Below are 72,089 nucleotides of genomic sequence, written 5' to 3' on the forward strand. Positions count from 1 at the left end.
ATTAAACACATGTTTTATTGTTGTAGTAGAGACAAAAAGCGTTATAATGATATACATCAATTTATATAGTAAAAGACGTGCTTCACTTTTTATGGTTCATCCATTGCTTGACATACTTTTGATAGTGCAATCAAATTTTGGAAACACAACTTACAATGCATCTATTGATATCTTAATGAAATCTTTAGGGTAAAACTTATTGTATACATCATCTTCATTAAACTTCTTGTATCCATCTCTAGAGCCAAATGTCAAGTTGAAGGATGAGAATATTCCCTGAAAAATGCTTCTAATTAACTAGAAATGTAGGTCAGCTTGTTTCTCTAAATTGTTGTAGCAAATTTTTTATAGTGCAAACTAGTCATTGCTTTTAAAATGTCATGTCTATGCATTTTCAGTTTAAAGAATGTAGTATATCCCAAAAATTCTTTTGCCAAGCACAAAATAAACATATATGGAAATGACATGATCATTTTATTTCCTTGCCATGTGTTTGATATCTCAATCTACATTCTCGCAAGTTATCCAAAATTACACAAGTTACATTGAATATTTTTATCAAATTGTATAAGAAAAAAGGCTCTAGGTTGTTGTAGCATTCTAATATGTTTCAAGTTCATCGGCAATAATTCTAGATCAATTTTCCTTGCTTGGGCTTTAATTCATTGTTATGTTTACTACTTGGACCGACAATATTAATTACATATGCGTTAATTGATGAAAAAAGATATGGACATTGGCAACTTTCCTTAAATTTGCAACAAGTGCAAGTATAATCAATAAGCAAAATAATGAACATAACATGTTGGAGGGAATTTATCCTAAAAATAAAGATTGTAACCTATTACATTCAACTCACATACTGCTTGCACCATTGCATCCTTGACCCCACATATCTTGAATGATAAGGTTATATTAGGAAAAGTAGGAATCTCATTCATTAACATACACACCATCTAAAAATTGCCCTTGAGTATGACTTTTAATGTTAAAAAATCTAAGAACAGCTGCTTGAATTCGCTTCATGCTTCATCAACAAAATACAATATTTAACATCATTGATTTCTTGTCTAATTTGTTGCTTTCATGGTACTTGTAAAAATAGATAAAAATTTCTTTTTGAACTATTGAAGGTGTGCATTGAACATTTTTAGGGTATTATTTGAAATTATTTTTACAATTTTATCATTATACTCACTAAAGTCTTAACAAACCATGAAATTATCCTGATTTAATAAACTTGAACTTTCACATGACCTTTAGAAACATAAGTTTGAAATGCTAATTAGTGAAATGTGCCAACAGATATCTTCAATTTCAAGCAATTGCTTTGACCTTATTTAAAGTAAATTTTCAATTATTTTTTCGAAGTGCTTATCTTGAAAATTTAAGTGATTAAATACTTGCACATATGCATTATGAGATGGATATTGACTTGTTCTCTCATAACATTGAAATGCATATGTTTTTCATTTTCATCCACCTTCTTCTAGTCCGTAAATCTTTCAATAACAAATGGATTGCTACTTCAAGTAGGAATAGTACTAAAAAGATAATATGCACTATCTACTTTAAAACCAAAAACCTATAAAAGTGCTACACAGAGATCAAAGTTGCTATTGAAAAAAGGTGAAAACAAAGAGAAAGAGAGTATGAATGGGCAAAATTACACAACTACACAATGACAATGTAGGCTATTGCATTGATGAGCTCTCATGAGTGTCAAGAATACATTTAGGGGACCAACTAACATATAATCAACCCAAACAAATAAATGATCAGGATTTAATCTTTCTAAGTATTCTACAAAAAAATATGTAGAAAATTTTACATGACCTCTGCTACATAACTGCTAATACAAAAAAATACAAGGAACTACTTATAAATTACATACACATACTTAATACTCTTCAATGCACCTCATTCAAATTGGTTCATGCATATCACGAATGCCTAGTTTTGGACTTGCAAAACTTAGATTGCTCTTTCCCTTTATTGTAAATGAATAATGAGTAATCAGTTTTTTTATTATTGAATACAAAAAAAAAAAAAAGAACACCGCTGAGGAACACTTTGTAAATTGCATGGAACTGGTTTGAGATAACTAAATGACTTAATGTAGTTTGTAAACTCGAGTTTCACCTTTTTCTCCATAACCAGGTGTCAAGTCTATATAAATATCTTCTTCCAAATTTCCATTCAAGAAGGCATTGTATATATCTATTTGAAAAAGTAGCCAATTTAGTTTTGCTGCCACAACTAAAAGACATATCATTAACTAGCTTAGCAATTGGTGCATACATATCACGAAAGTTAAATCCTTTGAATTGGGCATAACCTTTAGCCACTAATCCCACTTTGTAGTGCTCTATCTCAACATTTGCATTGCCTTTAATTGGTGGACTTGACAACACCCAATGGGGGTCACACTTGCTGGAGGAGTAATGAATGACCAAGTCTCATTCGCCTCTAGAGCTGTGAACTCAGCTTGCATAGTTTTAACCAAATTTGGATCCTATGACACTTGTTCAAAAGTGGAAGGTTCCTTTTGTTGTGATATGGAAAAGAGATAAGCTTCAAGTGAAAGAGAAAAATTATGAAATGTTAGATATTTATTTACCAATAGGGTACTTGGTTGTAAATTTTACTCCAAACGAGGATGAGGCAGGTGGCTCATGCTTGGCAGCTCCACAATAAGAATCGCTCAAGAGAACTGAGGGTTTTGCCTTTCTCAATGATATTCTAATCTGAGGTAATGATGCAATTGAGAAGTATTTGGCATTGAAGTGTCAATAGATCCATGGGGTTGGTGGGAGGTGGTTGTCTTGGGTGAAAATGTGTATAATGTAAGTCTTCTTGTGGTGATGAACTCAGTTCTAATTCAACTGGTTTAATTTCTTAGTTAGGTAACACTTGCGCCTCCACGCTCTTAACCCAATTTTAAGCTTGTTCACCAAGATAGTCCTTGATAGGAAGATGAATGATTGATGAGGATTCCAAAGTATTAATTTGTTTGAAAGGAAAGACATGTTCATTGAAAATAACATCTCAGTTGGAGAAAAATCTATTGTTCTCCAAATAAAAAACTTTATAGGTTTTCACCAAGAAGAATAACCCACAAATACGCATTTGAATTCTCTAGGTCAAATTTGGAGTTGGGATTTAAGTTTTTAGCAAAACACAAGCACCCAAATGTCTTTAAATGGGAAAAAGTGGGTTTCTTTTTTGAAAAAGTTTTTCATAAGGCATGAGCCTTTGTAAGCACTTAGTTGGAGTTCGATTTATATGATGCATGGCTGTTAAATATGGCTATTGGAACTTAAGAGCTCTAGCCATATTTAAAATGTGTTGATGCTTCTATTCCACCACACCACTTTGTTGTGGCTTAACAGCTTCGGTCGTGCACAATCCCTTTTCGTTGAAGAAAAATTTTATAAGCTTTTGAGAGAAATTCAGCAACATTGTCTGTTCTTATTTTCTTGACATGACCATGATATTGTTTTTTTTACAAAAGCAACAAATTTTGTATAACTGGAGCTATTTCACTTTTACATTTCATCAATTATGTCCAAACAGTCCAAGTAAAATCATCCACAATAGTGAGGAAATAGTTTACTCCAGAATTCGATGTCTGACTATAAGGACCCCATACATCCATTGTAAAAGTTCAAAAAATGAGTCAGTCTTAGTATTACTCAAAGGACACAATAGTCAGGCTTTGTTTAGCCATCTGACAAACATCACAAAAATGATTAGTCATTCTAAACTTTGAGTCACACTTGGCAAACAATTTGTCAGCCGCAATTGAAGGATGGCCGACACAAGTGCCAAATATCAGGTTCTTTTACATGTGAGAAAAACGAGTTGGAAGTAAGACAAAAAAAACTAGCAATGCTTGAGATGTCTAAGTCGAAAATGTAGAGGCCACCTCGTTCAACTCCTGCTACAATCTTCATCAATAAACAACCAGCAATACAAAAGAAGATATAACATTGATTTTTTTTAATCAGTTGACTAACTAAGATAAAATTGAATGAAAATTCGGGCACATAATAGACATTGTCAATGATCAAAGTAGAGGATGTACAAGACAATAGGACCAACATGTGATGCTTGAAGACATTGAAAATGGGCTCTAATGAAGAACATCGATGGTGGCTTGCACCACTATCAATTATCCGAAGATTTGGTTCAAGAGTTGACGAATTAGAAAAGTGTACTTGAGGGACTGAAGATGAAAAACTTGCTCCTTTTTCCTTGAGAATGAGTTTCAACTGAGCAAATTCTTTAAGGGTGAAAGATATGGTAGGTTCACTATTGGGTTCTTTAGAATGCATACCAGCTGCAACGGAGACATTTGAAAATCCAAGACACTCACCACCCCTTTCCACAGATGGACTCTTAACAATAGCTCTATCACCTTTTGGTTTACCATTGAGATGGTCAGACAAAAACTGAACCGCAGACTGATTTCATTGAAGAGATTTGGACACTGAAAGCTGCCAAAAAGGATCAGTGACATGTCGAAGATGTGCCACCACGTAGAAATGCCTGATATCTTGCTCTTAGAGAAGGAGCGAGACAGCTACTGAAAGAAGATGCAGCACAAGCAGGAGAGAAAGAGGGAGAGAGAGAGAGGGAGAGAGAAAGTTTTGCTTCAAAGAGATGGAGAGAGAGAGAGTAAGAGAGACCATTTTCTAGACTAGATGGCTTAGGGTGTAGAGTAACTCAATCTTGACAACTCATTACTTAGGTCAACCTAGAAAATTATCTTTTTTATTTCGCATTGTTGAACATTTAATGAAGAGAAAACTAAGGGCAATTGTCTTTGGGTAGCTTGATCATGTTGAGCTTTCAATAAAGAGAGAAACTAATTTAATTGTCTGCATTAACTCACTTCTGACAACCCATTATTAAAAAGCTAAGGTTTATCGACTTTCTAGGTGCTAACCCTTGAAAGAATTGAAGAATAAACTCAATTGCTGTATATGTTAACATAACAACAGTTTATCTGGATCATATTTCCAGACACAAATATTTTCATCTACCATAGTTTTGCCTCTGATGAAGACGCCTTGAAAACCATAAACCTTTCAGCAAAGCACGAGACCACAATGAGATTCAAATCCACCAGCCTCCTACTGGTCAAAGCCTGGTCAAGTTGTCAAACCACTTGGTTTCTATCAGCTTGAATACTTGTGCCAATGTTTCTATTGTTGTTTCATATTTGGTCCGAATTTGAACTTAATCAAATTCAAAAATAAAATGGACCTATGATTAAAGAGCCAAACCTAAACGTGGCAAAATCTTTGTTTGTTGAAGTCGATAGCTACCCAATTCTGATGAACATCTGAATCCGATTACACGAGAACAGTTATATGCTTTTGTATTTTACATTGTTGAGCTTGATCCAACTCCAAATCATAAAATAATGATTACTGATTCATATCCAACTTGTTTCCACACATATCGGGTTTCAAGTTATTAGCCCGAATCTGACTCAACCTATGGGAGGGTAGCCCAAGCATGGGTCAAAGACCTATCCTCAGCTGTAAATTCAAAATTAAGTTTCAGAACGGTTTTTTTTTTATATTCTCTTTGTTCTTAAAATTTTTAAAAGATTGGCCAATAGAAAGAGGAAAGAAAAAGAAATTTTTAGGTCAACATATTTAATAGCCGTTGGATATGGACATGAAAATGTCAATACCTAATTAGGCAATCTTCTTAGTTGCTCAGACCAAATTAGGCAATAAATAGTAGTTAGAATTGCTAGCTGATACAAATTAATCTTTCTAAGTACCTTTCGGGGTGGTGTATGTTGTTATACCACGCCTCTTCATCACAAGCAATAAGAAAGTAGGCCCACTTTTGTATCAGATCATAATCAAACATTACGCAGTCAAACTGTCACTATATACTGCTAGTACAAGTTTTCTAAGAGGAACCTAGGCGAGAAAATAGCAAACCTAGTATGCGCTTCAATGTAAAACAGCCTGAAAAGGGAAAGCCTACCTAGTCTACTTCCATGTCTGCAGCCAGGATAGCAGCCTCCAAGAAAGTTGTGCTTCAAAAGATGTGTTAGTGATTACTATTCATAAAGTTGTTTACCTTTTCTCCACTATTAAGAAGTGATCACCTCACAAAGCTTTACTATAGTCAGACACTAGATCTCTTAAATGGAACTGAGAAAAGTGTTTCCCTCCCTGACTTTGGTTGCACACAAATCATTTCTGGCATGTTAAATTTTTATTGAGTCAAAATGTCTTTTTACTAAAGGTCATTTATTTACAAGTTTTTAAGGATGAAGATAAAGTTAAGACATACTGTTGACTTTATATGCCATCATATATCACATTGGTGTGCCAGCAAGTGCTGTAGTGTCTCTCCCATATAATGCAATATTGTAGCAGAAGAAATGTAGTGCAAGAATGATATGGTTGACACACTTGTTCAGCTTTGGACCATCTCCTTTTCCTTTTGTTTTCCAATGTTCAAACTTGAAAAAATCGCTCATTTACAAAATCAAATTTATTCTTATATACTAGACAGTTGAAACATCTGGACTAGTTATCTACCTTTCCATTGTTTGTGCCTCCAAGCCTAACAGTACATTAGAAGAGCAGCTATATAAAATAACCTGTGAGTTTCAAAGATAATAGTCGGTTGGGATTTCATAGTCATGCTCAGCACTCCAAGCATCCTCCATTCATCCACTGTTCATCAAAATCATCATGTGAATTCCCATGTTGAAAAATCACCTAGCTAGATCAAGAGCTTGACTTCAGTTTTCCTTATTTATCATCCAATAATCGCCAAAATTAGAGCTTATTTTCCCTATCCTCAGCCTTATATCTTCTCAAAAGCTTCAATTTGTTCAAGTGCAATAACATGCAGTAAGGTTGGTTCAGACTGTTCATACGAGAGTATGGACAGAGGAAGCCCAATAAGTAGAAATAGATTAAAGCATGTTAAAACATAGTCATTAAAACTTAAAAACATAGGACTGTCATAACTTTATTAGAGAGTTTTGTTATTGCCTACTTGTTGCGACTGTGTCAAGCTGAATGTAGGATTAGACATTGTGCAGGATTAACAGCTAGGTGCACTATACCATGCCAAAAATGGAAAAACTGTTTCAATAGTTTGTTCTCCAACCGTCAACATATTATCCTGAATGATTGCCCTGCTTATTAGTAACTGACTTTTATTTGATGGGAGACATGCCAACCTTTGGCATCCAGTAAGGTTATCTAAATTTTAATCCAGGTGTCAATAATCTAGAATATAAAAACTAAAAAGGTAATTGTCTCTAGAACCACAAACATATGGACTAGTTAAGATAAATAAGCTTAGGAGGAGAGTAGCTCTCCACTGTACAGCCAGTTTCTAATTTCATATCAACTAAATAGTTAGAGAAAAATTCTGCTATCACCTCATCCTTACTGCCAGATACAATTGATTCATGTACTACGTGATACACATGACCGTTAGTAAGTAAAGTATCATTACAAAGTAAAAGACCATTCAACAAAAATGAGACTCCTAGCGATCATATGAACGCTCCAAAAAGGTACCACAACAATGGGCAGTGAACCCTATTGCCCATGAGACTCCTAACAGAAGCATTTGTGAAAAGTTGATCAAGTACACTTGAACATTCATGGAATACCAAACCATCTGAAATGTGATGAAATAAAGTATTCCCTAGAAAATATGAGCCCTTGATTATATGCAGATCTCATAGCATCAAACTAAAAGTGGAGCTCAATATAACTTGTATGTGTATTCTTGAACGTAAAAAAGGTGAATCTGGCAATAACATGAAATAATACCAACATAGAAGCATTTAATCAAGAACTATATTACCTTTAATGTTGAGTTCATTGAGTACGAAGTGGCAAAACATTGATTGGTTTGCTTCAAATATCTCACAACAGTAACTGCTAATGCACGTATCAGAGCTTCAATGAGCTTTTCATTTGTGAAACACACTTGTACTCCCCCATTGACAGTGTCCAATAGAAGTTCTGAAACACATTGAGCGGCACGTAAGGCATCCTTTGTAGACTTTTATGGGAAACAAAGGAAAACCAAATCAACCAGCTAAACAATTTAAAAACTTGAAGCATCTATATTAGTTGTCACAATAAAACTGCAGCATATGTTGAGTGCAAAAGTTACACAAGTGGCACATGGCGTGTATCAAGGACCCAAGTTAACTACACGTTACAATTAAGCGCATGGTAATGAAGTTCAACTTTGCATAATCATTGACACTTCACCAGCATGGACACTCAAGTCATAAATATAGCAACCTCATTTACTTCTTTGTTCAGCACAGTCATGAGTCGTATAATATAAAATATAAACTCCATGTATGTCGACAAATGATTTAAGTTCCTAACTTTTAAGGGTTCAATATGATTAGAAAAGACACAAGTACCATCCTCACGGACTACAGGTCTCTCTTTCCTCATCATAATACCTGTTACTTAAGGCAACCGTCGTTCAACATTCCCAAACTCAACCCAATCTTTGTATCAATCATTTCTCCAAACCTAAGATGTGGAGATCAAGATTCTTCATGAAATCAAAGAAAATTATTTGCCTACCCAGAAAACCAACAAGTTCTAAAGGTCTTGCTAAGTCTAAGGGTTGGTCTACAGCTAGTACCCTAAGACCAACTGGTCTGGGAGATACCGATCCAAAACTCGTTACAAGCGTTTAGTAGAAAGCCCGATAGACATTAAACCAAGAATTTTCTGGTGATAAAAACATAAGCGTCTTGTGATTACAAAGGGAGTTTAGATTGGAAGAATCCAGCACAAGAAACCGTATGAAATAGATAGCAATTGTTCTTTGCTTATCATTTTGAAATGAAATAACAACTAGTTTTGATGAATTTCATAACATTGGATAAGTTCACAGGTATTTCACAAGCACTCATGTTTATATGAAATTTTTGCAATTTGGCACAAAACGTTTAAACAAGCACATGCTTTGCATGAATTTTGTTAGCATTTTCACATGTAGTCACATTTTATGTCAGATTTCCAAGCATTTTTGTAAGTACTTCTAGCCTTTTCACAAGCATAACAATAGTATTCACACTCGGGCATTTCTTTTACATATATTTCAAAATGAATTTTCTTTTACTGACTTAAAAAGTTTCAGCATTTTAAGGATGGGTGTTCGGTCTTTGCCACTAAGTATGCATCTTGGCTCAGTAGCGAAGAGGAGCATCTATGAACACCCCAAATTTTTACAAGGTCAAATGATAATTTTGCCCTTCACCATGAATAATTTCAAATAGATTTACAATGATTAATTTTAAAAACAAGAGGCCATTTTGAGCCAAACAAACACTTTACACCAGCATTAAACACACATACCCAGATCACCTAGGTCGTCCAAGTCAAAAATTGCCATTTTGCCCCAATATCTAGGCATGGTACCTAAAAAGATGGTATTTTTCATTTAATTCTGAGAATTGCCTAACATTTAAACAATTAGGCCATTTCTCCATTTTGCATGACCCCAAGAGTTGCTAACATCAGCCCACCACAGTTACCCCAGTATGAAGCCAGCTCTCTTTTAACTTAAATCAACTCCTGGAACATAAAATTGTGATCTTTAACTCAATCATGTCAAAACAAGTTTACCTTAAATGGAAAGAAATATTTATTTCATTGATTTTGAGTCACTCAGCATAAGTTTCAATCATATACTAACTTGCATATTTCTACTGGGTCTTTCTCTCTCTTGTTTTCAGGAGTTTGAATTGAATTTGAGCTCAAACTAGAAGATTGAGCTAAAATAGAGGTAGGAGAATGTTTATCACGTATAAATCAAACTTTCCTTTCTTCAATTTGAGTTTATTCGTTCCAGTTTGAGCTCAATTCAGTTTCAAGTATTTTCTTTCTCTTATTTTCAAAGTTTTGAGCTAAATTTGAGCTCAACCAGATAGAGTGAGGTGAAACCAAGTTGGGATTAGATTTATCATGAGAAATCAATACTCACTTAATTTGGTTTGAGTTCATTCCTTCTAGTTTGACTTCAATTCAGTACTTGGTACACCTTGTAAACTACTATTGAGCTCAAATCTACAAACTTAAAAAGAATTTTTCCAATCTTTCAGCATGACTCTATAGGTAAGTGGTTTTCCAAATACCTTGATCTCTACCTATGAAAAAAAAAAAGATTTTTATGGCTTTCCTTGATTTTCCTTTATAAATGTGGCACATAAGGCTTGGTAAAATTTGTTTTTTGATTTTCAAAAACATCCAAGATAAATTTTTCAACAGATTTAACCAGGGCTTATTTAGGAACCTGGCTATAGTTGGTTTAGTCAAATCAAGAAAATTCATTCGAAACTACAAAAATACACAGACAAAATGATTATTTCATTTTTGAGACACATTTTTTTGCATAAACATACCGTATGTGTTACATATACCTTGATTTATTATTTTCTTTGATTCCAAAACCTTAGTTTTAGCCCATCCCTTTATTTGAACCGATTTCAGCTCAAAATCACACACAAGGGTATTTTGATCATTTGTCTTCATGCACATATTTTTCTTAAAACCTAACTTAGAAGCAACATGAACCTAAGTGTTTTACATAAATTTCATGGATATATTAGGGTTATGCTCGAGCACAACCTATGCCAATTTCTCCTTAAAAATAAATTTTGCAAAGATGGCACCTAAGTTGAGTTGAGCCTATGCAACATCTAGTATTGAACCTGGCACAGGATCACTTCATGTCATAGAACTTGAATGCAACTAGCCAACTTGAGGCCGGTTCAAGTACGTGCCATTTTCAGATCTCCATTTCATATTTCTAATCCAAATCATATATCTAAGTCTTATTTGCATGTTTGGATCTTATATCCAAGTCATACATTTGAACTACCTTTGTAGATCTAGATCCATTATTTCCATTTCAGAACTTGGATGTTGAATCATAATCCAAATTTCAATACCATATTTAGATCCAACTTCTACAATTTTTCTTTGATCTAGACCTAGATTTGGGTCTCAGAATCAAACCTAGATCCAAGAACCACATGTGAGCTTAATGCACATTATATCTCAAAAATGTACCGAGATTTTCTCACTTGACACTGAATGTCAATTTATACGTAAGCACTTGAAATGTGCACAATTCTTTGTTGAGCACTCCAGCACATATAGAATCGAAATCGGTATCTGCATGTGGCTGGAACAAAGTTTTAGATTAAGGTTTAAAAGTGTGTTTTTATCTTTTCATATTCTCACGTCGTTTGTCGTCCGTGCATATCGACTTCATAAGGTCTGACTAAGACCAAACACACTTGCCATTGAATATCCCAAGTACATTCAAACCCAATCTATGCAAAACTAAACCTAGTCGCTTTGACCAACTTACCCCTAGCTTATTTGGATCTTGGAGCGCAATTCAAAGTATTGAATTTAAATAATAAATCTTATGTTGGTCTAAACCTGTAAACCATGACATTAATTCAATCCTACTTGGATTTGGATCTCAAGTATTGGATTTCAGATCCCAAGTATCAATTTTTGGATCTCAAGTCTTAAAATTTGGATCTTGGATTTTAGACTTTGGATTTTGAATTAGATTTCACATACAAGTCTCGAATCATAAATATTGGATTATGGATTAAGGATTTCAGATGTCAAACCCTAGACCTTGGATATTGAATTTCAGATCATAGACCTTGGATTTCAAATGTTGGATCTTAGATTTCAGATCTTGGATCTTGCATTGAATTTCAAAACAAATGAGTATTTGATCATAAGGATAGGATCAATCCACACTCAATCAGACCCAAATGCAAGATTTTAAACCTTGTAATCATCAAATTTAGATCTATCCATTTATAATTTGGTTCTTAAAATATCTAATAATGAATACAAGACCAATTTTACTAGATGTTTGACCTTGGATTTTGGATTCAGATCCAATTTTCTTGCAATAGATCCATGCACTGCATCCTAGTCTTAGTAGAAACCGGACTGTAGTCCACAACACTTAGTTTTTACATGCACCATTTTGGCCTGAGGACATCAATTTGCATTCATTTATGATGATTCAGACATGAACATACTTTAGATTAATTTCTTCTTATTCATAAGCCCATTTCTAAAATCTACTTAAATTTTAAAGCATATATAATTCCAAAATTAGGGTATGTTTGCCTTATTAGGCATAAGGAATGTCAAGTAATGGACATGTGTACAAGTAACAACTATCATTTATATGGTCTACGTGTAAGATTTGAGAAAAATTAAGATGTAAACATCTGTGATATACATAAGTAAATTATTTTTGTATCATCTTGGATGGTGTGATCATGCCAGCACGCACTAATGCACCAGACTCCATCTGAACTCTGTAGTTAAGCATGCTTGGGGGAGAGTAGTCCTAGGATGAGGATGAGTCCCCCCTTGGGAAGTCATCATGTTGCATCCCTCTTTGCTCGGCTCCTCTTTTCCCTTTCCCTCAACCAGACCCTCTTTTGTGCCATCCATGAACGAATCAACAATCATCCAGTAGTGTCCTCATCATGCTGCTCAGCTCGGCACCCATGTTTACACCACTGACACCCGTGACTGAGGAGTACGACAGAGAGATAGAGGCAAGAAAGCCAGGAGGGGCAAGCTCTTGTCAAGGGCAAATCATTAAACAGAAGATAGTTTTCTTCCATTTGTCATATTCTAAGTCGCTGAATGGGAGGGCTCTATGCTTATTTTGACAAGTCATGATGGACTTAATTTATTTTCACATAGCCTTGATCATAGTAGCACTAATGTACTGGATCTTAACAAAATTCTAACACGTGCCTGGGCGAGAGTAGTACTTGGATGGGTGACCTCCTAGGAAGTCCTCATGTTGCTTTCCCCTTTTTGCTAGACTCCGCTTGTCCATTTTTCATCAAACTACCCCTCTTTTGACACTTCCATGCATGAATCAGCAATCGTCTGATGGTGTCCTCATTGTGCTCCTCGGCTTTGTGACCATGTTAACACCACCCACACCCATGATTGAGGAATACACAAGAGAGAGAGAGAGAAAGAGAGGGAGAGGGGGAGAGCAGCATAGCACGTGCTCTTGTCTCACTCTTCTGTTGCGGCACATCGGTAACCAGAAGATAATTTCCCTTCATTTTTTATATTCTATAGTGACAAGTGGGATGACTTTTCTCTAATTTAGACAAGTGGGAGGGCTTTGTTCTGCATAGGTAAATTATTTTTGCATCACCTCAACAAATTTGAACATACAAGCACTAACGCACCATCCCATCAAAACTCTGAAGTTGATCATGCTTGGGTGAAAGTAGTGATGGGATGGGTGACCTCTTGAAAAGTCCTTGTGTTGCATCCCCACTTTTACCCTTTTTGCACATGAATTAGCCACCGCCAGGCTGCGTCCTCAAATTGCTACTCTCCTCAGCAACCATGTCAACACCACCTGCACCAGTGACTCAAGAATACGTGAGGGATAGGGGGAGAGCTGCACAACACATTTTTTTGTTGCCCACATTTGTTAGTGGAAAATCAGTAATCTATTATTTTTCAATTTTGTAGGGTGGAAAATGGGATGGCTTTGTTGTTTATTTCAACAAGCTGATTTGTGTATAAGTAAATTATTTTCGCATTAGCGCCTGTAATTATACCAGCACTAATGCACTAGAACCCATCAAAACAACAAAGTTAAGCATGCTTGGGTGATAGTAGTACTAGGATGGGTGACACTTGGGAAGTCCTCTTGTTGCATCCTGCTTTTGTCTAGTTCCATCTTTGCTTTTCCCTCAACCTACCCCTCTTTTGCCCTTTCTACACATGCATCAGCAAACATCCATTGGCTTCCTCATTGTGCTCCTTAGCTCAGCAATCCGTGTAGTACTCGGATAGGTGACCGTGTGGGAAGTCCTCATATTGCATCCCCTTCTTGCCTGGCTCTGCTTTTTCCTTTTTGTCAACCTGCCCCTTTTTTTGCCCCTTCTGTGCATGAATCAACACCCATTCAGTAGCATCCTCATCACACTCTTTAGCTATGCAACCATGTTAACAACACCCACAACCATGATAGAGGAATACATGAGAGAGAAAGGGGGAGAGCCCATGGCTAATGCTCTTCTTGCCTACATTTGTCTAATCCTTTTTCATGTTCTACACCATTAAATAGGAGGCCTTTGGTGCTTATTTCAACAAGCCGTAAATTATCTTTGCATCTACTACGTGCGATCATACCACCACTAACACATTGGATGCCATCAATGTAATGCTCGTTCTTTTATTTCAGGTTTGGATTGGAGCTAGTCCGGACCCGGACCCGAAGTCCAGGCGTGAAGGGGAGCCCGACGCTGGCTCTCTCTTCCTCTCCGTCTCTTCTCCCTTACCGCAGAACCTCCCTCTTCTTCGTTCTCTCATCTCTCACCGTTCTTGCGACTGAGAAGCAGGCAGCGACGACAGAGGTGGAGGGCGACGCTCGGGTAAGCCCTCTTGAATCCTCTTTGTTTTCATCTTTCTTCTTTCCTCTTCTTTCTCCTTCTCCCTCCTTCGCTGCATTCTCGACCCTCTGCCCACACCCTTTTCCCTCTCGCACGGCCTCCCCCTTTCCCAGCCTTCACTCTCTCGTGCTATCTCCCTCTTCCGCCTCTCTAACGCCTTTTCAACCTCCCTATCTGTCTCTCCTCTCTATTTGAACCCTCTCTGCCCACATCTCTCTCTCTCTTGCCATGCTTCCCCTCTCCTGCTCATGCGGTCTCTCTCTCCCTCACCCGAACATTGGGTTTCTCTTCTCTCACGGTCTCCCTCACGTGTGCAGCCTCACTCCCATCCTCTCGTGCCCTCTTTCTCCCATTTGACTTTAGCCTCCTGCCTCGCAGCTACGGGAGGTCCTGCTCAAACGGCAGATCCTTCTTTTTCACTAAATCTCACCCTATTTACGATTATGTGATCGGATTTCAGCTTGGGGGACTGGTCTTCCCTCTCATAACAGCGACTTTTAGGCCTTGGTGGTGGCGGCATTGAAGGATTTTAGCCGCTTGGAGACCACTTGGACTCGTGAGGTGGCTGCCGGAAGCATCGTAGCAGTTTGAGCTCTTGTATTGGGGTGAGCAAGACCTAATCGAGCTTAGATTGTTGAGTAATATTTATTAGAGCATGTATAATTATTGTTTAAGCATGCTAGACTCATGATTTGATGTTTTGGATAGCTTTTTAGCAATGTTGTTATTTAGGGGGAAGTTTATGACTATTAGTGAGAAGAACAAGAATCCATGCGTATATCTCTCTCTTTAGCATGATTTGTTGATTTTTGAAGCTTTAGGAAAACATTGTAGAGTTAGTGATGTTGTGGAGAAGCGTAGGACCATCTTTGGGAACGCTTGGGGCACCTTGGTCGACGTGGGTGGTATTTGTTGGTAGGAAGGGGGTGTGCATATTGGGAAGACGCCTCAACTAAAGAAAAGTTAATGAGAAATGTGTTAAGGATGGATTGATCGAAGCATTGGGTTTTGACATTGGTGGCAACGGTAAGTAGTTGCGAAGTGGCCTATTGGAGGGCTTGTAGGTCGACACTACCCGTCAACACCTTCTTGAGGCAATGACATGCGCCTCAATGATGTTGTTTTATGTTTGTTTGGATCGTAAGGTATCTGGTAGAAATCTTACTTTGTGGTTATGTCTGCAGGTACACCGGGCACGTCCAGTCGACCTTGAGCGACCAGATTCAAAGCTTGAGGCATTTTGAAGAGTTTTGAGGGCGCGCGACAGGTATGGCGACGTTCCAGGCAAATCCTTGCCTGGGCAAATGTGTGAATGTGTGTTCCTAGGGTCATGGGATTCTAGGATTTGTGATGTGAATTGATTGATTGTTTTGAGATTGAATGTGTGTATGCATGTACATGAATTGATATATGATATGAAGGGTTTTGAAAGGCTATTAGTGATTGTTTTGAAAATGTTACGCCTTTGCATGTGCATGCTAGAATTGGTAACTGTTTAGGACAGATGAGGTGGGGTATCGAGTCGAGTGTCTCCTCGACCCCAATTGTGCATTAAAAAGCATCCTAGAATGATAACTGCATAGGACAGCTACGAGCCAATCACAGATCGAGACTACTCTCTGTGGTTTGGCTAAGTTTTTGAAAATATGATTGATATGATGAATGATGTGAATGTTTTGTTCTGTTGCATACACATTGCTGTGGACAATGATGCAAATGATTGAATTGGAGGGTAGTTGTACCCATATTATATGACGGCTAGCTATGACTGTTAATGTTATGCACAGACCTCGTGTGGAGGCAGTTGGAGGTGTGGGTGCACTTGTGAAGTGTACCAACCTCATGAGCTAGCCAGTCAGTTTGTAAATATATTAATCTAATGATAATAATGAATGATTAAGAGATGAGAGGCCAGTGGGATGTGGCTATGTGTTGGGAGACGTCCTGCTTTTGCCACTGGTCTCGCCTGTTCGGAGCGCAGGCGGTGCAAGGCCCCAGGGTACTGTTGTGTGTTGTGCTTGGAGCGTTGGGCTCCCGCCTTCCCAACCTGGGTGTCCTAGGGAAGGCTGAGTATCTCTCCTTGGAAGCCATGTGGAAGAATCAGAGTGGCACTTTATTTTTGGCCAGTAAGTACACAGTACAAACCAAAGTCAAATAGTATTCACAAGCAAAAGCACAAATAAAAAAGGTACAAGAACAAGATACTAAAAAGTACAAGTGAGAAAGAACAAGAAATAGTGAATAAGCTTCATGGAAAAGTAAAGGAAGAGACCAACAACTACAAGACAAACAAACCATCACAGTGTTTGTATGGCGACGAGAGAGAGAAAGAGTACTGTAATGAAGCCACTCAAGCCGTACTGCATAGTCACTGACACCCAGCTCCAAATCATTGACATAAGGCCCACTAATGTCCATAATGGTGTTGAGATCAGGAAATCCAGAAAATGTCCATGAATGGTTTAGGCAGATGCTATAAGCCTATAATCAAATATTTGTGGTCCACCTTCATGAAAGGTGACTGCTCCTTTGATTTTTGGCTTTGAAAATTTCCTTGAGATGAGAAAAGAAGAAGTTAGAACTTCCAAATCAAGCCATTCTCCATTAAATTCTTCCCTATAGAAATAAATTGTTACTTAGATGATTTGGTCCCCTTCACCATAGTGGTTTGAACGTATGCAGGATTCTATCTCAAGTTCATCCTTGTAAACTTGCCCAACACGCTAAGTAAATGAAGGTCAGATTATACTGACCTAACAACCCATCATCAGCATTTTGACCATTTTAGGACAAGGGAAAGTAGAATCTTTCAATTATTCATGGTGGAAATATGTCTAGTTAGTAGACTACAGTGGCAATAGCGTTCAATGTTAAGGCTCCACAACATTAGCAACTAAGCTCGATTTCCCCCAAAGGTAATTAAATATCTCTATTTTCAATCGATGATAGATGAATAGAAGTACCTTACAGCATGGTTTTCAATGTCTGCGACATACAACAAATTTCTCTTTGGGTTACAAGCTAGCCCCTGCAAATAGAGCAACACTTAAGAGACAAATGAATAGGCAAAAGAATATACATGCAAAACTCGAAGTAAAAAACCACTGACACGAAATATAGACACATAAAAATAAGAAACCAGGCTTTCCAAATATCATGTCCAAAATTGGTATTGTTGAAATATGACATACAAGTAAATGAATTTTCATGTACTAATCATCAATTACTTGAGGGTGATAGGAGGTGGCACTAACAAACGTCCCATCACTCAGGCCTTCAACTCCTATCCCAACTTGAAGAACAAAAATCTGGTGTTTACTAACTAAACACCAGATTAATGCATGTGACTGGAAAAGGCAATATATGCACGTCACTGTTGAAATAGATATCATTAAATCAAGCATCGAAAAGAAGAACTACATACCACACGATTATGGTTACTGTCTAAAATGAAAAGTCTATTATTCAGGATATACACTGCCAATTTTCTAGGAAATTTCAGAGGTGATAAAAGAAATTGTGGACTACGCTCCCTTTCTAATGCCAATGGAATTGGGCGTTCATCTAATGCCTTCTTTTCACCATAAAATAGAAGGGCTGCCTCCAACAAACTATAGCCCTCCACCAAACTATCAAGATCCTGAAAAGCAACCAATTAAATGTTTAAAGTAGTATCTTGATGCACATTAGAAGCATTAGCATGAAAACATTTAGTGAAAAAAGATTCAGAGACTAGTCATGCGTGGAGATGATATAGCTAGGAAAACCACATCATTGACTGTAAAGATATTTTCAACATGAAGTTCATAAACCATCTCACAAGGATACTCAATTTTGCTTCCTGTTATGCATTCCTTTTTAAAATTTAATTGGAAACATAATCAAAATCGTTTAATCTCCACATTATCAACATGTATAATAGTGAGGCAGTTTCTAAAACACAACAAATTCTTCCAATTGGATAAAGATAGAAAATTGTTCGCTTTAGGACAAACCTTTGTTGTTTGGTAACTAAGCTTTTTGCATTAAGTTATTGACAAGAAAACTATTCATTTCCAATTTCAGAATAGAAGAAAATCCAGATTCAATTGCAACCAACCACAAAAAATGTGCATCTTGTTATATGTAAGTACACATACATCTTTCAGGTTTATGTACATACCTATATTTAATATGATAATTCTGTACATAGGACTTTAATATAGGACTTTTTGTAGTTTTGCTTTTGTATTTCTTTTATTTCTCTATTCCTTTGTAAAAGTTGTTGGAGTACCCAACAGCTACAATTCTAGCCGTTGAGTCCTCCAACAGCTCCTCACTGTATTATTTAAACCCCTTGTAACATATTCTTAAAGGAGGCTGTTTTACAGCCCTTGTTCTTTATTTAATAAAGTTTCTCTTCAGCCATATGATTCCTTGTTGGGTTTTGATGCCCATTTGAGCTGATTTTTGTCTGGTACAGTGCTGTGATGCACTATGTGGGCCTTAGTGCCATTATTACGAATTGGTTGCTGCTATTTTGACTTGTTCTTTGTGTTTCAGAGCACTGATATCTATGAAGATCTTCCTGAGAAGTCTAGATTTGTATTTATACTTCAAGATTAGATATGGTCCTTGAACGATTCTTCAACATCTTGATAGTTCCAACACATCTATGTGACAACATCTCCTTAAAGTAGCCTCAAGTTGGATAAGGTTTAGTTTGGATGAGCTTTTTTCAAGTGAATAGCAAAATTTTGAAATTCTTAGAACATGACAATCATATCACTATCTGCACAAGTACAAATAAATCTGTTAACTTACGTTGCAATATTTTAGAAATTATGAATGCACGTACAATATGCTTTCACAAGATATCATGCCATTTATTTGGAAATTGGAATTCATGAACCATGACATTTTGATTCTGTTAGAATACCTTGTAATAGGGAACCGGGTTCGGATATGGACCCGGTACCCATGGGCACGGGAATCGAGGATGGGCTTAGTTCCCTAGGCGGGTCTCTCTTCCTCCCTCTTTTATTCTAATCACTTATTGTAATTGTTGATTAAGTGAATTAAGTTTCTCTCTCCTAGGGTTACGGTTTTGCCCCTAGGTTAGAGCTTCCCCGTGGTTTTTCACCTTGTTCCGAGGTTTTCCACGTAAATCCTGTGTTTGTTTTTCTTCTCTTCTTCCGCTGCGTGTTTCTACATGGTATCAGAGCCAGGTTTGTGCTGTTTGGCCTCTTCGTTCGTGTGTGATTTAGGGTTTTTTTTTGAACCCTTAGTCTGACCTTGCTGAAATTCTATCCCCGACGTCGCCCTTAGTCCCGCCACTGTCGCAGCACGCCGTCCCACCGCCGCCCGCCGTTGCCTGGAGTGCGCCGCCCGATGCCACTCGATGCCGTCCGACGCCGCCCAACGCTCGCTGCCCGTCCTCCATTTTAGGCAAAGTACAGCACCCGGGTCCTCCTCCTTGTTTCTTCTGGTATTCTCTGACTGTTGGATTTTTTGTGGTCGTTATGGCTGAAGAGATGACCTCCAAGGAGCGAAAATTTGCCTGTTCAAGTCACCTCTATTCGGCTGAACAAAGACACTTATCTCTCTTGGTCTGCTGCGCTTGAAATTGGGATCACTAGTCGTGGTCGTCTGCCCTATATCACTGGGGAGAAACCTGCGCCTAGTAAAACTGATCCTGGATGGGCGACTTGGGCGTTGGAAGATAGTCAAGTTAAGGTTTGGATTATTAGTTCCTTTTCTGCTGATATTCAGCCCCTTATTTTGCAAAAGTCGACCTCATATGACATGTGGACTGTGCTTACGAGGATGTATGGCCGTAAAAAGAGAATCCTGCGTACATACTAGATTAAACGCAGCATTTATTCTCTTAAACAGAGTGACTTGTCTGTGGCATCCTTCTATGCAGCCCTGAAGACTAAATGGGAGGAACTGAAATCATGTGAATGATGACTGGAATTGTGGTTCTGATCATGAACTGTACTGGCAGAAAGAATGGATGGACCGCACTTTTATTTTTCTGAGAGGTCTGCGTGATGAGTTTGAATCCATTAGGAGTCAAATTCTCAACTGTGACGAGACCCCTGGAATTGAGGAGGTGTATGCCCGGGTGGAATCTGAGGAACAACGCCGTCAAGTGATGGATATTGACTCTAGTCATGGTAGTTCACCCTCTGCTTTTGTTAGTCGTGCTCCAGGGACTGGGCAGCGTCCTATTGAACGTTGCAGTCACTGTAACAAGTTGGGACACTCAGTTGATTTTTGTTGGGATCTTCATCCTAAGAAGAGGCTTACCCATGGTCGTCCTCCCTCTGGTAGGTGGGGTCCTCCTGTGCCTGATACGAATTACAAGCTTATATCGAAGCTTTTCTCTGACCAAATCAAGGAATTACAAGCTTATATCAGCCGGTTATCTACTACTAAGGAGGAAGCCTCCACGTCTGACGGAGCTCAGTTAGCCCAAGCTCTTATTGCCACAAGTGATCAAGGTAATCCCTTACTTGGTGATTGGGTAGTTGACAGTGGAGCTACTCATGATATGACAGGAAACCCTAAGATGTTTCAAGAGTACAAATTGTCTTCATGGCAGCAACACGTATCTATGGCTGATGGGTCCTCGATCTCTGTGGCTGGAAAAGGGAGTTTGTCCTTATTAAATAAATATCTTCTGCATAATGCTCTTTATGTTCCCAATATTCCTGTGAATTTGTTATTTGTCAGTAGTATCACCAAAGAACTCAATTGTAATCTAATTTTCTCTGTTGATCGTTGTACCCTACAGGACTTGGTGACGGGGAAGAAGATTGGGATTCGTTCGGTTATTGATGGCCTCTACAGACTGCCCGTACAGGTTGCCTCTGCTCTCATCTCAGCCACTAGCAGACAGTTGACAGGCGTGGAGGACAGGTCTAGCATTACCACATGGCACGAGTGCCTTGGACAACTCCCATTCCAGTTGATTAAGAAATTGTTTCCTAGGTTGTTTACTTCTGTTTCCATGGACTCCTTCACATGTGAAGTGTGTCAGTTTGCTAAGCATGTTAGGGTTTCGTACCCTGTGTTCAATAAAACCAATCGTCCTTTTGCTTTGGTTCACTCTGATGTTTGGGGTCCTTCGGGAGTACCCACTTGTCGTGGTTTCCATTACTTTATGACTCTGATTGATGACTACTCCCGTTGTACGTTCGTGTACTTGTTGAAAGAACGCAGTGAGGTTCCTGTCGTTGTCAAAAATTTTGTTGCCTTTGTCGAAAATCAATTTCAGTCCTCTATTCAGATTTTCCGTACTGATAATGCCAGGGAGTATGTCTCTCAATCCCTGGAGGACTTCCTACGGGGCAAGGGTATTGTTCATGAGACGTCCTGTAGTTATACTCCTCTTCAAAATGGCGTGGCTGAACGTAAAAATCACCATTTATTAAATGTCACCCGAGCTTTTATGTTCCACAGGCACGTTCCTAAGCGCTACTGGGCCGATACTCTCCTCACTAGTGCCCACCTCATCAACCGTATGCCCACTCGCGTGTTGAATGGCCGTACTCCTTACTCTGTGCTTAGTCCCACTCATAACCCCTGGCCTCTTACTCCTCGGGTGTTCGGGTGTGTTTGCTTTGTTCATAACCATAGTCCCACCATCAAGAAACTTGACCCTCGGTCTGTCAAAGCTGTCATCTTGGGGTATTCCTCCACTCAGAAGGGATATAAATGTCTTGATCCTACTACCTCCAAAATATATGTCTCCTGAGATGTTACTTTCATGAACATGAGGCATATTTTCCTGTTAATCCTCTTCAGGGGGAGTGTATAGGGGACAGTGTGGAAGAGTATTCTCCAAATCAGCTTATTCAGTTTACTGACTTCTTGGACTACAAACTTAGTCACAGTGTGGAAGATACAGTCAGAGATGATAAAAGCAGTCATGTGGAAGGGGGCCCTGTGGATGATCAGCCCACATCCCGTGATCATTTATTTGGCAGGTTTACACTAGAAAGGAGAAAGATGTGGTTGAGACTGTTGATGTGACCAATCCCAATCCTGTGAGTTCCCCGAATGAACCAAGTCCAATGAATGAAGAGCTTCCCATAGCCTGCGCAAGGGGACCAGGTCATGTACTTCTCACCCTATTCAGAGATTTGTCTCATATTCAAAACTCAGTAAAGAATACAAATGCTTTATTACCACTCTGTCTATGTCTGTGATTCCCAGGTGTGTGGAAGATAGGGGTGGGCATCGGGCCGGGCCAGGCCGGCCCAGTCTGCTAAAGCCCGGCCCTGATCGGCCTGTCGGGCACAAGCCTGGGCCCGGCCCAATAATATTGTCGGGCCGGGCCGGGTACCGGGCCTGACCCCCAAAAGTCAGGCCTAGCCCGGCCCGTTTGGCGGGCCAGGCTGGCTTGCAAGAAGGGGGAGGGAGACGGGAAACGGGAGAGGGAACCAGAGGGGAGCGGGAGATGGAACCAGAGGGGGAGACGGGAGAGGGAGAAAGGAAGGGGATGGGAGACGTCGTCTGCTTGCCTGCGAAGGGGAAAAAGAAGAAGGCCTGCGAAGAAGAAGGCCTTGCACTCCTCCATGATGTCGTCTGCCGTGAACCTCGCGCCGGCGGAGAGGGAACCAGAGGGGAGCAGGAGAGGGAACCAGAGGGGGAGACGGGAGAGAGAGAGGGAGAAAGGAAGGTGACGGGAGAGGGAACCAGAGGGGAGCAGGAACCAGAAGGGGAGACGGGAGAGGGAGAGGGAGAAAGGAAGGGGGAGGGAGCGGGGGAGAGGGGGAGACAGGAGAGGGAGAGGGAGAGGGAGAAAGGAAGGGGGAGGGAGCGGGGGAGAGGGGGAGACAGGAGAGGGAGAGGGAGAGGGAGAGGGAGAAAGGAAGGGGGAGGGAGCGAGGGAGAGGGGGAGCGGGGAGAGGGAACCACTCCAGAGGGGAGACGGGAGAGGGGGACAGGAGCGGAGAAGACGGGAGAGGGAACCAGAGGGGAGTGGGAGAGGGGAGACAGGAGAGGGAACCAGAGGGGGAGACGGGAGAGGGAAGTGGGAACCGAACCAGAGGGGAGACGGGAGAGGGAACGAGGGGGAGTGGGAGCAGAGAGGGAGAGGGAACCAGAGGGGGAGAGGGTGCGGAGAGGGAACTAGAGGGGGATGGGAAGGGAGGAGAGAGAGAGCAGAGAGGGAGAGGGAGTCGGGCCTGGCGGGCCGCTGCCGGGCCACCCTAATGGGCCCGGGCCTGGCCCGGAACTACTGCCAGGACGGCCCAGCGGCGGCCCGGCCCGATGCCCAGGCCTAGTGGAAGATGCTAGAGAGGATCCTAAATGGCTACAGGCTATGACAGAGGAGATGGTTGCCTTGGCAAAGAACAACACTTGGGAAGTGGTCGATATTCCCAAGGGGACTCACTTAGTTGGTTTCAAGTGGATGTTTAGTGTGAAGTATAAACCTGATGGCACTGTAGAACGGTAAAGCTCGTCTAGTTGCAAAGGGGTTCAGCCAAAAATACGGAATTGACTATCTTGAGACCTTTGCTCCTGTTGCAAAACTGAAGACTGTGAGGGTCATCTTGGCACTTGCAGTGCAAAAGAAGTGGGGCATGGACCAGCTTGATGTCAAGAATGCCTTCTTGAATGGCCATCTAGAGGAAGAGGTCTATATGAGCATGCCTCCCGGATATGCTCAAAGTGGAAAATGCTGACATCTCAAGAAGGCTTTGTACGGCCTGAAGCAGTCCCCTAGAGCATGGTTTGAAAGACTGAGGGTGGTAATGAAGACAAATGGGTACAAACAAGGAAATGATGATCGTACCATGTTCATTAAGCAGAGAAGTGACCTGGTGAGCATTCTTCTTGTGTATGTTGTTGATATGATTGTCACAGGAGATGATGAAGAAGAGAAAAGGAAGATGAAAGAGAGGTTAGCTGCTGAATTTGACCTTAAAGATCTGGGAAAATTAAGGTACTTTTTGGGAATAGAGATTGTTCGATCAGAGACAGGGCTTGTTATGAGCCAAAGGAAGTACACTCTGGACCTCCTGAAAGAGACAGGTAAACTAGGATCCAGGCCCTTTCTAACTCCAATGGAGTCAGGTACAAAGATAAGTATCAAAACTGGTAACATCCTGGATGAGGAAGGAAAAGGACGGTATGAGAGGCTGGTTGGTAAGCTTATTTATCTTACTCTTAATCACCATGATATTACTTATGTTGTAAATGTGTTGAGTCAGTTTATGCATGCTTCTACTGATTGTCACTGGAAGAGTGCAGAAAGAGTGTTGGGGTACCTGAAGAATAACCCAGGTAAAGGGTTACTGTATACACGGCAGGACAAGCTTACTATTGAAGGACACTCTGACGCCGATTGGGCTGGTTGCACGGATACTAGAAGGTCTACCACAGGGTACTACATCTTTCTAGGAGGAAACCTGGTGGTATGGAGGAGTAAAAGGCAGGAGGTCTGTTCTAGATCCAGTGCTAAGGCTGAATACAGGGCTATTGCTATGGGGGTTACAGAGTTGTTATGGCTAAAGATTCTTCTAGCAGATATTGGAATTGAAATTGAGGAGAAGATGAAAATGTATTGTGACAATAAGTCTGCGATTAACCTGGCAAATAATCCCGTCCTGCATGACAGAACCAAACATGTGGAGATAAATCGCCACTTCATACGGGAGCGCATAGATTCAAAGGAGTTGATCGTTCCCTATATGAAGTCTGAAGATCAAATTGCAGATGCTCTAACCAAAGCCTTATGTACATCTCAATTTGAAAAGAATGTTAGCAAGCTTGGCATGTATGCCAAGCTTGAGGGGGAGTGTTAGAATACCTTGTAATAGGGAACCGAGGACGGGCTCAGTTCCCTAGGTGGGTCTCTCTTCCTCCCTCTTTTATTCTAATCACTTATTGTAATTGTTGATTAAGTGAATTAAGTTTCTCTCTCCTAGGGTTGCGGTTTTGCCCCTAGGTTAGAGCTTCCCCGTGGTTTTTCACCTCGTTCCGAGGTTTTCCACGTAAATCCCGTGTTTGTTTTTCTACTCTTCTTCCGCTGCGTGTTTCTACAGATTCGTAATATTTAAGGATAAAATCAATATGGGTGATTCCAACAAAAAAACATTACCACATAAAGAAGACCTTTTATAAATAAATAATAAAACACGACCAAAATAAAACTTTCATACCTGTCGATCCAGAAATTTGATCCAAAATTTTGCCACTAGGCCCAACCAAAACAAATGTTGGCCAGGAACTTATTCCTAATTTGCTCCATAAATACATATCACCATCATTTACTACCTAAAGAAGCAGTGTTGATGTGATTAAGCACAAAAGGAATAAGTCTACTACTGTGAATAGAATGCCATAGTCATTTTCTGGTAGAAGCAAAAATTAGAGTATAGGAACAAAACCATCTAGGTAATTTTTCAAGTAGTTGCCTTCATTAGTGGTGAGATATGCACTTGCATAGAAGGAATATGTCTACTACAGAGTGTAAATCAACTAGCTTATGAAATCACCACTCAAGAAGCATTGTATTATAAATAAAGGGAATTGGCCACTAGAACTTGTTTTGCAAATAAAAAGACAGATTGGAACTCCTTTTGCAAAGTAAAGAGTCCAGGAGGGTGTTGGAATGACACCCCAAAATTAGGTTTTGGACTAAAACCAGGTTTTTGGATTGTTTGTGTGCCATAAATTTTTCTGCCTTACCCATGCATACAATGCAGTAAAATAGTAAAATAAAAAAAAAACAGAGATTTGATTTTGTGAAGCAGTTTCTGGTCATAAATTTTTGAAAAATCTCTCTTCAATAAACGCAATTGTAGAATTTCCTATATGCATGTGCCTATATATTTTTCTAGCTTTTAAGGGGCAACAATTTTAATCCAGCCCTACAGACAAACGTCTCCAAGTCTCACCTACAAAATATGATATCACACACAATGTCACACCCCGACCTTTGGACACTCAAACATTTTTTTTTTCAAAAAAAACATCAAGCATCGAGGTGCGACTACACAACAATTTCAAAAGAGATGAGCCAAGCAATGCAAAACAATGGGCAAGCTTTCCATTAAATAAGAATTTCAGTCCATCTGTACAATGACAAAAATGCCCAACCCACAACATTGATGCCTAACAAAAATAAGGCATCAATACAACCAAAACAAGACGCGCCGGCGCTACAATTGACCCAAAACCACTCTAGTAGGACGTGAGTGAAGCCACCTGCTCAACCTGTTGTCCCGGATCCGCCAAAACCTGAAAAAGGAAACAACTGAAGGCTTAGCCTTCCAATATAGCAACAAGCCAGGAAAAGTCCAAACCCTCTTAGGTAGGGCTCAAATATACGAGCAAACATTAGAACAGTCTATCATCATGTCGTGTCAGGGCACGACATGCAAAGGCCACTCAATGGCCACAGTCACACAATTTCAGATCACATGCAACGCATGCTTAAACATGTCATTTCATTCACAATCGCATTCTTCTCATTTACTTTAACTATGAAACAATTTACTATCATGTTGTGGTAGGGCACACATTCACATAACTTATAAAGGAGCCCTCACCTATACCTCAACATGCAAAGGCCACACACAAAGGTCGCAATACCACATTCAATAACCACATGCAATTCAGAAATAAAGCATTGTTCTCATTCACACTTCATTCATACTCACATCATTCACATACATTTCATTTCTATGCTTTCATTTTCATTAACTTCAGTGAATTGACAGTTCCTGTGGGTGCAAGCATAGGCACGTGCACACCGCGGACGGCCTATAGCCGAGAGACAACCCCCGTGGTGGCCCAGAATAGTATGGATCCATCCATCCGCTGCACCGGTAGAGCACTCATCCATGGATGTATGAATTTCATGGAGAGATACTCAACCCTCCCTAGGACACCCTGGTTGGGAAGGCGGGAGCCCACGCTCCAAGCACGTCACACAACAGTACCCTGGGGCCTTGCACCGCCTGCGCTCCGAACAGGCGAGACCAATGGCGAATGCGGGACAACTCCCAAACACATAGCTACATCCCACTTGCCTCTCATCTCTTATTCTTTCATTCTTACAATTATCCTTGCACAAATACAATTAATTGGCTATCTCATGAGGTTGGTTCACTTCACGAGTGGACTCACACCTCAAATTGCCTCCACACGAGGGCTACACATAACAACAACAGTTTTGGCTAGCTGTCTCAACAATATGGGTACAACTACCCTCTGTTCAATCGTTTGCATCATTGCCCGCGACAATGTGTATTCAATAAACACAACATTCATATTCATTATCACCATAATCACATCTTTGAAAAACTTAGCCAAACCATAGAGAGTAGTCTCGATCTGTGATGCGCTCGTAGCTGTCCTATGCAGTTATCATTCTAGGATACTTTCTAATGCACAATTGGGGTTGATGAGACACTTGACTCGATACCCCACCTCATCTATCCTAAACAGTTATCAATTCTAGCATGCACATGCAAATGCGTGATATTTCAAATCAGACTTCTAATAGCTTTTCAAAACACATCATATCAGATATCAAACCCTTTTCATGCATACACATATTCATTCACCAAACAATCAATCAATCAATCACATCACAATCCTAGGATCCCACGATCCTAGGAACACATATTCACACAGTTCTCAGGCAAGGATTTGCCTGGAATGTTGCCATACCTGTCACGCGTCCAGAAAAATCTTCAAAATGCCTCAAGCTTCGAAACTGGTCGCTCAAGGTCTACGAGACGTGCCCGGTGCACTTGCAAACATACACAAGTGGTAAATGACTAAACTCTACACTAGTTTAGATTCACAATCAAAACGATTATAGAACAAAATCGTTGAGGCATGTCATTGCCTCAAGAGGGTATCGATGGGTAGTGTCGACCGACAAGCCCTCCAATAGGCCTCTTCCTAACTTCTAGACGTTGCCACGAGACCCCAACACTCAATGCTTCACTGAGTCCATCCTTAACACATTCTTAATGCTTTCTATAGTCTAGGCGTCAACCCCATTGTCACATCCAACTTAGGTACACTTTCCCCAAAGAACTCCAAGGTACGCCCGCTCGCAAAAGCGTGAGCCACGTGCTCAAAAAGATGGTTCTAAATCTTCCCCACAACATCACAATCCCTACCATGCTTCCCTATTGCTTCAAAAATCAACACCTCGAGCCTAAAAGATCAATAAATACATGAATCAACGCTTCTCCAACACAATTCTACACTTTCCCCAAAAAGCAATGTCGCTAACATGCATTCCAAAACATCAATTCTACCTTCCAGCATGCTTTAACAATAATTATACGCGTTCCAAAGAAAAATATACAAGAAATAGGCTCCATTACACCTTGCTCACCCCAAATCAAGAGTCTAGACTGCTGCAATCCTTCCGGCAGCCACCTCAAGCGTTCAATCGAACCCCAAACGGCAAAAATCGTGCCAAGTCGCCACCACCAACACCACCTAATCGCTAATATGAGGGGAAGAACACGTTCCCCAAGCTAGAATCCTATCAAACAATGATGAAATCAATGAGGAAGAGTGCTCGGTTGGGGAAAAGGGGGAAAACAAATACAAAAATGGGAGAGAGAGCTCACGTAGGGAGCGTGTGGGTAGGGAGAGGCGCTGACAGAGGGGGACAGACAGAGAGGGTTCAGACAGAAATGAGAAAACGGCAGAGGGGGTGAGTGCGTGAGAAGGGAGAAGAAAACGCGAGGGTGAGAGTGAGTGAGGAGAGGGACCGTGCAGGAGGGAGCTAACGGACAGGGAAAAGAGAGTGGCGAGAGAGAAAGAGAGAACGTGCGGCAGAGAGGGAAAGGGAGCATGGGGGTGGCGGAGAAGGGAAATAGCACTAGAGAGAGACAGTTTACCCATGCGCCGCCACCGCAGCCGCCGCTGTCACTGCCGTCACCGCTGCTCAAACCTCTACCTTCTTCTTCTCTGTGTTGCAGTCGTAGCTCAGGGAGAGTCGAAGAGGGGAAACGAGGGAGAAGAGGGAAAGATGAGGGAGCTGAGGAGGAGAGGGCAACGTCGGGACCCTCTTGCACGTGGAGATCGGGTCCGGGTTTGGACCCACTCCAACCCGACTTGAAACATGAAACGAGCGTTACATCCTACCCTCCTTAAAAACAATTTCGTCTCCGAAATTTAGATTATACCTCAATGCAAAAACAGATGTGGGTACTTCTTCCGCATATCCTCCTCAAGTTCCCATGTGGTCTCTTTTAATCCATGGTACTGCCATTCCACTTTCACCAAAGGAATTCTCTTCGTGTGAAGCACTTGCTCTCTTTGATCCACAATTCTAATAGGCTTTTCTTCGATTGTCAAATCATCTTGCACCTGAATACCTTGAAAATCAATCACATTGGTAGGATCTGGTACGTACTTTCGAAGCATGGAAACATGGAACACGCCATGAACATGACTCAAGTCAGGTGGTAGTGCCAATCTGTATGCCACCTCTCCAATCTTTTCTAATATCTCAAAAGGTCCTACGAACCTTGGGCTCAACTTTCCCTTCACACCAAAACGAAAAACACCTTTAGTAGGAGAAATCTTCAAGAACACATGATCACAAACCTCAAAAGCCAAAACTCTACGTCGAATGTCGGCATAACTTTTCTGTCTACTCTGAGCAGTCAACAACTTTTTCCTTATCAATTGCACTTAGTCTGTGTAGTGTTGCAATACTAAAGGGTTTTTGATCTTACCATCACCTAAATCAGTCCAACAAGCTGGCGATCTACATGGCCTTCCGTACAAAGCCTCAAAAGGTGCCATACCAATACTAGAGTGGTAACTGTTATTATACGTAAATTCTGCCAGTTTCACATGTTTGTCCCATTCTCCTTTCCACTCTAAGACACATGCACGCAACATGTCCTCCAATGTTTGAATGGTCCTCTCAGATTGCCCATCAGTTTGGGGGTGGAACGCTGTGCTCAGCTTAAGCTTGGTACCCAATGCCCTTTGCAATTGCCCCCAAAACCTAGAGGTAAAACATGGATCTCGATCCGAAATGATAGACTTTGACACTCCATGCAATCTCACTATCTCGCCAACACAACATTCATATTCATTATCACCATAATCACATCTTTGAAAAACTTAGCCAAACCACAGAGAGTAGTCTCAATCTGTGATGGGCTCGTAGCTGTCCTATGCAGTTATCATTCTAGGATGCTTTCTAATGCACAATTGGGGTCGAGGAGACACTCGACTCGATACCCCACATCATCTGTCCTAAACAGTTATCAATTCTAGCATGCACATGTAAATGCGTGATATTTCAAATCAGACTTCTAATAGCTTTTCAAAACACATCATATCAGATATCAAACTTTTTTCATGCATACACACATTCATTCACCAAACAATCAATCAATCAATCACATCACAATCCTAGGATCCCACGATCCTAGGAACACACATTCACACAGTGCCCCAGGCAAGGATTTGCCTGGAATGCTGCCATACCTGTCACACGTCCAGAAAAATCTTCAAAATGCCTCGAGCTTCGAAACTGGTCGCTCAAGGTCTACGAGACGTGCCCGGTGCACTTGCAAACATACACAAGTGGTAAATGACTAAACTCTACACTAGTTTAGATTCCCAATCAAAACGATTATAGAACAAAATCGTTGAGGCATGTCATTGCCTCAAGAGGGTGTCGATGGGTAGTGTCGACCTACAAGCCCTCCAATAGGCCTCCTCCTAAGTTCTAGACGTTGCCACGAGACCCCAAAACTCAATGCTTCACTGAGTCCATCCTTAACACATTCTTAATGCTTTCTATAGTCTAGGCGTCAACCCCATTGTCACATCCAACTTAGGTACACTTTCCCCAAATAACTCCAAGATACGCCCGCTCGCAAAAGCGTGAGCTACGTGCTCAAAAAGACGGTTCTAAATCTTCCCCACAACATCACAATCCTTACCATGCTTCCCTATTGCTTCAAAAATCAACACCTCAAGCCTAAGAGATCAATAAATACATGAATCAACGCTTCTCCAACACAATTCTACACTTTCCCCAAAAAGCAAAGTCGCTAACATGCATTCCAAAACATCAATTCTACCTTCCAGCATGCTTTAACAATAATTATACGCGTTCCAAAGAAAAATATTAAAGAAATAGGCTCAATTACGCCTTGCTCACCTCAAATCAAGAGTCTAGACTGCAGCAATCCTTCCGGCAGCCACCTCAAGCATTCAATCGAACCCCAAATGGCAAAAATCGTGCCAAGTCGCCACCACCAACACCACCTAATCTCTGATATGAGGGGAAGAACACGTTCCCAAAGCTGGAATCCTATCAAACAGTGATGAAATCAATGAGGAAGAGTGCTCGGTTGGGGAAAAGGGGGAAAACAAATACAAAAATGGGGAGAGAGAGCTCACATAGGGAGCGTGTGGGTAGGGAGAGGCGCTGACAGAGGGGGACAGACAGAGAGGGTTCGGACAGAAATGGGAAAACGGCAGAGGGGGTGAGTGCATGATAAGGGAGAAGAAAACGCGAGGGTGAGAGTGAGTGAGGAGAGGGACCGTGCGGGAGGTAGCTAACGGACAGGGAAAAGAGAGTGGTGAGAGAGAAAGAGAGAACGTGTGGCAGAGAGGGCAAGGGAGCATGGGGGTGGCGGAGAAGGGAAATAGCACAAGAGAGAGAGAGTTTACCCAAGCGCCGCCGCCGCAGCCATCGCCACTGCTCAAACCTCTGCCTTCTACTTCTCTGTGTTGCAGTCGTAGCTCAGGGAGAGTCGAAGAGGGGAAACGAGGGAGAAGAGGGAAAGACGAGGGAGGAGAGGGCAACGTCGGGACCCTCTTGCGCGTGGAGATCAGGTCCGGGTCTGGACCCGCTCCAACCTGACCTGAAACATGAAACGAGCGTTACACACAAGTTAGCCTAAGTCCCTAAAATCTAGTTGTATTAATTGGTTTGAATCACTCAAAGTTGGTCAACTAAAACAAAAGAAATAAAAAGAATGGAAACACAACACTCAACTTTTGGTGCTTAGTATTGAATCTTGTAGTGTCGAGTGCAGTTTTGTAGCTATGCAGCTGCCACGTCTGGCGGTGTTCAGCCAATAATTCTCCCGTTCAATAAAGAATTCGACGAGGGTCATGTTCTTTCCATCTGTTTTCTGGTGTGGATTTCTGGTGAGCAGGGGAACGGCATCCTTCCCTTTTGTGCAGTGAAGAATGAAGCTCTTCTTCCAGTGCAGAGGTACATCCACGACAACAAAGGCATGTCCTTTTAACCATGATTGGCAAACCTGTAAAAACTACAAAATCATTCTCTGTTTCAGAGTCAGAAGACTTCTGACTTCCTGATCTGGGATAAAATTGGATTTCGGTTTTATTCTTGGTTTGAAGTTTTCTCCAATGCAGAATCTACAACCCACAATAAGCAAAATGGAAAAAGATTACAAAAAACTGGTTTTCACAATCATCGTTCTCCCAAGTGGCACATGTAGAACTCGGGATACAAACCTGCTGCTCTGATGCATCTGATTCCCGAAATTTGATAACAGAGATGACAGCTGAAAAATGACTTTCTAGTGGTGACTACATAAACAAAAAAAAAACATAAATATACAGCTGATAGCATACTTATCAAGCTTTGCATCTTTTGGCACAAGACCTGGATTTGCTTGCACTACACTTTCCTTTTCCATAGCACAGTCTTTCAGAACATGATTTTGTCTAATGATAAATAGAGAAAAAGGAATAGCAACAATAAACATATATCAAATGCTCTTGAGATATTTAAACAACAAAAGTCACACTCGTTCAGAAGAAACGTCAATGAGCTCACCTGCTTTAAGGTCCTGGCACCTTAAGAAAGGCTTCGAAAAGACTCTGAGTAGGACACAAGAAAGAGTTCTATAAAATAGCATAAAAGAAAGAAAGAAGAATTAAGAAACAGTCAACGAGGAACAAAAATTGTTTTCAATAAAAAAAAGTGATGCTAAAATTTATTCCTAAATCTAATCAGTCAACAAAAGATTCAAAGGATTAGCTGAAACAAACAGGAATCATTTGTGAATCAGAGAAAGTTAAAAATTCTATTGTTTATGTTAAAAAGGTAAAAGAGAAAAAATAAAAAATTCAGAATATTGAAAATAATTAAAAATAAAAATGACATGTGCCCTTACTGAATTGGATCTATATTGATTCAAAGAGGGTTGATTTGGATCCATGGATTTCAATACCATGAAATAAAATATAATTCCAGCCAGGGTCATTCTTGAACGGCTCAAAATCATGTCAAATTGCTGAATAAATGTGATAACAACAATAATAGTAGCAATAGCTATTAATAAAAAACCACTTAAATCAAACAAAGCCAACTTGTTCTTAGCTCACTAACAAATCACAACATTATCATGTAAGAGAGGCATTGTGATCACCACTGATTAATTCAAGATTACAAACAGCACCAATATATAGCTAGAACGTTGGATGCACATCATGTACTTAATAGGCAGCAGAGTTGGAGAAGAGAAAAACCAAGCAAGAACAAGACTGTCGTAAGTTAATGTGGGAAATACACAATAACATAATGGAGAATGCAGACAAGAAGGAAATGAACTTCTAAATTTACATGAATCGCTGAACATGTCCTCCTTGCAAGATACACCCAGAATGATTTCATTTGAAAGCAGAGACTAGAGAGTAAATAAGTAATTAGTTTGGGAAAAAAAAGAAATTAACATAACACTAGAAGAAAAAACAGTTCTTTATGACCAACTTAAGCTTTAAAATGCTTATTCATGTGCATATATTTCTAATAGAAGCACTAAATTAGCATGTGCTAGAGGAATGCAAAATGAGAAACTAATTGATGAACATATTAACAATTAAAATCATCAACCTTTGATCTGCTTTGTCTGTCTCTTCATTATCTATGCATTTTAGCTCGTTTTCATCAAAGCCTGTGCCCAAGCAGGAAGTCTCAGGTGCTGTATACAAATCGGTGCCAAAGTCATCAAAGTTATCCATATCAACATTCTGCAATTATCAAAAGAAGTGTGTGCAGCCTGGTCATTTCTTCTTGCTTGTGCATGCAATACTTGGCACACAAATAACTAAGAAGCCTCTCAATCATCCTTGTGCGTCTCATTAAATTTACACTTTCTGAAGTTGAGTTACCTTTTTTTGCATATAAATCAATAAATGATTGTGATTTCTGTTCAAGCCATCCAAACTTCACGGATTGACAAAGCTTTCTACCAGACATAGCTCTATTGTTTTTTAGTAGTATCCCATTTAATATAAGGCAACTGGTGTTATGTTATTAGAGGTCATACTGGAATATAGTATTATGATCAGAATAGGTTCATAGCCCTATAACCATGTTATTTGGTCATAACTGTATAGGAGTTATGACCATATATATACTTATATAAGGTGGGCTGTCTAAGTAAATGTATCCTATTTAGTACATATTTAGGAGAGATTTCAAAACTGAACGACCTTTGGTGTCGGATCAGAGGTTTGCCCACCGAGCTTCTTGGATCGCTTGAGAATAGAAAAGTTAGAAGTAAAGTGAAGGCTAGGATGAGTGATGATCTGATTGTTCGAGATCAAAGAGCAGACAGACGACCAAAGGAACAAAGTCTTGCCATGCACGGGATCAGAATATCATGGAACAAAGTCTTATGATCAGAATATTTGTTTAGATATGATCAAATTCATGAGATCTTATTTTGGCAACTGAATTGTGTATAATTTACTAAAAGCAACGTTTTTATGTGAATATGACTCCAAAGTTTAACTGTTGGCTAGGGACTTTCACTTCTGCAACTATGATCACCTCTTTGCTCTTCCATCCTATCTTCCATGAAGGAATCGGTCTGCAAGGAAGCAGAACAGAACCAGATATCATCGTCAATTTCATCTATACCTTCTCGACCATCTGTTCGGTGGTCAACTCGACCTGATGTTTACTTATGCATTTATTAATAGATATAAAATATTTTTATTCTTAATTAGTTTTTATATTCTTCCATTCATTTTACCCAAATTTTTTTTTTGCTGATTTGCATCGAAATCATATACATTATTGAATTGGCTGGTTCACCAAATTGGCAGCATACATTGTCGACTTGATTTAGAAACTGGTTCTTATGACACAACGATCAGACCATCAGGCAGCATTGAATGTTTGATTGCTTGAAAAATAAGGTAGGGAACATCTGGGCGTACGTTGTTTGTATAGGAATATATGGAGACTAGTTCTTGGGTTTCACAAGAGGAGTCGAGATCAAGTCGGCTCATATGTTGCTGCTTCAATCTCGAGAAGAGCTTGACTGGTTCAAGCTAGATAAAATTTTTATTCATCATCAATTTTTATATATATTATTCCATTCAATTTTCCAAAAATTGACAAAAATATATATATATAATATATATTTTTATATGTATTTCATTCCATGCATTGAGAACCGGTGTGCAGAGCTTCTTTGGCTGCCCCCTTTTTTCGACCATCACTCCTTCAATCACCACTCTGCACTACTTTTCTTGCCTTCACTACTATCAGATTTTAAACACCGGCATACAATAGACACCAACATTTTGAAGGCAAGAGTGAGAGTCGTTATTGTTGTCATGGAAAGGGGTTGTGGTTGCTCATAATGAAGGATGACACCGGATGCCTAGTAGTGGACTCTGTTTCCCCTTTTTCCTGCCTCAGTTTGACATCGATTGAGTATGGATGTCATCTTCCATCGGTTCTCCCTATAGCGCTCTGGCAATAGCTTGGAAAGTGCATCAATTCCATAAAAATACTGGCAATTTAGGAACCCTAATCCAGATTGGCACTGCCATATTCTCCTCAATCGATAAAGAGCATCTTGGATCTCATCTGCTGCCAACCATCACTCTTCCACCCAGTTTCCATTCTCCCCTTCTAAAAACTACCGTGAGTTCGTCCTCACTATGAACCCTTACAAGTAAAGCATCCCTCCCTAAGAATGACAACTTAGGGTTTGCAACTGGAATGTATTTACTTAAATATTCTTATCGCCTTGAACAATTATCAAGCTGCTTTTGTATCTTCTCTTCCAGAAATATTTGCATTTTTTTTAGTTAAATTCAAGTTATTGGAAGAGTCCTAAGTCTGGAGCTCATGAAAAGTAAGTGATATCGCTTGTTGTTTTCCACACTCAGTGTCTACGGCATGACCACAGATCGCCGCATATCACATCAATGGGGCTTTTTTTAATTCCACATCCAGCACCTTGCTTGGCACACAAGATTACATCAACAAGACTTTTTCTTCACAGACCTTAACAACATATTTCCTTGGGCTTGAGCTTGAGCTTAACAGAGGAAATTCGAGTCAAGCTTGAGTTAGCTCGACTCGTTTTACAGCTCTATCCACATGACACACACAAATGGACTCGTCCCTATCAACCTGCTTTTGTATCTTCTCTTCCAGAAATATTTGCGTTTTTTTTTTTGTTAAATTCAAGTTCTTGGAAGAGTCCTGAGTCTGGTGCTGATGAAAAGTAAGTGATATCGCTTGTTGTTTTCCACACTCGGTGTCTACGGCACGACCACAGATTGCTGCAGATCACGTCAATGGGACTTTTCTTAATTCCACATCCAGCACCTTGCTTGGCACACAAGATTACATCAACAAGACTTTTTCTTCACAACCCTTAACAACATATTTCCAATGTCATGTTCTTCTCTTCTTGCCTTCTCTTATCTTCTTGCCAGTTTTTTAGCTTTTTTTCTTTTGGGTTTTTCAATTGAACGGCTCGACTCGGCTCAAACATCTTGTGCTCAAGGTTGAGCTCGAGTCAAACTCCTTATAGCAAGCTCAAGCTCGAGTCAACTACACAAAATCGAGCTCAAGATCAACTCATTTAACTCACTTAACTTGTTTAGGTGTTAACTCATATAAGCATTAACTCGTGCCACTTATGTAAGTGTTAAGGTTGCGTAAGCATTATTTCATGTAAGTTTTTAACTCATGTAACATGTGAAAATCTGTTTCTATCCTGACAGTTTAAACTAGTGATCCGGTGAACTGGTTTTCGCAATATTATATAGAATACTGGTGCAAGTCAAGTAGAGTATAAATGAGTTGTGTTCCTGAAACTCAAACTTGATTCACACTGTTACTCTATAATATTTGCCAAACCCGGTTCACTGAATCACTGGTTTTATCTTTGAGGGCAAAAACAAATTTTCATAGCTTATACGAGTTAATGCTTATACGATAATGAGTTAACGCTTACATGAGTTAAACAAGTTAATGATTACACGAGTTAAATTGATTAAACGAGTCAAGTTTGAGCTTGATTTTATGTAGTCGAGTCGAGCTCGATCATGTTTTAAGGAGCTTGACTCAAGTTTGAGCCGAGATCAAGCTCAAGTTTTTTGAGTTGAATCAAGCTTGAGCTGGCTAATCTCAGGTCCTACTTGTGAAGAAAAAGTCCTACGAATATGAATATGTTGAAAACTTGCAAGGAAATGTGTTTTTAAGGGTTGTGAAGAAAAAGTCTTGTTGATGTAATCTTGGGTGCCAACTAAGTTGCTGGACGTGGAAATAAGAAGTCCCGCAAATTAGAAAAAGTCTCATTGATGTGATCTGCGGCCGTGCCGTAGACACCGAGTGTGGAAAACAACAAGCGATATCACTTGCTTTTAATGAGCACCAGGCTCATTTTTTTTAAAGCTAACAGTAGAAATGCTAGCTCTTTTTGATAAATCCTGTTTCACTCCTTATTTGGCTTAGTAATCAACTGATCAGTTGGTCAAAGCAGGTAATTTTAAACAGTCGAAGAAAGGAATGAAGTTTTGACAGAAGTCATGTCTTCAAGCTATGCAGAATTTGCCAGGTCAATTTTTAAGAAATGCAGTTCATTAGCTGATTTATTCATGCCATCTCTTATTGTTAGATGTCATATGCAAAGTCTGGATGATGCAAAATGTACATGACCTTGAAATTTGATGATTGAAAGCTCCAATCTGATCACATTTTATTTCACTACAGAAATGACGTTTGGAAAACTTAAGAATGTAGGAAAACAATCAAAATTTCAAATCTCAAAGACTGATTGAAATGTTCCCATGCAAAGGTTCTTAATTTTTGTCTCCTATATATGGGCCTAGTTGTTTCCAAGTATCAGACGATAAGGGCAATGATCAAGAACACAAATTCATTAGAGGAGAAAAAGAACAATCCAAATGTATTCTGTAAGAGAGGAAGCCCTGGTACAGGTTGAGTCTTTCAATTTCGACGATGGAAAAAATAGGTATGATGTAGGAAGAAGCAGAAGTGACTATACAAAAGAGTGAGGAATGAAATCATAATCCAAGCCGACCCTGAAACAGAGCCTCAGGGGATTGATCGCATTCCCAGTCAGCCTTAAAGGGAATTGATTACAAGTTATCACTCCATATCAGAGTGGAGTCAGAAATTTTCTTTAAACTTCAACCTTTAAAGAACACTCTAAGTTTAAATTTCAATCTTTAATTGGCACTTATATGCAAATAAAGTAAATTTGATGGGCCAGTGTGCCTACAACATTACTCTGCCACTGCATCAACCCAATTGGAAGTCTTCTCTTTAATTTGGTAGTCTATTATAGCTTTCATGGATGAATGGTCCCAAAATGCACCTTTGAGACACTTTTATCCAGCATATGAGGGTGTATCTGTGACACTCAATTCTTTTATCTTTTTGCATTTTATTAAATTTTTGAAATACCAATACGGACCGGACCAAAGATCTTGTGTACACTAATACCTTGTCTTAGATGTAGCATTATATACACCCAATCCAACCCAAACTGATGGATGGGATGGATGGAATTCCAAGAATAAAATATGTTGTCACAAAAGTACATCTCCACAAACAAACAGGCGACTAAGTTTACATTTTGTTTTCAGGTCAGTTGGATGAAGGGAACTAAACCACACGGATAAATTATCACCACTTTGAGGTCAGTTGGATGAAGGGAACATCTTATAGGAGAATGATATGACTATATCCTTTTGAGGAAAGAAGCCACCCAAGAGTTTAAACATTCAGCATGAAAAGGCTTGGATACAGTGATGGGGCAAACCATTCAACACGAGTGAGTGCTGTCAAAATTAAAACTAAGAAGTGAATCAGTAACACTTGCTCATGCCGTGAGCTCACTACACAAGGACCTCACACCACTTCAGCACACACCTGTAGGGCTGTATACGGGCCGAGTCAAAATCGTGCTCATTCAGCTTGGCTCAAGTTTGAGTTCAGCTATGCAAGGTCAGCTTGAACTCCATGCGATAGACCAAGCCACACCTCGAGCATGACTCTTTTAAGCTCATTCACCAACTCCCCATTTGACCTGATTTCTTTTTTTGGTTTTAAGTTTGAAAATTTTCAAAAGAATGCCTGGAATAATGGTTTACTCAAGTTCAATCAAGTCAATTTTATGAAACTCGAACTTGACTTGTTTATAATCATGACTTTTGAGTTAAGCTTGAGCTTAACTGAGCAAATTCGAATCGAGCTTGAGTGGGCTCGACTCGTTTTACAGCTCTATCCACATGACACACACAAATGGACTCGTCCCCTGTTTATAATGGTGAAACAAGTCAGTTGGAGTGGGGAAGCTTCAACCTAAGGATGTCAATATGTGTGATTTGAATTGAATGTCCAAGCCAACTGCTCCAAAAACATTTGGATGAAGAAAAGAAATTTACTAATCAACTAAAAAATCAGATAGGATTTGAAATTAAGAACTGACATCCGGTTAGTTTTAGATTCATATATGCATAAACATCCAAACGGATTCAGATTTAGTTATATAAAAATATTCAATCGAATTCAGATTCACATTCCAGTATACAAAAGTATCCAATCAGAACCAGATGGGACTTAATTTAAATGAAAATTTTACATTCAATGCTCTTAACAGTTTGTAAATCAGCCAGATTCAGTTTGAAAATATGGATTCAGATTCAAATTGATATATGAATACAAAAATAGGATTCAGGCTGGATTCTGATTGTGACATCTGATTTCAGATTCAGATTAGGATGAAAAAAATGGATTTAGATCAGATTCAAATTAAGAAATCTGATTTCGGATGAGGAAAAAAATTAGATTCAGATGAGATTCAGATTGTGGAATCTGATTTCGGATTCAAATATGGATATGACTTTTTTTTCATTTGTTTGGGAGCTCAACATCGACGGATGGTTAATAATATATTTTATTTGAATCCGATTCATTGGGTACCCCATCCATCCTTGCAGATTTTCCCACTTTTCAAACATTTTTCATTTTTATTTTTTGTATTTAGGTCCATCAATTTTCAAGAAAAACAAGGTCAGTCGTTCTCTGAGTCCTCCCAACTCCTCCAGGAGTATCGGTGACGACTGTTCACAATGTTCTTAATGAGAAGGTTGCAGAATCTTACTTCAGCTTCTCCAAGCATACACCCAAAATTGCGTAACGTACCAGCATGCTAGAGCTTGTGGACATTCAGAAATGGTTCAATATTTGGGTGGCGGCCTTTTCGATATGAGTAATTACTGAAAATAAAATCTAAACTGAATCTGTATCTGATCCGATACTTATATATATCAAAATGGTTCCATATATCCATTGACAGTGCTAACTCCATAAAGCCACGTGTTCTGACGGGGTCATAGTTATTTAAGCTCATGTCCCACTTGTGTGTGTGTGTGTGTGTATATATATATATATATGTATATATATATATATATATATATATATATATATATATATGGGGAGAGAGAGAGAGAGAGAGAGAGAGAGAGAGAGAGGCAGAGAGATTAAAAACTTTTAAACGCAGAAGAAATTTATTTTATTGGATTTGAAGCATCAAAGGTAAAAAAGGGCAACACCATCGCCAATGTTCCCATAGCCAAGCCATTGCTAGGGATGTCAACGGATCGGATTTGGATCAGATGTATCTTTTAACATATCCGATTTTTCGGATATTCATATATTCGGATTCGGATATGAATTCGGATTCAGATGAAAAGAAGTTTATATCATATCCGAATCCGATTTTAAAATCTATATCCGATTTCTATCTATATCTGATTTATAAGTTCTTTTGGATCTGATCCGAATCCAAATTTTAAATTATATCTGAATCTGATCCAAACCGAATTTGAAATTATACCCGAATCCAACTTTTAAGTTATATCCGAATCCGACCCGAATCTGATTTATGACTTTTAAACCATATGCAAATCTGATCCAAATTCAATTTAGGTGTCAAAAATATATAGTAAACACAAAATGAACTACCAATATTGACGTTGGTGATAATTGTCAAGCTTATTAAGGGAGAGAGAGAATATATATATATATATATATATATATATATATATATATATATATATATATATATATATATGTATATAGCCAAGTTATCAAAAGCTGTCTTTGGGAGTTCTAGCCAAGTTATCAGCCTGCCAAGAGAACAAAAAGTACATAGCAAGAGCAGGTGTTGTCTCTCACATTCTTGATTTATCAGCCTACATCTCTACCCTCATTAGCGAAAGCTGCGCTGTGATGCTTGAATGGCTTGTGGCAAACAGTTGAATTCAATTTCTTGTTGATGCATGTGTTGTTGCTTTAGGCCTGCAACCTATAGTCACCAACTTGGTATGCTTTCTGCAAAATCCAATTTCAAACCATGTGCTTAGGAAGCTACCTTTAGGGGTATTAGTTGGTATATGCCATCAAGGGAAGAGTCTGTAAACAAAGCTTTCTCTTATGCTAATGGCATTTCTATTATTCTGCCTCTCCTAAAAGACTCAAACTATGAAAGATTGAAATCCAAGAAATGGCCATTAACTTGGTGTTCTGCTTCTGCTGCAAATACTAAAATGAAAATCATAGGTTAAGAAAGGGAAAGGGGACAGCAAATTGGTAAATTTGGAACTTCACATTTTTAAAGTGAAAACATATACCTTAGATTCTCGCACATTTTCTTAACTGTTTCCACAAAACACAGCTTGTTCGCACGTTTCTAGACCCATCTCTCTATTGATTCTTGAAGATTGATGTAAAATTAGGTCGGAGATAAGGAAAGACCGGAAATTTCTAGCAGCCAAACACTCTTATGCGAATTTGTTAACCTTTCCGATTCAACGCATATAAAATATCGACAAAAAGTGGACCAGCAAGATTTTGTTCAGAAAATGGAAATAGATCACTGTTACTTTAACTTTGCAAACAAGTCATACACGACATGACACTCTAGTTTCTTGACCATCAAATTTGAGAAAAAAAAAACAACAAACAGAGATAGAAATAAGACCCATTTTTAAATAAAGAAAGGGGAAAGTTTGGGATCTCAACTTCAAGTCTGGACAAAAAAAAGAGAAGAATCCGATGGAGAGAATCATACGGCAGGAAAACGAGTGCCGAGTTTCTTCATCATCTTCCCTCCTCCGATTCCTTCTTCCTCTGCAGCGACTCGAGTCATGTCCACTTGACCCCCACCGACAAATGTTAGACAAAACAAAAATGCAAAAAAAAATATTTATTACTTAATTTTCACATGGTTGGTTAAGATGTTTTAACTGTTACCATATCAGTTTTCTCCATAAGTACTTCATGCTCATAATTTATCATATTTGACTTCTATGTCTTCAAGTTGTTTAAGGACGTTTTAAATTATTTTCACATATATTTTTTGGTAAATTCTATTTTTTAAAATATTTGTCGAAAACAAATAGTATATTGAACTTTGATTGGTCTATTAACAACTAGTATGTTTGACTTTCGTACTTTTTTTACATTAATTGTGCATATTGAACATTGATATGTCTATTTTTAAATAAAAACATATTTTAATTGAGTAAACTATTAATTCATGATGATCCCTTATTAAGAATTATTAAATCATGTGACCTATATTATTTATCATTTAAAATAACATTATTTAATGTTTTTTCATTTCATTGAGTCAATTGAAATAGTTTGTGTTATATCCGTAAAAAGAGTATTCAATGATATATCAAATAATTTATTAGTCTTTCTTATCTTCATTACAATAGTTGTTTTTTTTACATAAAATTGTATAATTACTCTAATGATATATAAGATAGTTTATTAAATCTTACGATTTGTTGTTTGCCTACTAGTTAGAGGCCTTTGTTTTCAAGTTTGTGAATTATGTGTTATATATCAAATTCCTAAGATTTTTGAATGAATTGTATGATTATACAAAGTAATTTACTTGATTGATTAAATAAGTAAATTGATAATTTGGTAAATAAACTTTTTTATAAGCTTAGTAGTTTTTTCATATTGAGATTATGCACAATTTATTTAAACCTGCTATTTTTTAAATATATAATATAACTATTCTTGTAACCAATTTGAGATAACGGTCCATTTAAAAAATTTGTAGCTCTAAAAGTGTATGTTTCATATTTTTAACAATTCCCATTTTGTTGAATTTCTTTGTTGAAGTTTCTTTATTATTTCACTTAAATGAATATATTATTTAAGATATCATGCTTAGTTGATGTGTTTGCTTGATTACAAAAAAAAAAATTAATTCAACATAGTATTATTTAATTAATTAATTAGTTTTATATGATATAGTTTTAAATATTTTAAGTTAAATGATGTATATGATTTCTATAAGAATATTATTATATGCAACTCCATGGAAGTCAGTTCTTAGTTAGATTATACTATATGAAATATTTATGTTCCTTTTGTGTCATGATGTTAAGTTAGTGTATTACCACCAACTCAACATTCAAATATTAGTTCGGATATCAGCTCTCGCGGTTCGGATTCAAATATTAGGCTCCTAGATTTGGATATCAGGTCTCATCATTCGGATTCAGATATTAGGCTATAGGATTCGGATATCAGCTAACACGGTTTGGATTCGGATATTAAGATACACGATTCGGATATAATCTCTCGTGGTTCAGATTCGGATATCAGGTTATAGTTCGGACTCAGATATACTGGTTAAGATAGTTAGTATGCGATCGGATATTTACCAAAAACTGAATCTGAATCCGTATCTGATCGGATGTTATTTCTTAAATCTGAATCCGATCCGATTTCTCAATCGGATGTCAAATTATTTACCATATCCGATTTTTTAGAAGCAATTTGGATCGGATATCCGATCCAAATCTGATCCGTTGACATCCCTAGCCATTGCATCCCCAATAAAATAAATCCAAGTAAATATCCTCATCATATATTTGGATCCGAGATATGCCTTAGGTCTGAACATGACCACATTAGAATGGAACTTCTGTATATTGGTCTTCAGTTCGGAGTCGCTGACCACAATCAGCGACCTTTTGAGCAAAGGAACACCAAGTCCATCTTAATTAGTAAAGCCGGTTTTTGAATTGAGTCCACAATGCGGCCAGTTTGGTAAACTGGCCAATCCAATAATCTAAACGATCTACATGCAAATCAGCAAAAAGGAAAAATTTATAAATTCTATTTTTCTTTCAGAAAAATGAACTGACGAATATAAAATTTGATTAAGAATAAAGAAAAAAGTGCTTTTATAACTAGTAAGAAATGCATAACGAAACAACACGTCGAGTCGACCACCTTCGATCTCATTCATCAACTATTAATTTCCTGTCCGATTATTGAATCAATGTACACTCAACAAAGCAAGGCATCATGGTCAGATTTCAATGACTTTTGAAACGAGTGGATGAAACAAGTGAAAATGATCAAACAATAACTAATTAAAAAAAAGACGATAGAAGAAGAGGAAGAAGGAGAAAAAGAAAGAAGAAGAGAAAAAAAAAAACTATTTTTTTTTTTTTAAAAAGGAAGAACACAAACATTTAAAAAATGGCGAATGGAAGAACAATAAGGGGGAGGAGAAGAAGAAGAAAGAGGAACAAGATGAACTGACTTTTTAAAAGAGGAAAAGAATGAGAAAAAGAGAATAACAAGAGAGGACAAGGAAACAAATAAACTGCAAAGATTTTTCCTGAGGAAAATACATTTGCAAAAAAACACCCAAGAAAAACTTTGCTTTTAAAAAACAGAGAATGATATTTGCGACTAAGAGAAACATAACCAGTTGAATGGCCTAGTCTATGTTCTGTATAATATGCAATTGCAACAAATATAATAAACTAATATACACCTATTTGATAAGTTGACCAACTAACATACACTTGCTTCATAATATATATTGAAAAATTTTCACTTATTTAGACAATTAGTAAAAGCTTCAACAGGAGAATGTCGAAAGCAAGTTGATCCTATCAACTTGAAGCACTTCGATGTACCAGATTCACAAGTTGAAGAAGAACCTACCAATTAGGCTAGTTCTATATAGTATTGCATATTTAGGTGTGGAAATCCTTTCCCACCTAACTGAAGGAGAAAAACAAGAAATTCTCGAGTCAATGGTATTGACTTGAAGTAGCAAAAAAGCACAAAGGGCCTTTTCTGCTGGATAGAAGAAGAGCAGTTGGGAAAAAAATTCCAAATGCTTCCAAACACTACCATGGGCAAAGTTCCACTGTAGAAACCTTCTGGTAAGGATGGAGTAATCCTCTTTTTGAATTTGGGGGCCATGGGTAGCTTATAAGAACAAAGTTTAGGATAGGATTTTTTGTTTCTGCGATTGTTGGTCAAGGTCAGGGGTGGAGCTAAAAATTTTTCATGAGAAAGATTGAAATAAAGTTTCTAAATTTTGACTGGGGCCGAAATATCATTTTTCAAAATTTTTATGTACAAGAACTAAAATTTTTTAAACTTTACATGCATTTAAAAAAAAATTGAAGTGGTGGGATTACCTTCCCGTCACCCAAAGAATATTATTTTAGTTGGTTTCTAAATAAAATCAATATTATAAAAATCCAGTTTCAACGTACCAAACCGGACTGCTTAATTGTTAGACTTTGAAACTTATTCAATGTAGTGGTTCCAAACCCAACCCTCTGGCGAGGTTGAGACAACCATCGATTGCTTAGTTATTTAACGATGTCATTCAAATTCATTTGAAAAGTAATTGTATCTTATGATGAATGTGGATTTTGATATCCATTTAACATATGCCTATGGAGACCTTGTAGAACTGTGATGAGATGGGGACCTCTCTTGGACCTACCAATTACTCTCAAATATAAAATTATTGGATATTTATTTCCTCCCTTTGGAAGCCCTGGGAGGACAACAAACACTTTCAGTATTCAGGACGGTATTTTTTCATAACCAATAAGATGGAGTGCTTTTGGTAAATGAACCAGCCTTCCGAGCGGCAAAGCACGAGTCCAGTTGGCATTTTTCTTTTTCGCACCAGTTTGAAAAGGTTAGCATCGTGATAATGGAGGGCCACAATTACAAATGAGTCATCGATGGGTCCAATTCAATTAATAAAAGGTTAGCATCGTGATATCCAACTGATCCGATTCGAAAAAATCGGATATGGATAAAAATTTAATATCCTATCAAGAAATCAGATCGGATTCGGATTTAATAAATGGCATCCGATCGGATTCGGATTCGGATATGCATAAATATCGGATCAGATTCGGATACAGATTCATATCGGATTCATTTTTAGACAAATATCCTGCATCTAGTGCTTGAAAAATGGCAAAATCCGGTTCAAAATTCGGATTCAGATATAAATATAAAAATTGGATTTGGATTGTAAAATCGGATTTTGTATTCGGATTCAGATATGACTTTGCTTTATTCGAATTCGAATCCGAATATATGAATATCTGAAAAAGCAGATATAATTAAAAATGTATCCGATCCGAATCCGCTCCATTGACATCCTTAAATGCCACCAGAAGGTGGCTCGAAAGCCGGCACTCATTGGACAAACCACGTAGCTCACATATATATTGTTATTTTTGGCGGAATCAATTCATAAAGGGAAGGAATTTATCATGCATTGTCAGCATTGGTGGCCAATGCTCAACTGGCCGTCTTATCCACAATTATTGTTATTATTATATTATTTAATAAATATAATAATAATAGTACTATTATTATTATATTGAAAGGCCTCCTTTCATAGTGTAGGTTGGCAGTTTCATTGATGACTATTCAACTATTCCGTATAGTAGTTGCAAACATTTTCATGACTCACGAGAACCACCACTTACATATAGGTTGTGAGAGATGACAACCAATTAAATATAATCATAAAAACACATCTTTTTATTTTTGAAAAAATAGTGATAAAAAAACGAAAAATAAGTCGGGTAAATAAAACGGAAAAATGATATATATATATATACATATCTTAAGCAGCTGGTTATAGCCATGACTACCGTTTACGTATCTCCAAAATTCAAAAACTAAGATAAAAACAGAATTTTGTTGGCATTTGCATGGATCCATCATCTATTCTATGGAAGTGTAACAGTTCAACCAAGTTGTTGGTTATGCATAGTACCTAGTTTAGAAATGGTTTCTCTGTTATGCTGGAAATTTTGAATTCATGAAAGAACTTCGGGATTAATTTGAGGCAAGTAATGCAACCTGTTCCTGCTTGATCAGGACCAAGAAACAAACATTCAGCAGTCGACGGCAGAATCACCACCAAATTTCTCAGAACAAAAGTGAAAGAAATGCTCTCTATCATTTGATTATGTTACCTTGTTAGTCAAAAGCAGAATTTATGTCAGGCCCCTACATTTCTTAAGCAAAATCAATCTGTGGAATAGAGAAAGATCAGCAGAGCTGCAATTAATGCTGATATGCACGGTGATGTTTGCCAAGAATTGGCTCAACCCTTCAAAATCACACAAAATTATTGCTGATATGCACGGTGATGTTTGCCAAGAATTGGCTCAACCCTTCAAAAGCACACAAAAGGAAGCAAACCAAAACACACAGGTAAAGGTTAGCAGTTAAACTGCACAAAAGGAGAGCTTAATTTACAAAATTTCTATGTAAGATCAACATTACTTGCACAAGCATATCAGTGCTTTATATGTTAGAATGTGTATGTAGAACCGAACTATAGTTTCAAAATTTCAATAGAGACCAAAATTTCAATTTTTTTTATATACTTTAAACTAAAATTTATGAAATTTACATATCAATGTTTGAATTTTTAAAAATTTTTAGGGTGGGGGCCCAAGGCCCTGCCAGCACCGTGCATCCATCCCTGGTGTGTATTGTAACTGGTGGATCTGTGTAAAATACTACTAGCAATTTTGGCTTGATAAATAATATCTTAATAGATGATGTCGAATTTTGACAGTCAGGCGTGCAAAAGCATTAACATTGCTTAATGATTTACCCAGTAATATAAAGGCAAAAGCCAAAAATCAAAAATAAAAAATCATAGCAACAAAAGAACATGAACTTAATGAGCTTTCTTTTGGCAATGTTTGGCAACATATTCTATTGATGTTTTAGTCAATTAAATGGATTTCACTTTTATCAAAGTGCTTCCTAAATGTTGTTTGTCACATTCAGGCTGTACATGAGTATAAAAATTCAATCCCGCACTTAGTATGCTGCACATACATTTCTGATGCTCGTATCTTGCTTCAGGCGAGTAATCAAACCTTGCGATTGGTCATACATATAGCTGATAAAAAATCACTGATCTAGTTGATGTGACCATCACGTACAGATTCTAGTATCTGGATAACTATGTTACTGGAATGACAAGAATCCATCATGCATCAGTTAAAGCGCACAAATAAGCAATTATTTCACATAAGACAGTAAAAATATCACAGTCATATATATCTGTGGAAGCTAAGATGATGCAAGCCAACAACCACCAACATCTAGCTCAAAAAAAAAAATCAAAATATCAATTACACGCTTTCAGCTCTAGGAACAAAGCCGGAAGTAGCGGTCGACTGCTAATCACAAACAGTATATTATTGTTGTATGTATCTGCAATAATATTTCGGAGAGATTCATGGAATGTTATAGCATAATATTACATAAATCTGCATAATATTTGCGATGGATATATGGAATTGTTACATACCGTTATTGTTACATATGCAGAGACAACCCAGCTCTGTTGGCGGTGAAAAAAGCCCCGTCAGAGGTATGGGGTTTTCTTGTAGTGGCAGCTATCACCGTCTCTGGTATCTTTGCCCGAGTAAAGGCTGCTCAAGCCATTATAGTTCCAAGAAAATGATCAAATAAGATTATTTTGAGTACTAAACAAAATCAAGTCAGAAAGCATGAGAAATAAAATTAAAAAATAACTTGTTGGATTCAGATTCAGATCAGAATTGGATTTATTTTTAAATAAAAACCTTGTGTTCAAAATTAAAACTAAGAAGTGAATCATTAACACTTGCACATGCCGTCTCACTACACAGGCACCTCACACCACTTCAGCACACACTTGATCCACTTAAAGGGCTATATAGGAGCCGAGTCAAAATTAAGCTCGTTCAACTTGGCTCGAGCTCTAGTTTAGCTATACCAGGTCAGCTTGAACTCGATTCGACAGACAAGCCAATCCTCGAGCATGACTCTTTTAAGCTCGCTTACCAACTCCCCATTTGACCTGATTTCTTTCTTTGGTTTTAAGTTTAAAAATTTCAAAAGAACACCTAGCTCATCGTCCTTAACCTCAGCCAGAACCAGTTGCACAGCCACGTTGTGGCTGGTGTGAAATCTTAAATATATAAGTGCCCCACCATATTTGAGTTTATTTAAACAAGTGCCCTCCAGATAACCAGGCTGCTGCCGCCGGAGATCAGCAACTCGGGGAGCTAAAGGGCTTGGAAATGTTGGTCCTCGGCAACAACAGCATCAATGGCACACTTCCCCTGTTCCTGGGACGAATGCAGGGTCTGCAGGACCTCCACTTGGGGGGGAACCCCCTAGGAGGGACCCTTCCAGATGTTTAGAGCCAGATGACGGGGTTGGTCGGCCTCGACTTGGCCTACACTGGTCTCGTCGGCACCTTTCCAGCTTCCATGCCTCGCTTACGCAACCTGACCTACCTGTCGCTAGACCACAACGGGCTCACCGGGGCCATACCATCTGGGCTCGGTGGGCTCCCCTTCATTCACGACCTTGACCTCAGCTACAACCAGCTCAGCGGGCAGGTACCATTCCAGAAGGAGGTGGTGGAGCGGTTGGGCCCCAAGCTCAAGCTCGCCAGAAACAATGGCCTGTGTCTCGGCTCGGAGATGGTCGGAACCAGCTTGGTCAGGGTGGAAGTCGATGGGTTCATCTCTGCTAACCTCGCCGAGTCGTTGGCTTGTGATGGCTCGGCGGTGAGCTCGAGTGGGTCGAGTTTCGGATCGGATTCTTGGTACCGCATGGCTCTGGCCCTGCTTCCTGCTGCCTGCTTACCTCCTCACGTTTTGACACTAGTGTTCTTTTCCACTACTTTTTTTTTATTATTATCTTTTTGTCTAGCGTAAAGAACAATAACAAAGTGTACATTTTTCGTGTTTTGAGTATACAAGAGGAACGTGCCTTCATATTCAGTTCAGTAATTAGACACAATTTGAGATTGGGTGTTTGCTTCTTTTGAGTATGTATTTTGAGTTTATATAAATTATATATATATATATATATATATATATATATATGTATGTATATATATGGGGAGAGAGAGAGAGGGAGAGAGAGAAAGAGAGAGAGAGAGATTGCATTTTATAGATTCCAACCGAGAGATCTAGTTTGCTCAATGGTCTCTTCAATTTAGAGCAGGAAATGGTTTTCTGGACTTGTCTAGTTAATAAAGGAACTTCTGAGCTATGTGGAATCAGTCCCATCCGACCAAGGAGTTCTCTACTTGATGACTCCGTTTTATAGTGTTTGTGACCAAGTCAGACACCGATCCGAGTTGAATACCGAAAGCGGGTTGTTTGAATTTGGAATGGCGGTTCACCGATGTTTTTCTTGTCGCTCACGGGACAACTCTCTGAGTCGCGTGAAAGGTTTGTCGGTACGAACAAACAAAGAAAAAGAGAATCATAGACAAACATGGCACCTCTGGTCCCGTGGAACCATATGTGGAGTTAGAACATGGAACAATGCCTTACAACAATGATAGTAATCCCCTTTGTTTCGCTTATTGTGGATCTTGGATCTCGGACTGTTTTACTTTGGTATGAATGATATGCCTTTCACCAATGCATGAAATGGCCACCTCACGTGTTGATCATTATACTCTCTATTATGTGTTCTTGCTTAGAAAATATAAAGAAAAATCAAAATTTTATATGCAAATATTAAAAATTTTAAATTAACCAATATAAAAAAATATGAAAATTGTATTTCAACCCCGGTTAAAATTTTGAAACTACAGTTCCACACTTGCAATGAAAAATTCCTAACACCACACCTAGATACAATTACAAAAAACAAGAAAGATTAACATTAATCTTGACACTTCTACTTTCTAATCGCAGCAAAGGGAATTTTGGTATATCTAGAGATCTCAGAGCTCAATGAGCAAGTCGAGATCGAATTTCGGGAGAACAGGCCGAAATGTCATTTTTCAAAATTTTTATATAAAAAAAGTGAAATTTTCTAAAATTTACGTGTAAATTTTTTAATTTTTTTTAGGTGAGGCCAAGGTTTATGTGGGCCCTACCTTGGCTCCTCCCCTCCTCTTGGCTAAGGAGGAAGCTTCGGTTTAACAAAGATGGAAGGTTGTCTCCAGCGTTTGATCTTTATTGTTTGTGGTGTATCTAATTTTTCCCCGGCAATGCGTCACTGTACTTTGTATAGTTTGAGGTTATATATCTTGTTAAAAATGACCTAAATGAGGCTATAATTTCGTGAAAATAATTAAATGAGGAATTAAGCTGGGATTTATGGCTGGTAGAATTTTGTAGTTTTGTTTTCTTTCTAAACCACATTTCTTGGAATGATTTTGTTACATGATCAGTTGCTTCTAGAAAGGGGGATGTATCAACATGCATATGTTGGTCAAACTAAGTCTTGCCTCTAAACTACCAAAAAAAAAATCAAGAAAATATGATGTCATTGAGAAATTAATAATTTAGACAATTGAGTGAAAAGTTTAGATATATGAATTAACGGAACTTTTAGGGGTCATTTGGCAGTAGGGACACTTTAGATGAATCTACCCCAAAGATTGGAGCAAGTTAATGTAACAATAGTTCTAGTATTTTATGAATCTGCCCTAATCTTTGGGGCATGTTAATGGGCCAGTCATATAGATGAGGTTAAAAAGGTTATTAAAGGAAAGCTTGAGAGTTGAGAGGCATGATGTCAAATGCAAATAACTCTACAACTATATATAAAACCAATGTAAGGACCTAAGTTACAAACCAAGAGGTTAGAAATATATTCACCTCAATCTTCCCATATTGAATGCAGTTTTCTGAAAGTATGTTGGCATATTAATGGCCTGGTCAGATGGATAAAGTCAAGAAGGTTAAGTTGCTAAGTTCTTAAATATTCTTCAAGTGCCAGGAGATTGATGAAGACCAATTCATTCCTCCTACTATCGTCACCTGGCGGAAAAAGAAGCCATGGGGTTATACTATTGCTACGAGAGAAAGCATGACAAACTCTATTGGGGTTTGGGTAGAGAAGCCACCAATAGAGGGCCGAGGACTGGGAAAAAGAGAATTGTCTAAAGCACAACATAAATTGATTTGAAATTTATTGTCATTCTTTCTGCATCCTATGGATCCAACCTGTTCTTGAGGGGGTTGATGCAATGGCTTGATCAGGTGGGAGTTAGTAGACAGTCAGTTTCTAAATCACTTAATGTAAATCAGAAGTGGAGCCACATTGTGGCTAGGAATGGCAGGTTCGAGCCAAGGTGAGCCAGCTCGAATTTGTTCTTATCTCAAAAGCCAAGATCGAACCTGGAACTCTCAAGACAAGTGTGAGTGGACCAGCTCAAACTCAAATTGCCCATGCTAAACTCAAGCCAAGTTTGTGCTCGAGCTTAGCGGGACCATTATTTAAAAAAAAAAATCAATTTGAACAAGAATAGAAACAGCAAGATTATAATTTGCGAATTGGAAGTTGTTAGGAAGGGTGAAAATCGATGTAGCTGTTTGTTTGTTGTGATGAAATTCTAAACAATCTTTCACTTGTTTTCTTATCGATCTTACTCAAGTTTACATAAGTTGAGCTTGCCAAGCTCGAACTCTCCTCGTTTACTTAACTTTAACCCAAACATGACTCGTTTGTTAGATGAGTTGAGCTCGATCTGAGTTTAACTAAGAGAGGTCAAGAGTGAACAAGAGTTGGCTCCACTCATCGAATATCCATAATTGTGGTTAGGAATTAAAGCTGGTTTTGCCTCCTCCACTAGCTGAACAACAGCTAAGGGGCAAGACTGAGGTGGTGTCCTGGCTATGGAGTAATTGAACAGCTCGTGTGTCACTGCAACCCCATTGGGTCCCAGCCTGTTTCTCTGAAGACAATACATCTTGCCGTGGGTTGTCCAAGAAATGCTGCAATAGTTCATGCAGTGAACAAATAAGGCCATCTAAACTGAAAAGGAAAGCCTCAAATAACAAACCTGGCATGAATTTTCGTGCCCAAGTATGGTTGATAACTAAAATACCCTTAATTTTCAATGAAAAAAACTTTTTTCAAAAACAAAAATGAAAATGAAAGAAGTAAAAAGACTATAAATGACATTTCTTTTTAACAATTGGCAAACATGTCCTTCCATCCGACTTTTGGTATTTTTGTCTACAAAAGAGGTACAAGCACATCAGTGCTTTATATGTTAGAATGTGTATGTAGAACCGAAGTATAGTTTCAAAATTTCAATAGAGACCAAAATTTCAATTTTTTTTATATACTTTAAACTAAAATTTATGAAATTTACAAATCAATGTTTCAATTTTTTAAAATTTTTAGGGTGGGGGGCCAAGACCCTGCCAGTGCCGTGCATCCGTCCCTGGTGTGTATTGTACCTGGTGGATCTGTGTAAAATACTACTAGCAATTTTGGCTTGATAAATAATATCGTAATAGATGATGTCGAATTTTTACAGTCAGGCGTGCAAAAGCATTAACATTGCTTAATGATTTACCCAGTAATATAAAGGCAAAAGCCAAAAATCAACAATAAAAAATCATAGCAACAAAAGAACATGAACTTAATGAGCTTTCTTTTGGCAATGTTTGGTAACATATTCTATTGATGTTTTAGTCAATTAAATGGATTTCACTTTTATCAAAGTGCTTCCTAAATGTTGTTTGTCACATTCAGGCTGTACATGAGTATAAAAATTCAATCACGCACTTAGTATGCTGCACATACATTTCTGATGCTCGTATCTTGCTTCAGGCGAGTAATCAAACCTAGCGATTGGTCATACATATAGCTGATAATAAATCACTGATCTAGTTGATGTGACCATCACGTACAGATTCTAGTATCTGGATAACTATGTTACTGGAATGACAAGAATCCATCATGCATCAGTTAAAGCGCACAAATAAGCAATTATTTCACATAAGACAGTAAAAATATCACAGTCATATATACCTGTGGAAGCTAAGATGATGCAAGCCAACAACCACCAACATCTAGCTCAAAAAAAAAAATCAAAATATCAATTACACGCTTTCAGCTCTAGGAACAAAGCCGGAAGTAGTGGTCGACTGCTAATCACAAACAGTATATTATTGTTGTATGTATCTGCAATAATATTTCGGAGAGATTCATGGAATGTTATAGCATAATATTACATAAATCTGCATAATATTTGCGATGGATATATGGAATTGTTACATACCGTTATTGTTACATATGCAGAGACAACCCAGCTCTGTTGGCGGTGAAAAAAGCCCCGTCAGAGGTATGGGGTTTTCTTGTAGTGGCAGCTATCACCGTCTCTGGTATCTTTGCCCGAGTAAAGGCTGCTCAAGCCATTATAGTTCCAAGAAAATGATCAAATAAGATTATTTTGAGTACTAAACAAAATCAAGTCAGAAAGCATGGGGAAATAAAATTAAAAAATAACTTGTTGGATTCAGATTCAGATCAGAATTGGATTTATTTTTAAATAAAAACCTTGTGTTCAAAATTAAAACTAAGAAGTGAATCATTAACACTTGCACATGCCGCCTCACTACACAGGCACCTCACACCACTTCAGCACACACTTGCTCCACTTATAGGGCTATATAGGAGCCGAGTCAAAATTAAGCTCGTTCAGCTTGGCTCGAGCTCTAGTTTAGCTATACCAGGTCAGCTTGAACTCGATTCGACAGACAAGCCACTCTTCGAGCATGACTCTTTTAAGCTCGCTTACCAACTCCCCATTTGACCTGATTTCTTTCTTTGGTTTTAAAAATTTCAAAAGAACACCTAGCTCATCGTCCTTAACCTCAGCCAGAACCAGTTGCACAGCCACATTGTGGCTGGTGTGAAATCATAAATATATAAGTGCCCCACCATATTTGAGTTTATTTAAACAAGTGCCCTCCAGATAACCAGGCTGCTGCCGCCGGAGATCAGCCACCGGGGGAGCTAAAGGGCTTGGAAATGTTGGTCCTCTGCAACAACAGCATCAATGGCACACTTCCCCTGTTCCTGGGACGAATGCAGGGTCTGCAGGACCTCCACTTGGGGGGGAACCCCCTAGGAGGAACCCTTCCAGATGTTTGGAGCCAGATGACGGGGTTGGTCGGCCTCGACTTGGCCTACACTGGTCTCGTCGGCACCTTTCCGGCTTCCATGCCTCGCTTATGCAACCTGACCTACCTGTCGCTAGACCACAACGGGCTCACCGGGGCCATACCATCTGGGCTCGGTGGGCTCCCCTTCATTCACGACCTTGACCTCAGCTACAACCAGCTCAGCGGGCAGGTACCATTCCGGAAGGAGGTGGTGGAGCGGTTGGGCCCCAAGCTCAAGCTCGCCAGAAACAATGGCCTGTGTCTCGGCTCGGAGAAGGTCAGAACCGGCTTGGTCAGGGAGGAAGTCGATGGGTTCATCTCTGCTAACCTCGCCGAGTCGTTGGCTTGTGATGGCTCGGCGGTGAGCTCGAGTGGGTCGAGTTTCGGATCGGATTCTTGGTACCGCATGGCTCTGGCCCTGCTTCCTGCTGCCTGCTTACCTCCTCATGTTTAGACACTAGTGTTCTTTTCCACTACTTTTTTTTTTATTATTATCTTTTTGTCTAGCGTAAAGAACAATAACAAAGTGTACATTTTTCGTGTTTTGAGTATACAAGAGGAACGTGCCTTCATATTCAGTTCAGTAATTAGACACAATTTGAGATTGGGTGTTTGCTTCTTTTGAGTATGTATTTTGAGTTTATATAAATCTAAAGAGATGCAATAGAGATAGAGAGAGAGTACATATAGATATAAAGGGAGACATTATATATATATATATATATATATATATATATATATATATATATGGGGAGAGAGAGAAAGAGAGAGAGAGATTGCATTTTATAGATTCCAACCGAGAGATCTAGTTTGCTCAATGGTCTCTTCAATTTAGAGCAGGAAATGGTTTTCTGGACTTGTCTAGTTAATAAAAGGAAGTTCTGAGCTATGTGGAATCAGTCCCATCCGACCAAGGAGTTCTCTACTTGAGGACTCCGTTTTATAGTGTTTGTGACCGAGTCAGACACCGATCCGAGTTGAATACCGAAAGCGGGTTGTTTGAATTTGGAATGGCGGTTCACTGATGTTTTTCTTGTCGCTCACGGGACAACTCTCTGAGTCGCGTGAAAGGTTTGTCGGTACGAACAAACAAAGAAAAAGAGAATCATAGACAAACATGGCACCTCTGGTCCCGTGGAACCATATGTGGAGTTGGAACATGGAACAATGCCTTACAACAATGATAGTAATCCCCTTCGTCCCCTTTGTTTCGCTTATTGTGGATCTTGGATCTCGGACTGTTTTACTTTGGTATGAATGATATGCCTTTCACCAATGCATGAAATGGCCACCTCACGTGTTGATCATTATACTCTCTATTATGTGTTCTTGCTTAGAAAATATAAAGAAAAATCAAAATTTTATATGCAAATATTAAAAATTTTAAATTAACCAATATAAAAAAATATGAAAATTGTATTTCAACCCCGGTTAAAATTTTGAAACTACAGTTCCACACTTGCAATGAAAAATTCCTAACACCACACCTAGATACAATTACAAAAAACAAGAAAGATTAACATTAATCTTGACACTTCTACTTTCTAATCGCAGCAAAGGGAATTTTGGTATATCTAGAGATCTCAGAGCTCGATGAGCAAGTCGAGATGGAATTTCGGGAGAACGGGCCGAAATATCATTTTTCAAAATTTTTATATAAAAAAAGTGAAATTTTCTAAAATTTACGTGTAAATTTTTTTTTAGGTGAGGCCAAGGTTTATGTGGGCCCTACCTTGGCTCCTCCCCTCCTCTTGGCTAAGGAGGAAGCTTCGGTTTGACACAGATGGAAGGTTGTCTCCAGCGTTTGATCTTTATTGTTTGTGATGTATCTAATTTTTCCCCGGCAATGCGTCACTGTACTTTGTATAGTTTGAGGTTATATATCTTGTTAAAAATGACCTAAATGAGGCTATAATTTCGTGAAAATAATTAAATGAGGAATTAAGCTGGGATTTATGGCTGGTAGAATTTTGTAGTTGTGTTTTCTTTCTAAACCACATTTCTTGGAATGATTTTGTTACATGATCAGTTGCTTCTAGAAAGGGGGATGTATCAACATGTATATGTTGGTCAAACTAAGTCATGCCTCTAAACTACCAAAAAAAAAATCAAGAAAATATGATATCATAGAGAAATTAATCATTTATACAATTGAGTGAAAAGTTTAGATATATGAATTAAAGGAACTTTTAGGGGTCATTTGGCAGTAGGGACACTTTAGATGAATCTACCCCAAAGATTGGAGCAAGTTAATGTAACAATAGTTCTAGTATTTTATGAATCTGCCTTAATCTTTGGGGCATGTTAATGGGCCAGTCATATAGATGAGGTTAAAAAGGTTATTAAAGGAAAGCTTGAGAGTTGAGAGGCACGATGTCAAATGCAAATAACTCTACAACTATATATAAAACCAATGTAAGGACCTAAGTTACAAACCAAGAGGTTAGAAATATATTCACCTCAATCTTCCCATATTGAATGCAGTTTTCTGAAAGTATGTTGGCATATTAATGGCCTGGTCAGATGGATAAAGTCAAGAAGGTTAAGTTGCTAAGTTCTTAAATATTCTTCAAGTGCCAGGAGATTGATGAAGACCAATTCATTCCTCCTGCTATCGTCACCTGGCGGAAAAAGAAGCCATGGGGTTATACTATTGCTACGAGAGAAAGCATGACAAACTCTATTGGGGTTTGGGTAGAGAAGCCACCAATAGAGGGTGGAGGACTGGGAAAAAGAGAATTGTCTAAAGCACAACATAAATTGATTTGAAATTTATAGTCATTCTTTCTGCATCCTATGGATCCAACCTGTTCTTGAGGGGGTTGATGCAATGGCTTGATCAGGTGGGAGTTAGTAGGCAGTCAGTTTCTAAATCACTTAATGTAAATCAGAAATGGAGCCACATTGTGGCTAGGAATGGCAGGTTCGAGCCAAGGTGAGCCAGCTCGAATTTGTTCTTATCTCAAAAGCCAAGATCGAACCTGGAACTCTCAAGACAAGTGTGAGTGGACCAGCTCAAACTCAAATTGCCCATGCTAAACTCAAGCCAAGTTTGTGCTCGAGCTTAGCGGGACCATTATTTAAAAAAAAAAATCAATTTGAACAAGAGTAGAAACAGCAAGATTATAATTTGAGAATTGGAAGTTGTTAGGAAGGGTGAAAATCGATGTAGCTGTTTGTTTGTTGTGATGAAATTCTAAACAATCTTTCACTTGTTTTCTTATCGATCTTACTCAAGTTTACATAAGTTGAGCTTGCCAAGCTCGAACTCTCCTCGTTTACTTAACTTTAACCCAAACATGACTCGTTTGTTAGATGAGTTGAGCTCGATCTGAGTTTAACTAAGAGAGGTCAAGAGTGAACAAGAGTTGGCTCCACTCATCGAATATCCATAATTGTGGTTAGGAATTAAAGCTGGTTTTGCCTCCTCCACTAGCTGAACAACAGCTAAGGGGCAAGACTGAGGTGGTGTCCTGGCTATGGAGTAATTGAACAGCTCGTGTGTCACTGCAACCCCATTGGGTCCCAGCCTGTTTCTCTGAAGACAATACATCTTGCCGTGGGTTGTCCAAGAAATGCTGCAATAGTTCATGCAGTGAACAAATAAGGCCATCTAAACTGAAAAGGAAAGCCTCAAATAACAAACCTGGCATGAATTTTCGTGCCCAAGTATGGTTGATAACTAAAATACCCTTAATTTTCAATGAAAAAAAACTTTTTTCAAAAACAAAAATGAAAATGAAAAAAGTATAAAGACTATAAATGACATTTCTTTTTAACAATTGGCAAACATGTCCGTCCATCCGACTTTGGTATTTTTGTCTACAAAAGAGGTACTAAACCCTTAGGTGCTGGACCCGTAAAGGCAGAGGCAGAACTAGAATTTTTTCATGACACTGGCTAAATTAAAGTTTTTAAATTTTGACTAGGGTTGAAATGTTATTTTTTAAAATTTTTATATAGAACAAGTCAAATTTATTAAAATTTAAATGTAATTTTTTTTTAGGTGGGGCTAGGGCCCATGCGAGCCCCAACTTGACTTTGCCCCTGCATAAGGATGCTTCTATGTTAAGCTTGCTTCAATTAACATGATAGCCATGAGAAGTTAATGATTTTTGTAAGCCCAGCTGCAATATGCACTTCGGATGATGTTTGTCTCACAACAATAGTGCCTTGAGCAACTTTGTCCCTAACAAAATGAACATCCACTTCAATGTGCTGGCTTCTATTATGAAAAAGTTGGAAAATGGCTGCTAAATAAGTTGCACTCACATATGGATGGTGGATTTGTTCTTGTTCCAAGGTCAACTAGAAATATGTCTACCAAGTTGCAGCATCTGTTATGTTGGCCGCTGCATGACAATCGGCCGGCCTCTTTGCTAGACCGAGAAACAACTTGCTGTTTCTTTGAACTTGTTGCAACAAGATTCAGTCCCAACAAGGTGCATAAATTTTGACCATCGATTGATCATTTGGGCATTCGGCCCCATCTGCATCGCTATATTTATATGAATTTCTTTGTTCATGGTTTGAGCTTTGAAGATTAGACCATTATGAACAGTAGCTTTTAAGAATCTTAATATTCTCTTGACAGCTCCCCATCAGATTCTACATGATCCTATTAAATTGGCTGAACCTTGTAATTACCCCCAAATTTTCAAGGATAATATATATCTAGCAGTTTTCACAATTATTTTCAACAATTTTGGGTCTCAAATACTTCAATTTATCGCAGTTCTTATCCAATTACCCTCTAATTTGGTTTTTGATTATATTTTCGAACTCATCTGAATTTAAATCTAAACTTTGAACCCAAGCCCAACCTCAATCTTGGGTGAAATTCATGCAATCTAGATCTAAACCCAACCCAAAATCCCAAGTCAAGATCCAAAAATCAAGCCTTAGATCCAGATCTGGATCCAAATACCAACTTTAGATAAAAATAGATCCCTAGTCCCAATCTGGATCTAAAACTGAGCTCTAGATCTAAAACTAAACCTTAGATCCAAATTCAGATCCAAATTCAAGGTTTTAGATCCAAAATATAACTTAGATCTAGATCCATATCGAAATCCAAACCCCAGATCCAAAATCCTGCCCTCGATCCAAAACGAAGGTAAAAAACTCATATAGACTCGAGAATCAAAATGAGGACAAAAATAGGAAAATTGATTCAGAAAATCGTCCACAGGTCCAGATTAGATCAAAATACCAAAAATCTAGAAAAAAAAAAATATTTCAGGCTCAAATGTTTGAAATCGAGCACGAGAATCAATTCCCAACATCATTCGCAAGCCCCCCCTCGTTTTTCAATTTGACTCAGCTTGGTAAAATCCAAATCTGGTTGTACAATCCACATTTCAAGCCTAAACAACCACCTAATTCATTATCCAACCTTCGACATCGATCCGGGCCCTTCTGATTCAAGAAAAGTGGATCCGGATAGAAAACGAACCTGGAATCATAAAAATAGAGCGGGACCGTTTTGTAAAAGGAATATTTTACCTCTTAAAAGTATTACATATTTTGTTGTTAAACTTTTTGTTCTTTTAGGGTGGACCTACCTGGGGATGGCAGGGGACTCAAAGGGCACCCTCTGCTATCGAATGCTATCATTGAGAGTGCACTCAGAATAGGGTCTGGTACCTTGACAATCTCTTTTGTTGGTAAAAAATTGATCTGAGGAAAGAGGTTTTGCTATTCTTGGGTAGACTTCAACCCTCTCAACCCCCTCCAAATGGTGTTTGCACTAAGAGCCAATCGCTACAAGTCAAAACTTAAGAGCAAAATAAAAACAAAAATAACTCAAAAACTAAAAAATTCATAAGAAATATGGAGGAATTGAAAAACTTTCAAACGTTGAATTTTGGCTCTATTTCATTTTATAAATACCCCCACATCTTCATCCTTGGGTATGACTAACCTTTGGGGAATTGCTTGGCCCCTCAAACTAAGAGCTATGAAGTCCTTTTTATCTTTCTTCCTTCATCTATTCTTCTCTCTCTCTTTGAACACTTCATCTTAAAACTTGGGATTCTCCTTCTTTTTCAACCTTTGTCTTCAACGAGTAGAAAGGGTGGTATGTGGAGACCCTTGGAAAGCTTCTTCAACACGTTAGAGTTTTCATTTTGGAAGCTTCATTGTTTGATTAAAGTATAGGACTTAGCTCTTCTTGAACTATACCATCTCGAGGTATGTAATCTCATTTTCTCTTCATCTTCCCTTCATCATCTCTCCTTGGTCAGCTCTTGAATTTCCTCCTCAAAGCCAGGAGCCACATTTGAGTGCACTGGAAGTATGAGTAAGGTGAAGCCAAATCTTTTTTGTTTGATAAATTCAATTAGGCACGATATGTGTCCTTTTAACCTTCCATTGAATGAATGCCTTCAAATATATAATATGCATGTATAGCAAGTTGAATTTTGAAGTTGGGGCTTGTCTAACACAGGAAAAACACTACGAATATATAGATGATGTTAAAATGCATTTTCATATTATCTATATGATTAGTTTTGACATCATTTAGATCTTCATTGCCTTGATAAAATACCTATTGGTCGTCCTATTAGTGGCCTTTAAAGAGTCATCCACATTCAAAAGAGTCTATTCCCAACGAGATTTAAGAACAAGAGGAGCATTCTTTATTGATAGTTTTTTTCTTTTTTGAAGTTAGTCTCACTCCCACACCCAATGGTGGGAGAGACATACCTTTTTGCAATAATAAATGAAATATTTTCAACTTTGTCTCTCTTTCTCTCTCTCTATATATATATATATATCTTATTTTTAAAAGGATTTCAATAATAAGTCCTCCCTAAGGAGGATATGGAGACTTACCATAGGCTCTCTAATGAGTCCAAGTTCCTCTGTCACCTACATAAAATATTGAAGTTGAAATTTTCAAAATTATCTCCTAAGTCTTAATTTCTATATTAAAAATAAAAGAGGGGTTAAAATATCTTGTTATTAGATCATTTTTTTTCCTTCTTTTCTTCGCTCTTTCTCAATTTATCTTTTTTCTCTAAGAATCTTTATATCACTTGACTATTCCTTAAAATATATCACTTGACTATTCCTTAAAATCTCTATGTTACTAATTTTGCTTTCTCTATTTCTTCTCTCCCTTAAAAATCTTTACATATCTCTCTCTCTCTCACACACACACACATACATTTTTCTCTTAAAATCTCTTGTTCTTCTATTAGTTTTTCTCTTTATTTCTTTCCACTCTCTTATAAATCTTTATTTCTGTCTTTCTTAATTTTACCTTAAAATTTCTTGCTCTTTTATTATTATTTTTTGTCTATATTTTCTCTCTCTTAAAAATCTTTATCTCACTCTCTCTAACTGTTTTGATAAAAGTTTATGAAATATTTTCCTTTAAAAAGAGTTTCCTTCCCTTGCTTTATAAAGTTTTAACTTCTTTATCAAGTACCACACCATATATAGGTTGAAGATAATGTTTGGGCGAATATAAAATGCATCATGATCAACACGTCAGGAATGAGCAAGCCTCGTACCAACAGGCTAGTCCCTTTTTTCCTCTTTTGAAAATAAAAATAATTTTTAATACACTACAAAAACAAAACATAAAATTTTTTGGGAATACTCACAACTATACTTGCATACAAGACAATATCAGGTTGAGTGAGGGACACATATTGCAATGCTCCCACAATACTTCAACATAAGCTTTCAATTGTGAGCAACATTCATGCATTTTTGTATGCTTGAAAAGATCAAAGATATTACTTTCTTTGAGATAACACCAAGCTTCCTTTCAGCATTCGTGGATTCGCTTCCTAGGAAATAGAATGAAGATTTTCCAAGTTTCACTTTTGCTTGTAGGGGGGAGGGGTCTTCTATTTATCTAACAGGGTCATTTTGCTCTTTTGGTCATTTTTAGTCCATAACACATGGTCCTTTGTTAGAGGGCCATTACATGCTCACAACATATAATTATCATCCTCCTCATTCAAGGGCTTTTCTTTTGACAAAATTGGACTTCAGTCCAAAACTTACTGGAATTGTTCATTTTCATTCTTTCTTGTTGTGCATTTTTTTGTTAGGTTTGAGAAATTGTGCTGAGGATATAGTATATCAAGTTTAGAAAATTGAATGGATTTATGTGTAATATGGCTATTGAGGTGTCCTTACTTAGAATAAGGCACAAACAGCAATAATGGACAAAGTTCCAATCCTCATTCACGTAACTTGCACTGGAAATGTGCGAGTTATTCTACAAGATTAGTCACCCAAATTCCTTAGGAATAGAACACACAAGCATATTAAGCATATCTTTACTAAATCCTATAAGCAACTGTAATCGAGCAATGCAAGTGAGAGCTCTCAATGAAAACAATCAAACTACATTTCCACCTCCCACTATTTTAGCCAATGGCTGGTCGCGCCCTGGAATTAAATCACATTGTACCTATGGATATATTTGAATCATCCTTCTATCATTTTTGTCTTCTGTTGTATCCTTCTCAGCCCTACAACCACTTCCTTGATGTCCATTCTCTCATTTGGAGACACCCTCGAACATGACAAGCCTATCTCCATGATCATCACTATCAGTTCATTCATAGCAGCTGATCTTTTAGTTGGAGTAGTGTTGCTTTTGTTCAAAAGATGGCTGTCAATGACATCTGAAATTGCAATAGGAAATGCTTCAGCCACCCATTGCCTCAAACTAAAATCCCCATCAAACTGTTCATCCGTAGGTTTTCTTCTGGTAAACACCTCCAGGAGAAGAATTCCATAGCTGTAGATATCAGCTTTGGCCGACACAATTTTGGCCATTCCAAATTCTAATTCAACCATACAACAATATCACACATGATTATTAAGCACAATATAATTGGTTAATGCTCATGTATGTCACAATTTCATTAGTTGGTTTTGGGAGAGAGGGCTGGAAAGTAATGTACTTAAGATCAATTGAACCTCCAATCTTGCCTTTCTCTTGTTGTGTTCAAATATATATGTCTAGAAAACAATGCAAGATTATGTTTTAGAACTGAAGTCCTATATATATGATATTCAAGTGCTCTTAAAATAATTCAACATCTGTCCAGATTTTTTCTATGGGGTATGCGAGATTTGTTGAGATTCATTAATTGTGTGGGGCAGTGATTTCACAACATAAGGGCCTAATTAAACTCATCTTCCTTCTCATTCTCCTGTGACCTATCTCAAGGTTCTCTTAAATGGCTCCCAAATCGAGTAAATTATTCATTAGTGCCAACTGTTAGCCATTCTTAAGCCATTAGGTGGAAAGGTATTTAGGATTAGGATTCTTTTATACAAGAAAGGAAAAAAGTTTACGACTCTGTTAAAAGAAGAAGATCAATTGAAAATTCTTGTCTGTTGAGGACATGCAAACAACAGATGTGTACATGAGCACAAAACAATGCAAAAACTAGCATGCAACACCATAAGCCATATGAAGAACGAATGCATTGTCCATGTAAAATAGTTTATCAATGACCTTTACATTATTGAGCTAGGAACCACTTGTGCATGTCTTCATGTGTGAACTACCAAATCATGAAGATTAGATGGATCATGGGTGTTTTCACATCAATTAATATATTTATTGATGTCATAATGCACACCACAGAAGAGTACAATTAGTTAAACCACCAAAATCAGGACCAAATGATATATATATATATATATATATATATATATACATATATATATGTATATAATTGAAATCAGTGGGCTACCTATGTTATTGATGACTCTTTTTCAGATTTTATGACCCTAAAAACAGTCTCAATGCTAAAAGCGGTTGTCAAAATGTTGAATATCGTCAATGCATTTTTTTGCAATATTTTAAACAATACAAAATTAAAAAAATCTTAGTCAGCTGATTTCAATATAAATAAATAAATGAAAGAATATATATATATATATACATATATATATATATATATATATATATATATGTATACATACATATATATATATATATATATATGTATGTATGTATACATATATATATATATATATATGTATACATACATATATATATATATATAGAGAGAGAGATAGAGAGAGAGAGTCCAATAGGACTGGCAAACCCACCCTCCCTCTTTGTCTCTCTTTATCTCACCTCATCACCTCTCCGGCCCCTCCCATGCGATCCCACCTTCTTTTCCACTTTCTCTGTGAGAGCATTATTGAAGAGAAAGAGAGTGTGTTCACACATGCACACACACATATAAGAACTCAAAGCCAGGCCAGGTTGACTCAAGAAACGGTTCAGGCAATTATACTGACACTTCCAGAGACAAAATTTATAAAAGGACAAAAGAATAAGAGATAGTACGCACCTGGTGCAATGTATCTGGTGGTTCCGAGAGTAGTTGTAAGAGTAGAAGAATTCAGAACAGCTAGAATCTTTGCAATGCCAATTAGACAGACTTCTAAGCTCCCAAGGGGCATGCATTGGAGAACTAAAGCCTTGAAATCTGCACTGGAGCAAGATGTGATGACTCAACGAAGGTTTTGGTGTCTAATTTGGCACATCACATTGCATTCAATGTCAAAACTTTTTTATGCTCCATCAGATAACAAGTTTAGGACCTTAACAGCCACCGTTGTTCCACTTGTCAAAATTTCTTTATACACTGAACCAAAGCTTCCACTCCCTAGAAAATTTGCATCGCTGAAGTTGTTTGCCGCTTGAGATAACATTCTGTACGTGATCACTAGGAGGGTAATTCGACAAAATCTTTCAACCTCCTGATCAAGTTTCTCCAACCCCCTATTGCTATATTTGGTGACAACAATGAGTATCCAAACAATGAGTATAAGTGCAAAGCCCCCACTTTCTAAAAAAATATCAACTTTGATCTTGCTGACATTATTGTGCTTCTTCACTCCATCTGTACATACTGGCAGATGGAATTTGGGAGCTCCACATAGTGCATAATTTCCTACAAATGAATCTATGGAAAGGTTTGCAAATTTTTCACCACTTGGAATCTCTCCTTCCGATAGATTGAAGGACAAGTTCAAGACCTGGATGTGTTGAAGTTTCTCCAATGATTTTGGTATCACACCAGAAAGCTTGTTGTGGAAAAGGTCAATAGCTTCCATGTTTACCATACCATCAAGTCTTTCGGGAATGTGGCCATTAAATGAATTTTTGGAGATATTCAAATATTCTAGCCTTTGGAGCCTAAATAAGGTCATAGGCAGCACTCCGCTCAACTGGTTCACACAGACATCCGTTTTGCCCAATGCAGCCAAATTTCTCACATCTAAAGGCAGCTGACCGGTGAAAAAATTGTCTTGCAAGTAAAGCCATATCAAATCCTTTAACTCACAAAGGGCAGGAGGGATTGTTGATGGGAAATTGTTTGAATTTAAATACAACTTCTGTAGATTCGTCAGATTGTTTATAGAGGTCGAGATCGGACCATTGAGTGCATTCATGTCCAAATAGAGATTAGACATGTGGACCAACTGGTAAAGTGAGTCTGGAATTGGACCTTCTAATGCGTTGCCAGAAAGAGCTGAAGCCTGTATTCTTTTCATTGATCCAATATTTGGCGGAATGGGACCCTTTATTTTGTTGAATCTCAAATCTCAGGAAATTAAATTGGTCAAGTTGGCTAAGGGCAATGGGATGGTACCTTCAGTCAGATTAGAGGAAAGGTCAAGTATCCACAAGTGGTTTAGGCTTCCCAACTGAGGAGGAATGTTCCCCTATAACTGATTTTGACTGATTGTAAACCACTGCAGTATACTGAGATTAGCCAAAGTAACTGGAATGGTGCCCGTGAGCCTATTACCACGAATGCTTAAGCGCTTGTGTTCTGACAAACTGCCTAGAAACTTTGGGATGCTTCCATAGAATTTGTTATCTCCTGCCCACAATATTTGGTGACCTCGACAATGGCTCAGTGTTTGTGGAATCAACCTAAAAAATTGTTTTCGATTATGAAAAGATTTTCTAGCAGAGGGAGGCGACTAAAATCAACAGGAAGGTGACCATGGAAACTGTCACTCAAAAGATCAAGAACCTGTAAGAAGGAGAGATTGCTAATGTATGGGGAGAGAGTACCTTCAAGTGCCTTTTTGGAGAGGTTCAGAGCAACTACCCTTTGTAAACCACGACTGCATGAAATTCCATTCCAGTCGCAGAAAGAGATGTTGGAATTCCAATTTGATAACACGTTATAAGGGACTCTAGTGACGAGGGATTTGAAAGACAGCAATGCGAATTGATCAGTCACGTTGCTCAGAGAAACAAGGGCTGAGGGCACCTCCCTTTGGCTGAGAACACAAACAAGGTGAAGGAGGAGAAACACAAAGAAAGACGAGCGGCTGAGGTGACCAACCGTTGGTGGCCATGCCTATCCAATTTTCTATGCAGAAGATGCATGAACAAGAATCAAGGTCATTACTTTGTGTATAGATTCTCTTCTAGAAATTTTTGTTATTTTCTTTTTCAAATTGTAGGATTCTGAGGTCTACTGCTTTGGAAGAAGTTGCTTCACATTTCCAAATCCAGCGGCACCACTGATCATTACATCAATCAGACTTTTTCTTGGTACCCCTTATCTTATTTCCTTTAACCACTTCTCAACCCTATTCAATCCGAACTCTATAGAAAATTTGGCTATGCTGGATCAAATTTTATCAAGTATGGATCAAGCTCCACACTCTAACACCAAAGATTTTATCACTCAACCATTTTTTCCAATCAGACTATGTTATCCAATTAGCTTGAAATATTCACTTGAATCAGCAGGTTCATTCAAATCTATGCTAAATCAGTTTGATCCAGTTCACATGTTTTTTTTTTAAACAATGTTTTTTATTAGCTTTTATACATTGTTTATTTATTTTCCAATAAATTCTTATTTTTTAATATTTTGTGCTGATTCACAACTAAATCGTCTAGATCACTGGATTGGTCAACACATCGAAGAGGCTGATTTACTTCCACTGATCTTCTTTGTCCCAAGCCTGTGTGTTTTACAAATTATTGCACTTCTATAGATTCTCTTCCAGAAAAAATCGTTTTTTTTTTTAATTCAAATTGTTGGAAGACTAAAGTCTAAGAGCAAAAAAAAGGAAATCATTTGTTATTTCCACACTCAGTGCCTTTGGCATGGCTGATAACATCAAGGGGGCATTTTCTTGAATTGGCTGGTCCATGAAATTGAAAACAAATATTGTTGACTCGATTCAGAAACCGACTTTACTGATTAAGATACACAATTTAATTGAGGTGCTAAGGAATGTATTTACCTAAATAATGTTATTGCCATGAACAATTATCAAGCTGCTTTTGTATCTTCTCTTCCATAAAATATTCACAGTTTTTTTTTTTGGTTAAATTCAAGTTGTTGGAAGTGTCCTAAGTCTGGTGCTCATGAAAAGTAAATGATATCGCTTGTTGTTTTCCATATTTGGTGTCTACGGAACGGCCGCAGATCACATCAATGGGACTTTTTCTAATTCGTAGGACTTCTTATTTCCACATCCAGCACCTTAGTTGGCATGCAAGATTACATCAACAAGACTTTTCTTCACAACCCTTAGCAACATATTTCCAATGTCATGTTCCCTTCTCTTCTTGCCTTCTCTTATCTTCTTGCCAGTTTTCTAACCTCTTTTTTTTTTGTTTTTCATCCGAACAGCCTACACTTCATTTAGTAGACCGGCCCTGTTGGTAAGGATGCACACGATGGCTTGACTGGGCTCAAAAAACTTGAGCTTAAGTTTGAGCACGGCTCAAACTCGAGTCAGACTCCTTATAGCAAGCTCGAGTTTGACTCGACCACTCAAAATCGAGCTCGACATCGACTCGTCTAACCCATTTAACTTGTTTAGGAGTGAACTCATGTAAGCATTAACTCGTTAAGTGTTAAGGTCATGTAAATGTTAACTCGTGTAACTTGTGAAAACTTGTTTTTACCCTCAAAGTTTAAAGTTTAAACCAGTGATTTGGTGAACCGGTTTTCGCAATGTTATATAGAATACCGGTGCGAGTCAGTCGAATCGAGTATAAATGAGCCAAGTACCAAAAACTCGAACTCGACTCATTTATCGTTTCAAGTATAATTGTAACATCGAACTCGACTCATTTATCGTTTCGAGTATAATTGTAACATCGAACTTTACTCATTTATCGTTTCAAGTATAATTGTAACATCGAACTCGACTCATTTATAAAGGAGTTGAGCACAAGTTGAGTTTTTTCGAGCGAGTTTATGTCAAGCCCGAGTTGGCTCGGCTCATTATGCAGCCCTACATGTTGGACATTTACAACAGAGCTATTACCAAAGATCAGATCATCGATATTAGTGTTACCAGAATCAGCCCGATTCGGTTCCTGGCTCCCCATACTACACTAATCAAGCAACATTTTCATGAATGACGAGAACCAGCACTTACATATAGGTTGTGATAGATGACAACCAAAATTAGGTAGTAAAAATACATCTTTTTTGTTTTGAAGAAACAGTAATAAAAAATAAAAAATAAGTCCGCTAAATAAAATGGCAGAAAAATAATCTTTTTCGAAAAAAATGCTAAAACAAAAAAGGTGGTTTTCCTATCTTTTTCTTTTTTGGCATTTTTCATATTTTGTAAATGTCAAATTGGTTGTTACCATTCTGTAATTTTTAGTTGTTACTTGTCTTGCCTTATCACTTACTCATTTATCTTATTTCCCTCAAACTTTTAAGATTTTTCATTTTTTTTAAAAGATGACAGTAGAAATTCTTGTTCTTTTTGACAAAACCTGTTTCACTTCTTATTTGGCTTAGTAATCAACCGATCAACCTTGGTGAAAGCACAGAAATTTAAACAGTCGATGAAAGGAAGGAAAATTTGATGATTGAAAGCTCCAATCTCATCACATTTTATTTCACTAAAGAAAAGAAACTTCACTGCTGCAAATAATATAGGGATTTGTTCGAAAGTGATAAGAAGAGCTAAGACACTGAATCTAAAACTCTGAATTGATAGGCCACCAAAAGTTTCAAGGAATCCCATCAATTTGGAATTTCAGTCATAGTTGTAACAGAAAAATATAATTATTAAACTTTTTACTTACTAAACATTCAAAAATTGTAACAGAAAAATATAATTATTAAACTTTTTACTTACTAAACATTCAAAAAACTAAAATTTTTAACACTTGCTAATAATGTGACCTTTGGAAAACTTAAGAATGTGGGAAAAAGATCAAAATTTCAACTTTTCTATGGATTTCTAAAAATTTCCAGAATTTCTTTTCTTTTCTTTTTTTTGTAAAATATTGTCACAACCAATTTATTGAACAAAGTTTTCAAGTCTCAAAGACTGATTGAAATGTTCCAGTGCAAAAGTTCTTAATATTTGTCTCCGATATTTGTGGGCCTAGTTGTTTCCAAGTATGAGACGATAAGGGCAACGATCAAGAACACAAGTTCATCAGAGGAGAAAGAGAATAATCCAAACATATTCAGTAAGATAGATCCCCACAACACAGGAAGCCCTGGTATAGGTTGAGTCTTTCGATTGCGACATTGGAAACAATAGGAATGAAGTAGGAAGAAGTAGAAGAGAGCATACAAAAGAATGAGGAATGAAATCATAATTGAAGCCGACCCTGAAACAAAGCCTCACGGGGTTGAGCGCATTCCGAGTCAGCATTAAAGGGAATCGATTTACAAAAAAGCTAGATCACATCCGTATGAAGACTATGGTGAACTCCTTTTGTAGCATCAACGCTTTGTACTAGTTAACACCCCAAATTTTTTCACATCAGAACTGAAGCAATAACAATATTTTACAAAAGAATTGTGAAAAAATGTAATTTCAAAGCTAATTTCGAATCTAAAGAACAATTTAGGTTCAATTTAACCCATGACACAAATCTCAATACAGGATACGAGTCCAAACTATGTGCAAATGTCATTTGAAATCCAAATCCAGTTGCAAAATTTAAATTTTGACTTAAATC

The 72,089-nt window shown here is 38.2% G+C and overlaps 1 protein-coding gene across 1 annotated transcript; it reads left to right on the forward strand.

Annotated features, from left to right (window-relative positions):
- Window positions 1-50,383: 50,383 nt before the first annotated feature.
- On the forward strand, window positions 50,384-56,564 carry LOC116252551 (receptor like protein 29-like). Its single transcript, XM_031626898.1, has 4 exons — window positions 50,384-50,749; window positions 53,192-53,283; window positions 55,245-55,341; window positions 55,929-56,564. The coding sequence occupies exons 1-4, from the start codon at window positions 50,384-50,386 to the stop codon at window positions 56,562-56,564; spliced, it is 1,191 nt and encodes a 396-aa protein (XP_031482758.1).
- Window positions 56,565-72,089: the final 15,525 nt, after the last annotated feature.

The sequence above is a fragment of the Nymphaea colorata genome, chromosome 4 (genome assembly GCF_008831285.2).
Source record: "Nymphaea colorata isolate Beijing-Zhang1983 chromosome 4, ASM883128v2, whole genome shotgun sequence".
Classification (NCBI taxonomy): domain Eukaryota; kingdom Viridiplantae; phylum Streptophyta; class Magnoliopsida; order Nymphaeales; family Nymphaeaceae; genus Nymphaea; species Nymphaea colorata.

Excerpts from the sequence above, each read along its gene's own strand:
- LOC116252551 (XM_031626898.1), top strand. The coding sequence starts at position 50,384 with ATGACGGGGTTGGTCGGCCTCGACTTGGCCTACACTGGTCTCGTCGGC. Across the intron at positions 53,284-55,244 it reads AATGGCAGGTTCGAGCCAAG|AGACAACCCAGCTCTGTTGG; the intron begins GTGAGCCAGCTC and ends TTACATATGCAG. Across the intron at positions 55,342-55,928 it reads TCTCTGGTATCTTTGCCCGA|GCTGCTGCCGCCGGAGATCA; the intron begins GTAAAGGCTGCT and ends CCAGATAACCAG.